At 45.2% G+C, this 72089-nt stretch overlaps 2 protein-coding genes and 1 pseudogene across 2 annotated transcripts in view; all 3 read left to right on the top strand.

Moving 5' to 3' along the window:
- LOC123481831 (protein-lysine methyltransferase METTL21E-like) overlaps window positions 1–1179 on the top strand; it is a 10115-nt gene extending 8936 nt beyond the window's left edge. Inside the window, 1 exon segment of the mRNA XM_045206951.1 lies at window positions 1–1179. This exon segment is cut by the window's left edge and continues 448 nt beyond it. The gene's annotated coding sequence lies outside the window, so the exon portion shown is untranslated.
- A 5047-nt stretch (window positions 1180–6226) lies between these two features.
- On the top strand, window positions 6227–11020 carry LOC121563052 (protein-lysine methyltransferase METTL21C-like). The gene is made up of 5 exons (XM_045206821.1): window positions 6227–6505; window positions 7182–7443; window positions 7738–7855; window positions 9424–9669; window positions 9855–11020. The coding sequence occupies exons 2-5, from the start codon at window positions 7231–7233 to the stop codon at window positions 10025–10027; spliced, it is 750 nt and encodes a 249-aa protein (XP_045062756.1). The 5' UTR covers window positions 6227–6505; window positions 7182–7230; the 3' UTR covers window positions 10028–11020.
- A 21516-nt stretch (window positions 11021–32536) lies between these two features.
- LOC123481787 lies at window positions 32537–56070 on the top strand (annotated as a pseudogene).
- The last annotated feature ends 16019 nt before the right edge of the window (window positions 56071–72089 follow it).

The raw sequence follows: 72089 nt of genomic DNA, 5'->3' as shown, positions 1-72089 counted from the left end.
CAACTGTACAGAGGTTACTGTAAACTTTACAGATGTTACTGTAAACTTTGCAGAGGTTACTCTCCTCTTTGTAGAGGTTTATGTCATATTTACAGAGGTTACTGTCCTCTTTGCAGAGGTTACTGTCAACTTTACATAGGTTACTGTCAACTTTACAGAGGTTAATGTCAACTTTACAGATGTTACTGTCCTCTTTGTAGAGGTTACTGTCATCTTTACAGAGGTTACTGTCCTCTTTACAGGGGTTACTGTCCTCTTTACAGAGGTTACTGTCATCTTTACAGAGGTTACTGTCATCTTTACAGAGGTTACTGTCCTCTTTACAGATGTTACTGTAAACTTTGCAGAGGTTACTCTCCTCTTTGTAGAGGTTTCTGTCATCTTTACAGAGGTTACTGTCCTCTTTACAGAGGTTATTGTCCTCTTTACAGTGGTTACTGTCATCTTTACAGAGGTTACTGTCCTCTTTACAGAGGTTACTGTCAACTTTACAGAGGTTAATGTCAACTGTACAGAGGTTAATGTCAACTGTACAGAGGTTACTGTCAACTGTACAGAGGTTACTGTCAACTGTACAGAGGTTACTGTAATCTGTACAGAGGTTACTGTCAACTGTACAGAGGTTACTGTAAACTTAGCAGATGTTACTGTAAACTTTGCAGAGGTTACTCTCCTCTTTGTAGAGGTTTCTGTCATCTTTACATAGGTTACTGTCCTCTTTGCAGAGGTTACTGTCATCTTTACAGATGTTACTGTCATCTTTACATATGTTACTGTCAACTTTACATAGGTTACTGTCAACTTTACAGAGGTTAATGTCAACTTTACAGATGTTACTGTCCTCTTTTTAGAGGTTACTGACATCTTTACAGAGGTTACTGTCATCTTTACAGATATTACTGTCCTCTTTACAGAGGTTAAATGAACTCTCCTTCCCTTCATGTCTAGGCAGATCTGTATGATTGTTTTCTCTACTATTATTCAGTTGTATTTCTGATTTGAAGATGTTCACTACATGACCAGAAGGATATATAGTGTGTGCTGCACATGATGTACTGCTGTACATATCAAGACCTGCTGCACATGATGTATTGCTGTTTCCTGAAGTTTATGTCCATACAATGAACACTATTTACTTTGTATTATGTTGTTCATTTGCTTTATACAGTAATTTATCAAATGAGAAATAAACTACATTATAAACACCTCTCGCCTGTAAATTGTTATGGAAAGGAAGATTAGTCCTTTTAGTCAACTGAAGAGGAAAGGACAGGGGTCAGAGAGGGGTCGAGGTGAGGCGGTCCACCCATCAGTACAGTAGGGGTCAGAGAGGGGTCAGAGAGGGGTCGAGGTGAGGCGGTCCACCCATCAGTACAGTAGGGGTCGGAGAGGGGTCGAGGTGAGGCGGTCCACCCATCAGTACAGTAGGGGTCAGAGAGGGGTCAGAGAGGGGTCGAGGTGAGGCGGTCCACCCATCAGTACAGTAGGGGTCAGAGAGGGGTCGAGGTGAGGCGGTCCACCCATCAGTACAGTAGGGGTCAGAGAGGGGTCGGGGTGAGGCGGTCCACCCATCAGTACAGTAGGGGTCGGAGAGGGGTCGAGGTGAGGAGGTCCACCCATCAGTACAGTAGGGGTCAGAGAGGGGTCGGGGTGAGGCGGTCCACCCATCAGTACAGTAGGGGTCGGAGAGGGGTCGAGGTGAGGAGGTCCACCCATCAGTACAGTAGGGGGTCAGAGAGGGGTCGAGGTGAGGCGGTCCACCCATCAGTACAGTAGGGGGTCAGAGAGGGGTCGAGGTGAGGCGGTCCACCCATCAGTACAGTAGGGGTCAGAGAGGGGTCGGGGTGAGGCGGTCCACCCATCAGTACAGTAGGGGTCGGAGAGGGGTCGAGGTGAGGCGGTCCACCCATCAGTACAGTAGGGGTCAGAGAGGGGTCGAGGTGAGGCGGTCCACCCATCAGTACAGTAGGGGTCAGAGAGGGGTCGAGGTGAGGCGGTCCACCCATCAGTACGACCTGTCTGCCCTTTAGGTCCCAGAGGGAGATCCATTAAGACATACCTCATCCATCTCTCATCCTGAGACATCTTAAGACATACCTCATCCTATTTCAGTCTCCATTGTGGTGAGATGGGATTCCCGTGATTTCCTCTTGTCTGGGGATACTCCCCCCCCCCGCCCTGTTCAATAAGGCTATGCTTCCCACTGAGCCACTGACATGATCCATCATTACCACTACAACGCCAGGCCCCCTACCACAACGAAACATACCCCTCAACCCCTGAAAATCCCTCTAAACCAGTTATAATATAGATCAATATCACTCTTAAAACCCGACCTCAACCCAATTGAGATGGTTTGGGATGAGTTGGACCGCAGAGTGAAGAAAAAGCAGACAACAAGTGCTCAGCATATGTGGGAACTCCTTCAAGACTGTTGGGAAAGCATTCCAGGTGAAGCTGGTTGAGAGAATGTCAAGAGTGTGCAAAGCTGTCATCAAGGCAAAAAGGGGTGGCTACTTTGAAGAATCTCAAATATAAAATATACTTTGATTTGTTTAACACTTTTTTGGTTACTACATGATTCCATATGTGTTATTTCATAGTATTGATGTCTTCACTATTATTCTACAATGTAGAAAATAGTAAAAATAAAGAAAAACCCTGGAATGAGTAGGTGTGTCCAAAATCTAGATCTCAGGTAATTAGCCGACATATATACTGATCTGTTAACACTTGATCTGATTGAATCTAGTCCTTAGAGAGACCAATCAGATATATGACAGAGAGAGAGATACTGTATATACTGACCTGGTCAGAAAAACAACATGTCAAACAACATACTGGTATGGGCTCCGTGTAGCTCAGTTGGTAGAGCATGGCGCTTGCAACGCCAGGGTTGTGGGTTCGATTCCCACGGGGGCCAGTATGAAAATGTGTGCACTCACTAACTGTAAGTCGCTCTGGATAAGAGCGTCTGCTAAAATGACTAAAATGTTAATGTATGGGGGTTGCCTCCAAGCTGCCGTTTGAATCAGTTTACCCTGCAACCTCTGCCCCTCTATGTTAGGTTAAGTCTAGAAATGGCTTGCTATTGGTTACCAAGTCAAAACAAGGATAAAAGGTCACAGTACAACAACAGAATCAGACACTGACATCACTTCCTCTCCCTGTGAACCAGCCATCTCCTTTAGTCCTGCCAGTCTCAGTCACACCCCCTCATTATACATACCCTCATCAGACCCCCTCATACTGAGCTATTTAGGGCAGAGGCAGGGGCATACCAAGGACCTCCGACAAAAGGGGTTTCAGACGGGATAAGATTTGGTTTTAACGGTCATGTCAGAAACCCGAGAGCTGGCGTATCCAGGCCAACTTCTCATATCCAGGTCAAACGGTCACTAAATCAAAACAGTTGCACAAAACAGTTGCACTGCAGACAGCCCTGTTCTATTACCCCTGTCCTCTGGTGGAGCTATGAGAGTAGAGCAGACAGCCCTGTTCTATTACCCCTGTCCTCTGGTGGAGCTATGAGAGTAGAGCAGACAGCCCTGTTCTATTACCCCTGTCCTCTGGTGGAGCTATGAGAGTAGAGCAGACAGCCCTGTTCTATTACCCCTGTCCTCTGGTGGAGCTATGAGAGTAGAGCAGACAGCCCTGTTCTATTACCCCTGTCCTCTGGTGGAGCTATGAGAGTAGAGCAGACAGCCCTGTTCTATTACCCCTGTCCTCTGGTGGAGCTATGAGAGTAGAGCAGACAGCCCTGTTCTATTACCCCTGTCCTCTGGTGGAGCTATGAGAGTAGAGCAGACAGCCCTGTTCTATTACCCCTGTCCTCTGGTGGAGCTATGAGAGTAGAGCAGACAGCCCTGTTCTATTACCCCTGTCCTCTGGTGGAGCTATGAGAGTAGAGCAGACAGCCCTGTTCTATTACCCCTGTCCTCTGGTGGAGCTATGAGAGTAGAGCAGACAGCCCTGTTCTATTACCCCTGTCCTCTGGTGGAGCTATGAGAGTAGAGCAGACAGCCCTGTTCTATTACCCCTGTCCTCTGGTGGAGCTATGAGAGTAGAGCAGACAGCCCTGTTCTATTACCCCTGTCCTCTGGCGGAGCTATGAGAGTAGAGCAGACAGCCCTGTTCTATTACCCCTGTCCTCTGGTGGAGCTATGAGAGTAGAGCAGACAGCCCTGTTCTATTACCCCTGTCCTCTGGTGGAGCTATGAGAGTAGAGCAGACAGCCCTGTTCTATTACCCCTGTCCTCTGGTGGAGCTATGAGAGTAGAGCAGACAGCCCTGTTCTATTACCCCTGTCCTCTGGCGGAGCTATGAGAGTAGAGCAGACAGTCCTGTTCTATTACCCCTGTCCTCTGGTGGAGCTATGAGAGTAGAGCAGACAGCCCTGTTCTATTACCCCTGTCCTCTGGTGGAGCTATGAGAGTAGAGCAGACAGCCCTGTTCTATTACCCCTGTCCTCTGGCGGAGCTATGAGAGTAGAGCAGACAGCCCTGTTCTATTACCCCTGTCCTCTGGTGGAGCTATGAGAGTAGAGCAGACAGCCCTGTTCTATTACCCCTGTCCTCTGGTGGAGCTATGAGAGTAGAGCAGACAGCCCTGTTCTATTACCCCTGTCCTCTGGTGGAGCTATGAGAGTAGAGCAGACAGCCCTGTTCTATTACCCCTGTCCTCTGGTGGAGCTATGAGAGTAGAGCAGACAGCCCTGTTCTATTACCCCTGTCCTCTGGTGGAGCTATGAGAGTAGAGCAGACAGCCCTGTTCTATTACCCCTGTCCTCTGGTGGAGCTATGAGAGTAGAGCAGACAGCCCTGTTCTATTACCCCTGTCCTCTGGTGGAGCTATGAGAGTAGAGCAGACAGCCCTGTTCTATTACCCCTGTCCTCTGGTGGAGCTATGAGAGTAGAGCAGACAGCCCTGTTCTATTACCCCTGTCCTCTGGTGGAGCTATGAGAGTAGAGCAGACAGCCCTGTTCTATTACCCCTGTCCTCTGGTGGAGCTATGAGAGTAGAGCAGACAGCCCTGTTCTATTACCCCTGTCCTCTGGTGGAGCTATGAGAGTAGAGCAGACAGCCCTGTTCTATTACCCCTGTCCTCTGGTGGAGCTATGAGAGTAGAGCAGACAGCCCTGTTCTATTACCCCTGTCCTCTGGTGGAGCTATGAGAGTAGAGCAGACAGCCCTGTTCTATTACCCCTGTCCTCTGGTGGAGCTATGAGAGTAGAGCAGACAGCCCTGTTCTATTACCCCTGTCCTCTGGCGGAGCTATGAGAGTAGAGCAGACAGCCCTGTTCTATTACCCCTGTCCTCTGGTGGAGCTATGAGAGTAGAGCAGACAGCCCTGTTCTATTACCCCTGTCCTCTGGTGGAGCTATGAGAGTAGAGCAGACAGCCCTGTTCTATTACCCCTGTCCTCTGGTGGAGCTATGAGAGTAGAGCAGACAGCCCTGTTCTATTACCCCTGTCCTCTGGTGGAGCTATGAGAGTAGAGCAGACAGCCCTGTTCTATTACCCCTGTCCTCTGGTGGAGCTATGAGAGTAGAGCAGACAGCCCTGTTCTATTACCCCTGTCCTCTGGTGGAGCTATGAGAGTAGAGCAGACAGCCCTGTTCTATTACCCCTGTCCTCTGGTGGAGCTATGAGAGTAGAGCAGACAGCCCTGTTCTATTACCCCTGTCCTCTGGTGGAGCTATGAGAGTAGAGCAGACAGCCCTGTTCTATTACCCCTGTCCTCTGGTGGAGCTATGAGAGTAGAGCAGACAGCCCTGTTCTATTACCCCTGTCCTCTGGTGGAGCTATGAGAGTAGAGCAGACAGCCCTGTTCTATTACCCCTGTCCTCTGGTGGAGCTATGAGAGTAGAGCAGACAGCCCTGTTCTATTACCCCTGTCCTCTGGTGGAGCTATGAGAGTAGAGCAGCAGACAAATTGCTTGTAAACAGAGATGGATGTGCCGTGTGTGTGTGTGTGTGTGTGTGTGTGTGTGTGTGTGTGTGTGTGTGTGTGTGTGTACGTGCATATCTCCACAGCACCAATTCCAAGACAGCGTGTGTGTGCGTGTGTGTGTGTGTGTGTGTGTGTGTGTGTGTGTGTGTGTGCGTGCATATCTCCACAGCACCAATTCCAAGACAGCGTGTGTGTGGGTGTGTGTGTGTGTGTGTGTGTGTGTGTGTGTGTGTACGTGCATCTCCACAGCACCAATTCCAAGACAGCGTGTGTGTGGGTGTGTGTGTGTGTGTGTCTGTGTGTTTGTTTCAGATGGTCTCATCTCTAAATATAGCGTTGGGTTGGTGTGATGGGAGGGTCCAGCAGGATTCTGACTCTGATAAATTCTTAAAACCTCGACTCTGAGACGTCCCAAGATGCAGTTAGAACGATCTTCAACAAGAAGAAGAGAAAAATACTTTATTAATTCATACGAGATGGAAAACCAAGATAGAAAAGTGGAGGGTTGACGCCCAAAACCCACTGACCAAGGAAATACAAAGACTGCAGTAGGTAGGTGATGGTTTGGTACAATGAAGAGAGTTAAATGTGATTGGTTGGGTGGTTTTACAGTCTGTAGAATGGATTTGAGGTGAGGAACGTTTAACTAAAGCCCCATGTCTGGTAGAGCAGTTTCTTTGAGCTGAAAGAAAAGACTGGAAAAGACCCTCATACTGTATCTCTGTATCAGAGGAGGCTGGTGGGAGGACCTATAGGAGGACAGGATCTATATGGCTGTATGTATTAGAGAAATATTGACAAACATTCTGTTATTCTGGGTGAGATGGTGACCGTTTGTGACTGAGGCAGTCCATATGGTGATGGTAGAAGGGTGTGGAAGGGGGGTAAAAGGGGGATAGAGGGGGTTTAAAGGGGGCTTAGAGGGTGTTTAGAGGGGGAAGAGATATGGGATTCATTACAGTCTGGGAGCTGAACAAATATGTTGTTACCAAAAAGGGTTCGGGGAGGGGTGAAGTTAGGGAGGGGTGACGTTAGGGAGGGGTGACGTTAGGGAGGGGGGAGAGAGATAAAACTCAAGTGTTGGACTTGGGTTTACAACGTGTGGGAGAGACTGAGCCTGAAGAGAGTGCTTACTGTAAAATTAGTAGCCAACCTGCCATTTCAACTTCAGCTACTACAGTATGTATCAGTGCAATTGAAGTAAAATTGTAATTTCTCCGGTTTCTAGGGATCCTTTATGCACACCTCACCAAGAGGAGAAGGAAACTGTGATCGTGATGGAAGAGAAGGAGAAGGAAACTGTGATCGTGAAGGAAGACGAGGAGGAGGAAGATGCCAAAGCCAAGGAGACTGAACCCCAGCACCAGAAGAAGCAGGCCTGGGTCCCCACTACCTACTCCAAGTTCGGTAAAGAGGTGTTCTGCTACGTAGGACAGGAGATCAGCATCTTTGAGGCCTTGGACTCTTACGGCGCTGTCATCTGGCCAGCGGTGAGTTAGTCTACTATTTAACATGACGTTCATGGAGGGATGGAGGATAACGACGAATGATGATGATGATGATGGTGGTGATGATGATGGATCGGTGGGAAGATGGATCGGCTGGTAGACGGGATGGATGCAAGATGATCATGATAATAATTTGATGTCATAATTAACTATAATGATGGTTGCTATAGTAACTCTGGTTGCCTGTATTTTTCACAGTGTGGATGGATGGATGATGATTAATGACGTTATAACAACTATAATGATGGTTGCTATAGTAACTCTGGTTGCCTGTAGGCGTTGGCTCTGTGTCACTACCTAGAGACCAACGTTGAGCAGTTGAATCTGGTGGACAAGGCAGTGCTGGAGCTAGGAGCAGGACCTGGCCTAGTGTCTATTGTTGCCACACTCCTAGGTGAGTCTGACCAGACTCTACACTATTGTCCTAGACATAGGCATTTATCTGAGAGCATTGGAGAGGTGCAAAGTGATGTGATGAAAACTCTACCTAGCCTCTCAAGGTGGCTAGCAAGGTGGAGGAGGTCCTATCAAGGTGGAGGAGGTCCTATCAAGGTGGAGGAGGTCCTATCAAGGTGGAGGAGGTCCTATCAAGAAGAAGGAGGTCCTATCAAGGTGAAGGAGGTCCTATCAAGGTGGAGGAGGTCCTATCAAGGTGGCTAGCAAGGTGGAGGAGGTCCAATCAAGGTGGAGGAGGTCCTAGCAAGGTGGAGGAGGTCCTATCAAGGTGGTTGGCAAGGTGGAGGAGGTCCTATCAAGGTGGAGGAGGTCCTATCAAGGTGGAGGAGGTCCTATTAAGGTGGAGGAGGTCCTATCAAGGTGGTTAGCAAGATGGAGGAGGTCCTAGCAAGGTGAAGGAGGTCCTATCAAGGTGGAGGAGGTCCTAGCAAGGTGGAGGAGGTCCTATCAAGGTGGTTGGCAAGGTGGAGGAGGTCCTATCAAGGTGGAGGAGGTCCTATCAAGGTGGAGGAGGTCCTATTAAGGTGGAGGAGGTCCTATCAAGGTGTTAGCAAGGTGGAGAAGGTCCTATCAAGGTGGTTAGCAAGGTGGAGGAGGTCCTATCAAGGTGGAGGAGGTCATATCAAGGTGAAGGAGGTCCTATCAAGGCGGAGGAGGTCCTATCAAGGTGTAGGAGGTCCTATCAAGGTGAAGGAGGTCCTATCAAGGTGGTTAGCAAGGTGGAGGAAGTCCTATCAAGGTGGAGGAGGTCATATCAAGGTGAAGGAGGTCCTATCAAGGTGGCCAGCAAGGTGGAGGAAGTCCTATCAAGGTGGAGGAGGTCATATCAAGATGAAGGAGGTCCTATCAAGGTGGCCAGCAAGGTGGAGGAAGTCCTATCAAGGTTGAGGAGGCCCTATCAAGGAGGTCCTATCAAGGTGGAGGAGGTCCTATCAAGGTAGAGGAGGTGCTATCAAGGTGAAGGAGATCCTATCGAGGTGAAGGAGGTCATATCAATGTGGCTAGCAAGGTGGAGGAGGTCCTATCAAGGTGGAGGAGGTCCTATCAAGGTGGTTAGCAAGGTGGAGGAGGTCCTATCAAGGTGGAGGAGGTCCTATCAAGGTGGTTAGCAAGGTGGAGGAGGTCCTATCAAGGTGAAGGAGGTCCTATCAAGGTGGCTAACAAGGTGGAGGAGGTCCTATCAAGGTGAAGGAGGTCCTATCAAGGTGGTTATCAAGGTGGAGGAGGTCCTATCAAGGTGGAGGAGGTCCTATCAAGAAGGGAGGAGGTCCTATCAAGGTGGTTAGCTAGGTGGAGGAGGTCCTATCAAGGTGGTTAGCAAGGTGGAGGAGGTCCTATCAAGGTGGTTAGCAAGGTGGAGGAGGTCCCGGCATTATATACCACTTACACCTATCCAATCTTTTCAGATCTGCATGAAGTGTCCTAGGCACTAGAGGCTAGGGGTTGATTTGGGACTGGCCACCTGTGTGTCTGTTAGTTGACTAACACAGTGTTACCTGTCCCCAGGTGCCTGGGTCACAGCTACAGACCTGCCAGAGATCCTAGGGAACCTGAGAGCCAACCTGCTCCGTAACACAAGAGGGCGCTGTAGGTACACTCCCCAAGCTGCAGCTCTGTCCTGGGGTCCTGACGTGGAACGTATCTACCCCAGATCCGTCTATCGCTATGACTACGTGCTGGCGGCTGACGTGGTGTATCACCATGACTACCTGGAAGAGCTGCTGTTCACAATGAGATACTTCTGCCGTCCAGGTGATTGGTTGATTGATTGATTGATTGGTTGATTGGTTGATTTATTGTTTGATTGATTGGTTCATTTATTGATTGGTTGGTTGAATGGCTGATTCATTGATAGTCTCATTGAACAGTTTAAAAGTACAACAAATCCCAGAGTGCAATGCATGAAAGCATTAAACAACGCATATTATTTCCCTTAGGAACCACTCTGATCTGGGCCAACAAGGTCCGTTTTCCGACAGACCTGGGATTCACTGAGGACTTCAAGAAAACCTTCAACACCACCCTGCTGGCTGAGATGGGAGAGGTTAAGATCTTCATGGCCACGTGCAGAGAGACAGAGGAACACCTTCAACACCACCCTGCTGGCTGAGATGGGAGAGGTTAAGATCTTCATGGCCACGTGCAGAGAGACAGAGGAACACCTTCAACACCCCCCTGCTGGCTGAGATGGGAGAGGTTAAGATCTTCATGGCCACGTGCAGAGAGACAGAGGAACACCTTCAACACCCCCCTGCTGGCTGAGATGGGAGAGGTTAAGATCTTCATGGCCACGTGCAGAGAGACAGAGGAACACCTTCAACACCACACTGCTGGCTAAGATGGGAGAGGTTAAGACCTTCATGGCCACGTGCAGAGAGACAGAGGAACACCTTCAACACCACCCTGCTGGCTGAGATGGGAGAGGTTAAGATCTTTATGGCCACGTGCAGAGAGACAGAGGAACACCTTCAACACCACCCTGCTGGCTGAGATGGGAGAGGTTAAGATCTTCATGGCCACGTGCAGAGAGACAGAGGAACACCTTCAACACCCCCCTGCTGGCTGAGATGGGAGAGGTTAAGAACTTCATGGCCACGTGCAGAGAGACAGAGGAACACCTTCAACACCACCCTGCTGGCTGAGATGGGAGAGGTTAAGATCTTCATGGCCACGTGCAGAGAAACAGAGGAACACCTTCAACACCACCCTGCTGGCTGAGATGGGAGAGGTTAAGATCTTCATGGCCACGTGCAGAGAGACAGAGGAACACCTTCAACACCCCCCTGCTGGCTGAGATGGGAGAGGTTAAGATCTTTAAGGCCACGTGTAAAAGGTAGGGGTTAGGGAAGATAAAGGAATAGTCGACATCCTGCCGACTACGCCAAATGTAACCAAGACTTCCTGTCCCTTCTTCCTCTGAGAAATGCTTGAAGGCAGAAGGCGGCCATCTTGGGTAATAATACTGGACGTTGATGGACTGCTGACGTTGTCAGTTGTTGATGATTGATTTGTACTTACTACTTACCTACTATATGTAGTGGTTTATTGTTTACTTAGTTGATACATGTAGTTTATTTTGATAATATTATAAAAAAATGTATGTACTTTGCTGTCTTGTTTCAGTTTGTATCCAAATATAATCTGTTATGGATATACAGTCTGTAGTAAAAGTCTACGCACAGTCTTCACTTATTGCTGCACATTCTTTATTAATTTTTTTCCACCGATCCTCCTACCGAAATATTTTTTGTGTTGAAAATGTTCCAAATGAATACAAAATGAAAAACTAAAATGTCTTGGTTGCGTATGTCTTCACACCCCAGAGTTAATACTTGGTGGACGCACCTTTGGCAGACATTACAGCTGTGAATCATTTGGAGTAAGATTCTACCAACTTTTCACCAAATCTTACGGCAACATACACTCACTGGCCAGTTTATTAGGTACACCCATCTAGTACCGGGTCGGACCCCCCCTTTGCCTTCAGAACAGCCTGAATTCTTTGGGCATGAAAACGTTGCTAAATTGGTATCAAGGGACCCAACGTGTGCCAGGAAAACATTCCCCACACCATTACACCACTACCGCCAGCCGGTACCGTCGACACCAGGAAGGATGGGGCCATGGACTCATGCCGTTTACGCCAAATCCTGACGCTGTGTTTCTTGGTAGTCTTAAACAAATCTACTTTGAAACAAAAGTATCCACCTCACACACATGGTTACGGGCTTAACAAAAAGAAGACACCTGTACCATGTCAGATATAGAGTTGAAATGTATTACATGTTGAGTTTGCATCCCAAAGCCCTGAAACTCCGTAAGAAGCATCTCAAGGTCCTGGAGTGGCCTAGCCAGTCTCCAGACCTGAACCCAATAGAACATCTTTGGAGGGAGCTGAAAGTCCTTATTGCCCAGCGACAGCCCTGAAACCTGAAGGATCTGGAGAAGGTCTGTATGGAGGAGTGGGCCAAAATCCCTGCTGCAGTGTGTGCAAACCTGGTCAAGACCTACAGGAAACATATGATCTCTGTAATTGCAAACAAAGGTTTCTGTACCAAATATTAAGTTCTGCTTTTCTGATGTATCGAATACTTATGTCATGCAATAAAATGCAAATTAATTACTTAAAAATCATACAATGTGATTTTCTGGATTTTTGTTTTAGATTCCGTCTCTCACAGTTGAAGTGTACCTATGATAAAAATTACAGACCTCTACATGCTTTGTAAGTAGGAAAACCTGCACATTCGGCAGTGCATCAAATACTTGTTCTCCCCACTCTATGTGTAACAGGGTTGACGCATTATACTCGACCCCTCAGTTTCTCACCACAAAGAGTCGAACCAGCTCACATGCGTTTATACTATGATTTGACTATTAGATGTTCAATGTTTCTTTTCAAAAAATATTTAAAAAAGGAGTTGGTACCGCACCAGTAACCCATCTCAAATCTCAAATCACAGACCACGCCCAGCTCTATGGTTCTGTGATATAAATTATATTGAAACATGTCGAGCAGAGTTATAGCCAATATCACTCTTAAACCTGGATCAGAAAATCACTCTAAACCAGTTATAATATAGATCAATATCACTCTTAAACCTGGATCAGAAAATCCCTCTAAACCAGTTATAATATAGATCAATATCACTCTTAAACCTGGATCTGAAAATCCCTCTTCAGCAGTTACAATACAGATCAATATCACTCTTAAACCTGGATCAGAAAATCCCTCTAAACCAGTTACAATATAGATCAATATCACTGTTAAACCTGGATCAGAAAATCCCTCTAAACCAGTTACAATATAGATCAATATCACTCTTAAACCTGGATCAGAAAATCCCTCTAAACCAGTTACAATATAGATCAATATCACTCTTAAACCTGGATCAGAAAATCCCTCTAAACCAGTTACACCCCCATATCACTAATACATCTGGAACAAAAAACCCCTCTCCAGTTTCATGTGACTGCGTGAATGAAATTAGACTGTTACATGTCAAACTGCTATGGAATGAAAGTCCTGCTTACTACGCCACATTGAACCACAGAGGATGACTACATTACTACTCCACATTGAACCACAGAGGATGACTACATTACTACTCCACATTGAACCACAGCCAGAGGATGGCTACATTACTACTCCACATTGAACCACAGAGGATGACTACATTACTACTCCACATTGAACCACAGCCAGAGGATGGCTACATTACTACGCCACATTGAACCACAGCCAGAGGATGACTACATTACTACTCCACATTGAACAACTGCAGTTCTCATATGTTGCTCATATGGTAAGTACGTATTTGTTGCATGAAAAATAAAAGGAAAGCTATTACTGCCGCCAGTACAGGCATTGTGAAAGCACAAGGCTCGTCGTCAATGAATTAAGTGGTCAGATGACGCAGATGCTAAGCTACAGGACTGTTTTGCTAGCACAGACTGGAACATGTTCCGGGATTCTTCAGACAGCATTGAGGAGTACACCACATCAGTCACTGGCTTCATCAATAAGTGCATCGATGATGTCGTCCCCACAGTGACCGTACGTACATACCCCAACCAGAAGCCATGGATTACAGGAAACATCCGCACTGAGCTAAAGGGTAGAGCTGCCGCTTTCAAGGAACGGGATTCTAACCCGGACGCTTATAAGAAATCCCGCTATGACCTCCGACGAACCATCAAACAGGCAAAGAGTCAATACAGGTCTAAGATTGAATCATACTACACTGGCTCTGACGCTCGTCGGATGTGGCAGGGCTTGAAAACTATTACAGACTACAAAGGGAAGCACAGCCGCGAGCTGCCCAGTGACACAAGCCTACCAGACGAGCTAAACCACTTCTATGCTCGCTTCAAGGCAAGCAACACTGAAGCATGCATGAGAGCACCAGCTGTTCCGGATGACTATGTGATCACGCTCTCCGTAGCCGATGTGAGTAAGACTTTTAAGCAGGTCAACATTCACAAGGCCGCAGGGCCAGACGGATTACCAGGACGTGTACTCCGAGCATGTGCTGACCAACTGGCAAGTGTCTTCACTGACATTTTCAACATGTCCCTGACTGAGTCTGTAATACCAACATGTTTCAAGCAGACCACCATAGTCCCCATGCCCAAGAACTCTAAGATAACCTGCCTAAATGACTACCGACCCGTAGCACTGACGTCTGTAGCCATGAAGTGTTTTGAAAGACTGGTCATGGCTCACATCAACAGCATAATCCCAGAAACCCTAGACCCACTCCAATTTGCATACCGCCCCAACAGATCCACAGATGATGCAATCTCTATCGCACTCCACACTGCCCTTTCCCACCTGGACAAGAGGAACACCTACGTGAGAATGCTATTCATTGACTACAGCTCAGCATTCAACACCATAGTGCCCTCTAAGCTCATCACTAAGCTAAGGATCCTGGGACTAAACACCTCCCTCTGCAACTGGATCCTGGACTTCCTGACGGGCCGCCCCCAGGTGGTAAGGGTAGGTAACAACACACCTGCCACACTGATCCTCAACACGGGGGCCCCTCAGGGGTGCGTGCTCAGTCCCCCTCCTGTACTCTCTGTTCACCCATGACTGCATGGCCAGGCACGACTCCAACACCATCATTAAGTTTGCCGACGACACAACAGTGGTAGGCCTGAACACCGACAACGATGAGACAGCCTAGGGAGGAGGTCAGAGATCTGGCCGTGTGGTGCCAGGACAACAACCTCTCCCTCAACGTGACCAAGACAAAGGAGATGATTGTGGACTACAGGAAAAAAAAGAGGACTGAGCACGCCCCCATTCTCATCAGCCGGAGCTATAGTGGAACAGGTTGAGAGCTTCAAGTTCCTTGGTGTCCACATCACCAACGAACTATCATGGTCCAAACACACCAAGACAGTCGTGAAGAGGGCACGACAAAGCCTATTCCCCTCAGGAGACTAAAAAGATTTGGCATGGGTCCTCAGATCCTCAAAAAATTCTACAGCTGCACCATCGAGAGCATCCTGACTGGTTGCATCACCGCCTGGTATGGCAACTGCTTGGCCTCTGACCGCAAGGCACTACAGAGGGTAGTGCGTACGGCCCAGTACATCACTGGGGCAAAGCTTCCTGCCATCCAGGACCTCTATACCAGGCGGTGTCAGAGGAAGGCCCTCAAAATTGTCAAAGACTCCAGCCACCCTAGTCATAGACTGTTCTCTCTGCTACCGCACGGCAAGCGGTACCGGAGTGCCAAGTCTAGGTCCAAAGACTTCTCAACAGCTTCTACCCCCAAGCCATAAGACTCCTGAACAGCTAATCATGGCTACCCGGACTATTTGCACTGCCCCCCCACCCCATCCTTTTACGCTGCTGCTACTCTGTTAAGTATTTATGCATAGTCACTTTAACTCTACCCACATGTACATATTACCTCAACTACCTCAACTAGCCGGTGCCCCGCACATTGACTCTGCAACGGTACCCCCTGTATATATAGCCTCCCTACTGTCACTTTATTTTACTGTATATATAGCCTCCCTACTGTCACTTTATTTTACTTCTGCTCTTTTTTTCTCAACACTTTTTTTGTTGTTGTTTTATTCTTACTTTTTTGTTTAAAATAAATGCACTGTTGGTTAAGGGCTGTAAGTAAGCATTTCACTGTAATGTCTGCACCTGTTGTATTCGGCGCATGTGACCAATAAAATTTGATTTGATTTGATTTGATTTGAAGTGCTAGGTTATCCTTTGGCCGCGTCTGCTGTTTGCTAGTAGATGTCCCATTCCATAGGGTTATGTAGCTCTCCCTACCACTAGTTGCTCCGTTTGAGGGGCACTATCCCACCGAGGGGCACTTGAAAACGAAGGGGGAGGGCTAAGGGGGGGTATTGGGATTGAGCCCTGGTTTTAACGATGTCAGAAACCTGAGAGCCGGAGGATCCAGGTCAAATTCTCATATCCAGGCCAAACACTCACAAAATCAAAACAGATTTTAATGGAGGTCAGAGTTGCAAATTCCCCCTGGAGAACTGTTGTGGGGTCTGTTCGGGGTCCAAGATATGAGATTTAAACGGGTTGACCGTAACATGGTTGACCATAACATGGTTGACCATAACATGGTTGACCATAACAGGGTTGACCGTACCATTGGTTGACCATAACAGGGCTGACCGTAACAGGGCTGACCATTTCATCTCAATAACCTTTTACTGCAGTGGGCTAAATCAGGGTCACACAGTGTTTCTTGGTAGTATTAAACAAATCTACTTTGAAACAAAAGTATCCACCTCACACACATGGTTACGGGCTTAACAAAAAGAAGACACCTGTACCATGTCAGATATAGAGTTGAAATGTATTCAATGTTGAGTTTGCATCCCAATATTACACTTTATATACATCACAGAAGACTGAAATATAACAAAATCGTTTGACATAGAAACACTGGATTTCCTGAGGGTTTATTGAAAGAATGTTTATGAATTATGGAATTCTGAACAATATGAATAACATTCCACCCATGAGGCCACTAGAGGGCGATCTGGTCATGTGACTGCAGGAAGACTACATCAGCCAATTGAATGTCATGCTGCTGATCCAGTTTCTGCTGTCCTGCCTGCTGCTATGGAACCCTGACCTGTTCAGCGGACATGCTACCTTGTCCCAGACCTGCTGTTTCGACCATCTCTCTCTCTCTCTCTCTCTCTCTCTCTCTCTCTCTCTCTCTCTCTCTCTCTCTCTCTCTCTCTCTCTCTCTCTCTCTCTCTCTCTCTCTCTCTCTCTCTCTCTCTCTCTCTCTCTCTCTCTCTCTCTCTCTCTCTCTCTCTCTCTCTCTCCTCTCTCTCTCTCTCTCTCTCTCTCTCTCTCTCTCTCTCTCTCTCTCTCTCTCTCTCTCTCTCTCTCTGGAGAAGGTCTGTATGGAGGAGTGTGCCAAAATCCCTGCTGCAGTGTGTGCAAACCTGGTCAACACCTACAGGAAACATATGATCTCTGTAATTGCAAACAAAGGTTTCTATACCAAATATTAAGTTCTGCTTTTCTGATGTATCAAATACTTATGTCATGCAATAAAATGCAAATTAATTACTTAAAAATCATACAATGTGATTTTCTGGATTTTTGTTTTAGATTCCGTCTCTCACAGTTGAAGTGTACCTATGATAAAAATTACAGACCTCTACATGCTTTGTAAGTAGGAAAACCTGCAAATTCAGCAGTGTATCAAATACTTGTTCTCCCCACTGTATGTGTAACAGGGTTGAAGCATTATACTCGACCCCTCAGTTTCTCACCACAAAGAGTAGAACCAGCTCACATGCGTTTATACTATGATTTGACTGTTAGATGTTCAATGTTTCTTTTCAACAAATATTTAAAAAAGGAGTTGGTAGCGCACCAGTAACCCATCTCAAATCTCAAATCACAGACCACGCCCAGCTCTATGGTTCTGTGATATAAATTATATTGAAACATGTCGAGCAGAGTTATAGCCAATATCACTCTTAAACCTGGATCAGAAAATCCCTCTAAACCAGTTACAATATAGATCAATATCACTCTTAAACCTGGATCAGAAAAATCCCTCTAAACCAGTTACAATATAGATCAATATCACTCTTAAACCTGGATCAGAAAATCCCTCTAAACCAGTTACAATATAGATCAATATCACTCTTAAACCTGGATCAGAAAATCCCTCTAAACCAGTTACAATATAGATCAATATCACTGTTAAACCTGGATCAGAAAATCCCTCTAAACCAGTTACAATATAGATCAATATCACTCTTAAACCTGGATCAGAAAATCCCTCTAAACCAGTTACAATATAGATCAATATCACTCTTAAACCTGGATCAGAAAATCCCTCTAAACCAGTTACACCCCCATATCACTAATACATCTGGAACAAAAAACCCCTCTCCAGTTTCATGTGACTGCGTGAATGAAATTAGACTGTTACATGTCAAACTGCTATGGAATGAAAGTCCTGCTTACTACGCCTACATTGAACCACAGAGGATGACTACATTACTACTCCACATTGAACCACAGAGGATGACTACATTACTACTCCACATTGAACCACAGCCAGAGGATGGCTACATTACTACTCCACATTGAACCACAGAGGATGACTACATTACTACTCCACATTGAACCACAGCCAGAGGATGGCTACATTACTACGCCACATTGAACCACAGCCAGAGGATGACTACATTACTACTCCACATTGAACAACTGCAGTTCTCATATGTTGCTCATATGGTAAGTACGTATTTGTTGCATGAAAAATAAAAGGAAAGCTATTACTGCCGCCAGTACAGGCATTGTGAAAGCACAAGGCTCGTCGTCAATGAATTAAGTGGTCAGATGACGCAGATGCTAAGCTACAGGACTGTTTTGCTAGCACAGACTGGAACATGTTCCGGGATTCTTCAGACAGCATTGAGGAGTACACCACATCAGTCACTGGCTTCATCAATAAGTGCATCGATGATGTCGTCCCCCACAGTGACCGTACGTACATACCCCAACCAGAAGCCATGGATTACAGGAAACATCCGCACTGAGCTAAAGGGTAGAGCTGCCGCTTTCAAGGAACGGGATTCTAACCCGGACGCTTATAAGAAATCCCGCTATGACCTCCGACGAACCATCAAACAGGCAAAAGAGTCAATACAGGTCTAAGATTGAATCATACTACACTGGCTCTGACGCTCGTCGGATGTGGCAGGGCTTGAAAACTATTACAGACTACAAAGGGAAGCACAGCCGCGAGCTGCCCAGTGACACAAGCCTACCAGACGAGCTAAACCACTTCTATGCTCGCTTCAAGGCAAGCAACACTGAAGCATGCATGAGAGCACCAGCTGTTCCGGATGACTATGTGATCACGCTCTCCGTAGCCGATGTGAGTAAGACTTTTAAGCAGGTCAACATTCACAAGGCCGCAGGGCCAGACGGATTACCAGGACGTGTACTCCGAGCATGTGCTGACCAACTGGCAAGTGTCTTCACTGACATTTTCAACATGTCCCTGACTGAGTCTGTAATACCAACATGTTTCAAGCAGACCACCATAGTCCCCATGCCCAAGAACTCTAAGATAACCTGCCTAAATGACTACCGACCCGTAGCACTGGCGTCTGTAGCCATGAAGTGTTTTGAAAGACTGGTCATGGCTCACATCAACAGCATAATCCCAGAAACCCTAGACCCACTCCAATTTGCATACCGCCCCAACAGATCCACAGATGATGCAATCTCTATCGCACTCCACACTGCCCTTTCCCACCTGGACAAGAGGAACACCTACGTGAGAATGCTATTCATTGACTACAGCTCAGCATTCAACACCATAGTGCCCTCTAAGCTCATCACTAAGCTAAGGATCCTGGGACTAAACACCTCCCTCTGCAACTGGATCCTGGACTTCCTGACGGGCCGCCCCAGGTGGTAAGGGTAGGTAACAACACATCTGCCACACTGATCCTCAACACGGGGGCCCCTCAGGGTGCGTGCTCAGTCCCCTCCTGTACTCTCTGTTCACCCATGACTGCATGGCCAGGCACGACTCAACACCATCATTAAGTTTGCCGACGACACAACAGTGGTAGGCCTGAACACCGACAACGATGAGACAGCCTATGGGGAGGAGGTCAGAGATCTGGCCGTGTGGTGCCAGGACAACAACCTCTCCCTCAACGTGACCAAGACAAAGGAGATGATTGTGGACTACAGGAAAAAAAGAGGACTGAGCACGCCCCCATTCTCATCGACGGAGCTATAGTGGAACAGGTTGAGAGCTTCAAGTTCCTTGGTGTCCACATCACCAACGAACTATCATGGTCCAAACACACCAAGACAGTCGTGAAGAGGGCACGACAAAGCCTATTCCCCTCAGGAGACTAAAAAGATTTGGCATGGGTCCTCAGATCCTCAAAAAAATTCTACAGCTGCACCATCGAGAGCATCCTGACTGGTTGCATCACACGCCTGGTATGGCAACTGCTTGGCCTCTGACCGCAAGGCACTACAGAGGGTAGTGCGTACGGCCCAGTACATCACTGGGGCAAAGCTTCCTGCCATCCAGGACCTCTATACCAGGCGGTGTCAGAGGAAGGCCCTCAAAATTGTCAAAGACTCCAGCCACCCTAGTCATAGACTGTTCTCTCTGCTACCGCACGGCAAGCGGTACCGGAGTGCCAAGTCTAGGTCCAAAAGACTTCTCAACAGCTTCTACCCCCAAGCCATAAGACTCCTGAACAGCTAATCATGGCTACCCGGACTATTTGCACTGCCCCCCCCACCCCATCCTTTTTTACGCTGCTGCTACTCTGTTAAGTATTTATGCATAGTCACTTTAACTCTACCCACATGTACATATTACCTCAACTACCTCAACTAGCCGGTGCCCCCGCACATTGACTCTGCAACGGTACCCCCTGTATATATAGCCTCCCCTACTGTCACTTTATTTTACTGTATATATAGCCTCCCTACTGTCACTTTATTTTACTTCTGCTCTTTTTTTTCTCAACACTTTTTTGTTGTTGTTTTATTCTTACTTTTTGTTTAAAATAAATGCACTGTTGGTTAAGGGCTGTAAGTAAGCATTTCACTGTAATGTCTGCACCTGTTGTATTCGGCGCATGTGACCAATAAAATTTGATTTGATTTGATTTGATTTGAAGTGCTAGGTTATCCTTTGGCGCGTCTGCTGTTTGCTAGTAGATGTCCCATTCCATAGGGTTATGTAGCTCTCCCTACCACTAGTTGCTCCGTTTGAGGGGCACTATCCCACCGAGGGCACTTGAAAACGAAGGGGGAGGGCTAAGGGGGGTATTGGGATTGAGCCCTGGTTTTAACGATGTCAGAAACCTGAGAGCCGGAGGATCCAGGTCAAATTCTCATATCCAGGCCAAACACTCACAAAATCAAAACAGATTTTAATGGAGGTCAGAGTTGCAAATTCCCCCTGGAGAACTGTTGTGGGGTCTGTTCGGGGTCCAAGATATGAGATTTAAACGGGTTGACCGTAACATGGTTGACCATAACATGGTTGACCATAACATGGTTGACCATAACAGGGTTGACCGTAACAGGGTTGACCGTAACATGGTTGACCATAACATGGTTGACCATAACATGGTTGACCATAACAGGGTTGACCATAACAGGGTTGACCGTACCATTGGTTGACCATAACAGGGCTGACCGTAACAGGGCTGACCATTTCATCTCAATAACCTTTTACTGCAGTGGGCTAAATCAGGGTCACACAGTGTTTCTTGGTAGTCTTAAACAAATCTACTTTGAAACTAAAGTATCCACCTCAGACACATGGTTATGGGCTTAACAAAAAGAAGACACCTGTACCATGTCAGATATAGAGTTGAAATGTATTCAATGTTGAGTTTGCATCCCAATATTACACTTTATATACATCACAGAAGACTGAAATATAACACAATCGTTTGACATAGAAACACGGGATTTCCTGAGGGTTTATTGAAAGAATGTTTATAAATTATGGAATTCTGAACAATATGAATAACATTCCACCCATGAGGCCACTAGAGGGCGATCTGGTCATGTGACTGCAGGAAGACTACATCAGCCAATTGAATGTCATGCTGCTGATCCAGTTTCTGCTGTCCTGCCTACTGCTATGGAACCCTGACCTGTTCAGCGGACATGCTACCTTGTCCCCGACCTGCTGTCTCTCTCTCTCTCTCTCTCTCTCTCTCTCTCTCCTCTCTCTCTCTCTCTCTCTCTCTCTCTCTCTTCTCTCTCTCTCTCTCTCTCTCTCTCTCTCTCTCTCTCTCTCTCCTCCTCTCCTCTCTCCTCTCTTCTCTCTCTCTCTCTCTCTCTCTCTCTCTCTCTCTCTCTCTCTCTCTCTCTCTCTCTCTCTCTCTCTCTCTCTCTCTCTCTCTCTCTCTCTCTCTCTCTCTCTCTACATGTGCTTCTCTGGCACCCCAATGGTGGAACAAGCTCCCTCACGACGCCAGGACAGCGGAGTCACTCACCACCTTCCGGAGACACTTGAAACCCCACCTCTTTAAGGAATACCTGGGATAGGATAAAGTAATCCTTCTACCCCCCCCTTACCCCACCCCACCCCCACAATTTTTTTTTGTAAAGTGGTTATCCCACTGGCTATAAGGTGAATGCACCAATTTGTAAGTCGCTCTGGATAAGAGCGTCTGCTAAATGACGTAAATGTAAAATGTACTCTTATAATCTCCACCCGGCACAGCCAGAAGAGGACTCGCCACCCCTCAGAGCCTGGTTCCTCTCTAGGTAATGACGAATGATGATGAGGATTAAGGTGGTGGTGGTGGGTGTGGTGATGGATGGGTGGGTGGGTGGGCAGATGGATGGGTGGGTAGGCGGGATGGATGGGTGGGTAGGTGGGATGGATGGATGGGTGGGCAGATGGATGGGTGGGTAGGCGGGATGGATGGGTGGGTAGGCGGGATGGATGGGTGGGTAGGCGGGATGGATGGGTGGGTAGGCGGGATGGATGGGTGGGTAGGCGGGATGGATGGGTGGGTAGGCGGGATGGATGGGTGGGTAGGTGGGATGGATGGGTGGGTAGGCGGGATGGATGGGTGGGTAGACGGGATGGATGGATGGGTGGGCAGATGGATGGATGGGTGGGTAGGCGGGATGGATGGATGGATGGATGGATGGGTAGGCGGGATGGATGGATGGATGGATGGATGGATGGATGGATGGATGGATGGATGGATGGATGGATGGATGGATGGATGGATGGGTGGATGGATGGGTGGATGGGTGGATGGGTGGATGGGTGGGTGGATGGATGGATGGGTGGGTAGGCGGGATGGATGGATGGGTGGGCAGATGGATGGGTGGGTAGACGGGATGGATGGATGGGTGGGCAGATGGATGGATGGATGGATGGGTGGGTAGGCGGGATGGATGGATGGATGGATGGATGGGTAGGCGGGATGGATGGATGGATGGATGGATGGATGGATGGATGGATGGATGGATGGATGGGTGGATGGATGGGTGGATGGATGGATGGATGGATGGATGGATGGATGGATGGATGGATGGATGGATGGATGGATGGATGGATGGATGGATGGATGGGTGGATGGATGGGTGGATGGGTGGGTGGAGGAGGTCCTATCAAGGTGGAGGAGGTCCTATCAAGGTGGAGGAGGTCCTATCAAGGTGGAGGAGGTCCTATCAAGGTGGAGGAGGTCCTATCAAGGTGGAGGAGGTCCTATCAAGGTGAAGGAGGTCCTATCAAGGTGGAGGAGGTCCTATCAAGGTGGTTAGCAAGGTGGAGGAGGTCCTATCAAGGTGGAGGAGGTCCTATCAAGGTGGAGGAGGTCCTATCAAGGTGGAGGAGGTCCTATCAAGGTGGAGGAGGTCCTATCAAGGTGGAGGAGGTCCTATCAAGGTGGAGGAGGTCCTATCAAGGTGAAGGAGGTCCTATCAAGGTGGAGGAGGTCCTATCAAGGTGGTTAGCAAGGTGGAGGAGGTCCTATCAAGGTGGAGGAGGTCCTATCAAGGTGGAGGAGGTCCTAAGAGCTGCTGTTCACAATGAGATACTTCTGCCGTCCAGGTGATTGGTTGGTTGGTTGAATGGTTGATTCATTGAACAGTTTAAAAGTACAACAAATCCCAGAGTATAATGCATGAAAGCATTAAACAACGCATATTCCTAATGTGGTCCTCAGGAACCACTCTGATCTGGGCCTACAAGGTCCGCCTTCGAGACAGACCTGAGATTCACTGAGGACTTCCAGAACACCTTCAACACCACACTGCTGGCTGAGATGGGAGAGGTAAAGATCTTTAAGGCCACGTGTCGACAAACAGAGGAGGAACCAGAGCTGGTCCGAGGAACACAACAGGAAGAGGAGGAGTTGGTGGAAAAGACCACCATCGTAACAAGGAAGCTGAAGAAAAGCACAAAAACTTAAAAGGAGGATGTTGCGACTTTCAGCTAATTAATATTCCAGATCATTTACTGATTCATTACTGGAATAATGATCTGATTTATTTGATTAATTTGGTTATCCTATCCAGATTCATCTGAGAGGGGCACCATCAAGGGTTGGATATAGAGACCCTTGAATTATCCATCAGTAGTTATAAATAACTGTTTATAGTGTTAATACTATCAACAATATTAAATCGGTCAGTTACTATATTCTCATTCTGTCACGGTTTCGGCCGAGGCTGCTCCTCCTCCTTGTTCGGGCAGGCTTCGGCGGTCGTCGTCTCCGGAGTACTAGCTATCACCGTTTGATGTTTTCGATGTTTGTTTGGTTTTGTCTGATTGTGTACACCTGTTTCCTGTTTGGTTGATTATGTCTCCTATAAGGTTTCTCGTTTGGTTAGTCTTGTGTTGTGTGTTATTGTTCCGCCTGTCTACTGTTGCTGTTAGTTTCGCTCCTCTGTGTTGAAGAGGTTTTGTGCGTTTGCTTTGTATTTTGTAGTTTACGCCTTGTGTGCGTAATCGCTCGCCTCCGGACTCTTTTGAGGCTCGTTTTGTATTTTTGTTACTAAAGTCTGTTGGACTAAGCTTCTGTGTCCTGCGCCTGATTCCTGCACCACATCCACATTCAGCACGACAGTTATTGAGCTCTGGAACCTCAAGAACCCAAATCGCTCACAAATAAACTCAATGCCACAAACAACTCATTCAGGGTTTTATTTACTAGACTAAATAAGTTGGAAAATGCGGTTGCATACAAATGGAATACAATACCGTTACTGAGGTGAGAAGTTAAATATGGGGCGGCAGGTAGCTTAGTGGTTAAGAGCGTTGTGCCAGTAACCGAAAGGTTGCTGGTTCTAATCCCCGAGCCGACTAGGTGAAAAATCTGTCGATGTGCCCTTGAGCAAGGCACTTAACCCTAATTGCTCATGTAAGTCGCTCTGGATAAGAGCGTCTGCTAAATGATTAAAATGTAAAATGTAACATGAATAGGCTTTACTCAGGTAAAATACAACAACACATTCACAGGACTTTTTGAGAATGACGCGATTATTTAAAGGGGCGCCGTTAATAACAGAACTGTGAATCTTGGCCTGGAATGTGATCCTTAGGGGATATCTGTTTTCCACCAGCCACAACTAAGGAGCCTTGAATCCACTCATCGTTACAACAAGGCGAAGAGGTCTTAGTGAAGGAAGAGGAAGAGGAAGACCGTGAGTTGGAGGAGGGGAAGGAAAAGGACAGACAAAAAATAGTTTGTTTGAGGGATGCAGAGACCAGGAACAGCAGGATTCTACCTCTGAATCTAAGCTCCAAGGCCATGGTGAGCATTCAACCCACTGTCAAAATACAAGGTACAAAACACCAGGGACCTTGTTTTGTTTTGTCTAGCTACGTGATTTGTGGTTTTCTTATGTTTCTTGTTCAGAGGAGTCAGACACTAAGGACTCAAATGTCCCAGCAGCAAGAGAGACCAGTCTGGGTTGAGGAGTTTGTTGTGGAGAAAGACAGGTCAGAGGAGCAAGACAAGAGTTTGGAGAAGGAGGAGGAGGAGGTGGAAGAGGAGGGAAGTAGCCAAGGATGTGATGAGCAGACTCTGGAGCATAGTGATGAAGGATATTACATTTACATTTTAGTCATTTAGCAGACGCTCTTATCCAGAGCGACTTACAGTTAGTGAGTGCATAAATTTACATTTTTCATACTGGCCCCCCGTGGGAATCGAACCCACAACCCTGGCGTTGCAAACTAGCTAGCTGTGCCACTAGAGATCCTGGTTCGAATCCAGGCTCTGTTGTAGCCGGCCGCGACGGGGAGACCCATGGGGCGGTGCACAATTCGTCCAGGGTAGGGGAGGGAATGGCCGGCAGGGATGTAGTTCAGTTGGTAGAGCATGGCGTTTGCAATGCCAGGGTTGTGGGTTCAATTCCCACGGGGGGCCAGTAAGAAAATGTATGCACTCACTTAACTGTAAGTCGCTCTGGATAAGAGTTTCTATCTCCATGACTACCTGGAGGAGCTGTTGGTTACCGTGCAACACTTCTGTCGCCCAGGAACCACTCTGATCTGGGAAGACCTGACCTTCACTCAAGACATCCAGAATGCCTTTAACACCCCCCTGCTGGCTGAGATGGGAGAGGCTAAGATCTTTATGGCCACGTGCAGAGAGACAGAGGAACACCTTCAACACCACCCTGCTGGCTGAGATGGGAGAGGTTAAGATCTTTATGGCCACGTGCAGAGAGACAGAGGAACACCTTCAACACCCCCCTGCTGGCTGAGATGGGAGAGGTTAAGATCTTCATGGCCACGTGCAGAGAGACAGAGGAACACCTTCAACACCACCCTGCTGGCTGAGATGGGAGAGGTTAAGATCTTTATGCCCACTGTTACGGATACAGGTATCCTGTGTCTTTTTGTGTTTCCTCTCCTTCTGCCCTAATAACAGGTGTCCTGTATGTTCCTGATTGGTGGTCGTTGAGGGGTCTGCTGATTGCTAATGTGGACCAATCAGTGAACATTCCTCTGCATTGCACCACCTGTTGCTGGTTTTTCAATCACACATCCCATTGTATAAAAGCCGGTCAGTTGTGTTTGTTGTTAGAGAGAGAGACTATTTCTGTATGTGAGTATGGATACTGTGGTGTCCTGTTTTTTGTTTACTCACTAAGTTGCTGGTTACTCTGTTTGGTAATTTTGTTAGAGACTAATTTCTGTATGTGAGTATGGATACTGTGATGTCCTGTGTTTAGAGTACTCATTAATTTGCTGGTTACTCTGTTTGGTAACTTTGTGTGTTTCTGGGAAAAGGGGAAGTTAAGCCAGCTGCCCTTGGGCATACATTACCCGTAGGAAGAACTGTCTATAAACACTAGTTAGACCTGAGCGGACCACCCCCTGTATTTTTGTATGAGTAGCAGTAGCCTAGCGGTTCTTGAGGCAGGCAAGATCAGTTTAGGGGTGTTTTACACTATTGTTTCATTTCTTGGGTCCTGCTCAGCCCTTTTTCCCAAACCTTTACCGTGTGTTCACAAATAAACATTTTATGTTTGACGGTAGTTTATGGTTGTCGTGTAATTTTTCGTTCTCACTGTTCCATGTCATCATCCTAATTTGCATGAATTATGTTACGGGTCTCATGTCCATCCACCCTAGACGTTTAAAGCCACGGAAGATAAAGGAATAGTCGACATCCTGCCGACTACGCCAAATGTAACCAAGACTTCCTGTCCCTTCTTCCTCTGAGAAATGCTTGAAGGCAGAAGGCGGCCATCTTGGGTAATAATACTGGACGTTGATGGACTGCTGACGTTGTCAGTTGTTGATGATTGATTTGTACTTACTACTTACCTACTATATGTAGTGGTTTATTGTTTACTTAGTTGATACATGTAGTTTATTTTGATAATATTATAAAAAAATGTATGTACTTTGCTGTCTTGTTTCAGTTTGTATCCAAATATAATCTGTTATGGATATACAGTCTGTAGTAAAGGTCTACGCACAGTCTTCACTTTTTGCTGCACATTCTTTATTTATTTTTTTCACCGATCTTCCTACCGAAATATTTTTGGTGTGAAAATGTTCCAAATGAATACAAAATGAAAAACTAAAATGTCTTGGTTGCGTATGTCTTCACACCCCAGTGAACACAGACGGAGCATGATGCACAGGAGGAAAAGCGCAGCTGATTCAACTGGCATTTGAGAGGGGATCTTACAAGCAAATTCCGTGGGGAGTGGAAGGAGAGACTGCTGAGGGGGTTCAACACAGCATCAAGGCGGCTGCAACTCTTTTGAATCTGGGTAAGAACATGTTGTTTTATAATGTAGAAGAGGTGCTTTGCATTACATTGATGAAGGTAGCTATTGAAAAATTAAAGACGTCTTGGTTGCGTATGTCTTCACACCCCAGAGTTAATTCTTGATGGAAGCGCCTTTGGCAGACATTACAGCTGTGAATCATTTGGAATAAGATTCTACCAACTTTTCACAACTCTTAGGGCAACAGACACTCAGTGGCCAGTTTATTAGGTACACCCATCTAGCAACGAGTTGTTTATGGCAACACTAAAGCGACTTTGGATAAAAGCGTCTGCTAAATGGCATATTATTATTATTTATTATTATAAACCAAACATTTCCAATCCAATCACATCACAGAAATCAAGCAGTAGACTTGGCAGCAACAGGCAATAAAGAAAATCACATCTACGCCTTTTTCTGACGTTTGCCACGCATTTCCAAAAGCTAGCAAATAACTAAATAATACAAGCCCAGCCAGGCTGCCTGTTCTTACCCAGATTCAAAAGAGTTGCAGCCGCTGCCTGTTCTTACCCAGATTCAAAAGAGTTGCAGCCGCCTTGACGCTGTGTTGAACCTCCTCAGCAGTCTCTCGTTCCACTCCCCACGGAATTTGCTTGTAAGATCCCCTCTCAAATGCCAGTTGAATCAGCTGCGCTTTTCCTCCTGTGCATCATGCTCCGTCTGTGCTCACTGAATACGTTTTTCAATGTTGAAAAATAGTTTCTCGCAAATTGCCGTGGATGCTCCAAATGTTAATCCCAGCTTCAACGCCATCATCACAGTAGACATTGCTGTTAGAGGCCAGGAGTATCTACCCATAATGCTCTGCGTTGTCCATTTCCACTTCTCCAGATCGGGCGATTTCAGTCTGTAGAAACTGGCGTGCGACAGTAAACTCAAGTTTTTCACAAAATCTCCTGAGATTAAGTCCAGCAGTGGTTCCACTTTTTCCACATCCATAAAGGTTTCATTCTCTTGGTGCGAGGCACACAGGGCCTCAACGAGTTGTCTGTTTCGTTTCGTTAAATCTTGCTGACATTTCTCTCAGTGCAGCATCCAGAGTGCTGAAAAACAGTCTGTTCCACTCCCTCTCACTGTCCTCTTCTAGCTGGCCCATTGGTGTTTCCACCACATGTTCTTTCAGATTACTACTCACTACTCTTTGCCGTTTGCTTGGAGCAGGGGGGTGTCCAAGTGTGCTTGTATTTCTCCCAGAACTCATCAAACTGCATCTGCCTTGCAGGAATTTTCCAGTCACCCTCTGCCTTTGAACCACGCGCTACAAAATGCCAGTTTTCTCCCGCAGGACAGGCGGGTTGGGTATTTCCCCAGACAAACCTGCGCTGGCTCCTCATCACCGAGGTCGTCAGGCACTAACGGAGGCGTCGGTGCTTGTAATATACCGTCGGCGCTGCTGCTAGGTTCGGTCTTGGCGGCTGCAGGCCCCTCCTCGGGTTGGTTACCTCCTATGTCACCAGGCTGCAAGACGGTTGCTCAGGTGCCTTTGCTACTGGGCTCAGCGGCCTTGGCCTCGGTGATTAGCATCGGCCCAGTGGCCTTGGCCTCGGTGATTAGCGTCGGCCCAGTGGCCTTGGCCTCGGTGATTAGCGTCGGCCCAGTGGCCTTGGCCTTCCAACTGAGGGGTACAATATTCCAACTGAGGGGGTACAATATTCCAACTGAGGGGGTACAATATTCCAACTGAGGGGGCACAATATTCCAACTGAGGGGGCACAATATTCCAACTGAGGGGGTACAATATTCCAACTGAGGGGGCACAATATTCCAACTGAGGGGGCACAATATTCCAACTGAGGGGGCACAATATTCCAACTGAGGGGGTACAATATTCCAACTGAGGGGGCACAATATTCCAACTGAGGGGGCACAATATTCCAACTGAGGGGGTACAATATTCCAACTGAGGGGGTACAATATTCCAACTGAGGGGGTACAATATTCCAACTGAGGGGGTACAATATTCCAACTGAGGGGCACAATATTCCAACTGAGGGGGTACAATATTCCAACTGAGGGGGCCCCCTTTCGCACCCTCGTGGTGCCGGACCTGTGTGGCGTTCAAAGAACAGAAACTGGACAGCACTCCATTAAATAAACATAAATTGACATATTTTTATTGCCAAACAAACGTTTGGGGGGTATGAGCCCTTCTGTAGCGTGCAAGGCAAAGGCAATCAACGTCACGACAACAAAACCTCACAGGTGGGGGCATCATTCTAAATTCCCAGCCAGTATTGGCCCCAATCAAGAGATCCCAGCAGGGGGCGCTGTGGGAGGAAAAACATGACAATCTAATAAAGACATATAGACACATAATACAATTACATTACGATGACATAAATGTTTGACCTATTTAGAACATACTACAAAAAAAAAACAACAACGAGAAAAATACCATTCCTCATTGAGGCCTGCTGGGGCAAGAGTGACCAAGCGGTCTATCCAATATGTCTCTCTTTGGAGAGGTCATTTATCCCCATCTCCTCCACTAGGTGGCGTCTTCACCAATTCAACGCCCTTTATAAACGTGAGGTACTTAGTTCATGATTATGGATTATTGAAATGCCTGGTAACAGGGGGAATTTTCTATCATGGTTGTGAATGTGGATCTTATGCTCACGGGCGGCAGGTGGCTTAGTGGTTAAGAGCGTTGTGCCAGTAACAGAAAGGTCGCTGGTTCTAATCCCCTGAGCCGACTAGGTGAAAAATCTGTTGATGTGCCCTTAAGCAAGGTACTTAACCCTAATTGCACCTGTAAGTCGCTCTGGATAAGAGCGTCTGCTAAATGACTGAAATGTAAATATCCTTGTCTTAAGTTCGCGTTTGGTCTTACCCACATAATAAAAGTTACAGGAACATTTAAGGAGACAGATATCCAACACATTTTGAGTTTCATGTTATTCTACCTCGAACCTTCATACCCAAATGGGGATGGATAAGAGCGTTCCCTCTGATCATGGCATAGCAATGGATGCAGTTGTGACAAGGGAAATTGACATCTGGTATGATAGACATGAAATGAAATGCTTTTTTTCTTAGGCAAATCTGACCTTACTAAACAATCCCGTAAATTCGATGGGGGGGGGGGGATTGAAACCCTTTACCAAAGCTGGGATCGCTGTGTAATATGTGCCAATGTGAAAAATCTGTCGATGTGCCCTAAGCAAGGCACTTAACCCTAATTGCTCTTGTAAGTCGCTCTGGATAAGAGCGTCTGCTAAATGACTAAAATGTAATGTCTATTAACCACTTCCTTGATCAACCTTGAGACGGGACTGTAGGTGGACACCAAAGTTGACATAATGCATTTCAGTTTGTCTCACTCTCTTAAGACAATTGTCCAATAATTATTCTTTATACCCTCTTGCTTTTGAATCGTTCACATAAATCTTTGGCGTGTACATCAAAATGATGAATCAGAGTCACAAATGTGCCTAATGCGAAAGAGTTGTCTATATGGTACACTATTTCTTAATGAGGGTGTACGATAACTGCTGAAATTAAGAAAAGGTATTTCTATCCATTTATTTTCTATACACCTCAGCGTGCAAGCCACTGCTATCTTTCTTAACCAAAACATCCAAAAAGGAAACATGTTCTTTATCGGATACTAACATACATTTAATGGACGGGATCCTGGAATTCATATATGTAAAGAATTCCTGCAATTCAAGATCATCACCTGACCAAATCCAAAAAAAATGTCATCGACATATCTCAAACACTTTGATAAACTTAGAATAGGGATTATTATCGTATACAAAGTCCAACTCAAATTAGCATAATTAGGCGCAACTGGCGACCCCATAGCAATTCCTTGAACTGATAATAACAGTCTTCAAACTTAAAAATAATTCTTAGTCAATATTTCGTTAGACATGGTGGGGGGGATCCAGTTCTGTTCTTTGATTCAAATCATGTTTCATCCCATCTAAACCCTCTTGATGAGGAATATTCCTATAAAGGCCAGAGACATCCGTAGCACACAACAAGTCCTCTGTCCTCTGAACAAGTCTCTCATTTCTTCACAAAGTCTGTAGTGTCCTTCTTGAGGGCAACATTTGCACCCAAAATCCCTAATGTGATAGTCCACATATTGATAAAGTGGCTCGGTTAGGGATTGATTACCCGAAACAATTGATCGGCCAATTGATACCAAACAATTGATCGGCCTGTAGCACAATTGGTATCAATGGACCTAACGTGTGCCAGGAACACATTCCCCACACCAGTACACCACCGCCACCAGACTGTACCGTCGACACCTGGCAGGATCGGGCCACAGACTCATGCTTTTAGCTGTTTTTTTTAAGCTGATAGGAGCGGAAACCCGGAGTGGCCGTCTGCTGCCATAGCGCATCCGACGACAAGGACTGACGAGTTGTGCGTTCTAACGTTCAATCGAACGGCAACTGAATGTCTCGATGCCCGTCTGCCTGATTTATATAGCAAAGCCATGGCCCCACATGACATTTTTTTGTGAACTGGCCATTGAGTGTAGGCCCATATCCATCGTTTTTGTCAAAATTGCTCAAGCTCAGTAAATGTGGTTGGGAATCACCATATTCAAACCCTTGTCTCTGATTTCCAAGCAGATGTAATCCAGTATGGAGACTGGACCCCTCAGGAACACTCAACACCTCTTGGAAAGCCATTCTGGTGTGTCTTTGGTATTAAAATGTCTTTAAATGTCCCACTGAAAAAGAAAAAGTCTATCCCAGGGTTAAGTTTTCAGAAGACTGAGGCAGGGTTTCCTCTGTCCAGTCCAGCTCTAGAAAGAGTGTGTAGTTGGACTGGTACATGATGGGCAGCCAGTTCTCTGGGAAGGCGGCGCAGTGCTTCCAGGTCAGGGACCGCATCAGCTGTACCACACACAGGAAGTGATGTCACAATACAGGAAGTAGACATCACGACACAGGAAGTTGGACAATAAGGCTGTCATGTGAACGGCTCTGAGCTTACTTTAGGCTCTTTGTTAAAGGAATAATCCACAAAAAAAAAAAAAAACACTCATTCCTTTACAGATTTACAGTGTTAAATAACACTAATATAATATGTTTCCTTTTGTCATTATAATAAGGTTGGTAGCAACATGTGAAAATCGTTGTTGAAATCTGCTGCAGCTCAAGTCAACTACAAAACCCACAATGCTATGCTATCTCTCCGGGCTAGCAAACGTACCTACACGCAATAAATCCCACAGTCAATATCGGCATGTGAAGTAGCTAGCTTGCTGTAAAATCACCTAAAACAAACCTTAATAAAAAAAATTTTTTGACCCGCTCATAGAACATAGACTATCACCAAATTGACAGGAGTTTCATTCTGGAGTGGACTATCCCTTTAAGGTCAAGATGTCATTTATCTCCGCCCACTTCTGCAGCTTCCAGAAGGTGTCCGTCAGGGATTTGGCCCCGCCCTGTTTTGTACGACCTCGTCTGCCCTTTCGATGGTCCCCCCGAGGGAGATCCATTAAAACATCATTCATCCGTCAGTCATCCTCAGACATCTTAAGACATACCTCATCCATCAGTCATCCTGAGACATCTTAAGACATACCTCATCCATCAGTCATCCTCAGACATCTTAAGACATACCTCATCCATCTGTCATCCTCAGACATCTTAAGACATACCTCATCCATCAGTCATCCTCAGACATCTTAAGACATACCTCATCCATCTGTCATCCTCAGACATCTTAAGACATACCTCATCCATCTGTCATCCTCAGACATCTTAAGACATACCTCATCCATCTGTCATCCTGAGACATCTTAAGACATACCTCATCCATCTGTCATCCTCAGACATCTTAAGACATACCTCATCCATCTGTCATCCTCAGACATCTTAAGACATACCTCATCCATCTGTCATCCTGAGACATCTTAAGACATACCTCATCCGCTCTGTCATTCCTCATCCTATTTCAGTCTCCGACGTGGTGAGACGGGATTCCCGTAGATTTTTCCCTCTTGGCTGGGGATACCCCTCAATCTCCAATTCCATAAAGCTACGCTTCCCACTGAGCTACATTGGTCATTGACCTCACCGTAATGTAGACGGTGGTATTTCGGTGATCCAAAACGAACCCCGGGAAACCAGAGAACTCCCTGTTTTTAATTGCCCTCATTTCTGTGTCCCCTTACAAGGAGGCTAAATCAGCCCCAGAGGATATGAGTGTTACTCCACCTGCTCCAGATACTCCAGAGTCAAGCCAACACAGGTCACCAGGCAGGTCAGAGGTTACGACCCCGTACACTGAGTGGACAAAACATTAAGAACACCTGCTCTTGATACTCCAGAGTCAAGCCAACACAGGTCACCAGGCAGGTCAGAGGTTACGGCCCCGTACACTGAGTGGACAAAACATTAAGAACACCTGCTCTTTCCATGACATAGACTGACCGGGTTAATCCATGGTGAGAGCTATGATCCCTTATCGATGTCACTTGTTGAATCCCACTTTAAATCAGTGTAGATGAAGGGGAGGAGACGTGGTTAAAGGATTTATAAGCCTCGAGACAATTGAGACATGGATTGTGTATGTGTTATTGTGTATGTGATATTGTGTATGTGTTATTGTGTATGTGTTATTGTGTGTGTTATTGTGTATGTGTTATTGTGTATGTGTTATTGTGTATGTGATATTGTGTATGTGATATTGTGTATGTGTTATTGTGTATGTGATATTGTGTATGTGATATTGTGTATGTGATATTGTGTATGTGATATTGTGTATGTGATATTGTGTATGTGTTATTGTGTATGTGATATTGTTATGTATATTGTGTATGTGTTATTGTGTATGTTATATGTGTATGTATGTATATGTGTGTGTGTGTATTGTGTATGTGTTATTGTGTATGTATGTATTGTGTTGTTATTGTGTATGTGATATTGTGTGTGTGTTATTATGTATGTGTCATTGTGTATGTGTTATTGTGTATGTGATATTGTGTATGTGATATTGTGTATGTGTTATTGTGTATGTGTTATTGTGTATGTGTTATTGTGTATGTGATATTGTGTATGTGTTATTGTGTATGTGTTATTGTGTATGTGTTATTGTGTATGTGATATTGTATTGATATTGTGTATGTGATATTGTGTATGTGTTATTGTGTATGTGTTATTGTGTATGTGTTATTGTGTATGTGATATTGTATTGATATTGTGTATGTGAACTTGGTCCCATCTTCACCATGCCTCCAAATCTACAATTAAACAACTCCTCTATGTCAATAGGCTCTTTATTGAGAACAACCAACTCATGTAAACGCCTGGAGTTTGCTAAAGGGCATTGGCACTTTGGATTGGAAGGGGTGCTATGGTGATATGAGATGCAAATAGAGGTCTTTGGCCAGGCACAGCAGTGGTGGGTTTGGAGTCTAAATAAGGATGCATGAGTAGAACATAACTGTAAAGTATGGTGCTGGATCTTTGATGTTATGGGGGCTGTTTTGCTTCCACTGGTCCTGGGGCCCTTGTTAAGGTCAACAGCATCATGAACTTTATCCAGTACCAGGACATTTTAGCCAAAAACCTGGTTGCCTCTGCCAGCAGGCTGAAACTTGGCCTCAAGTGGATCTTCCAGACAATAACCCCAAGCAGACATAAAAAAAAAATCAACATAGAAATGGTTAATTGACCACAAAATCAACATGGCCATCTCAGTCTCCGGACTTGAACCGCATTGAGAACCTGTGATTTGAATGGAAGTCCATAAGCGCAGACCGAATGAAAATCGTGGATCTGGAAATAATTCTGTATGGAGGAATGGTCAAAGATCCCTCCCAATGTGTTCTCCAATCTCTTTTTTTGTTGTTGTTGAAAAAGGCTCAGTGCCGCTATCCTCCCAAGGTGAGGGTGCCGTAGTATTGACAACAGGGGGCGCCAATCATTTACACCAGGTGGTTGGAACTGAAATCATTTACCAATCGTTTAGTTCTGAACAGAAACACTATTTTTATTTCATTTCGTTCCACCAGCAAAATAAAAGTTCTGAACCGGTTTGAACCCTAAGAAAGTACCGGATTACATCGTTCATTTCTGAACCGGTTTTTAACCTGTGAAATCAACAGTTTTTTTTTTTCTACAGAAGTCCATAGAAGACTAAAAAAAAGTCCTTCTATAAATAGGAAACATTGATGACAGATGGACAGTAGTGTGATGGTGCACCAGAGGCAGACACAGATCTAAGACCTTTGATTAGAGCACATCCTGTTGTATGTAGCCATGTGCTAGTGTACAGGCTGGGGCCTTCCTCTCAACGCTCCAGGAATAAAAAGGCAAAAAAAAAATGGCTACCTGAGGAATTACACATTCCAAACAAACTGTATGTGTCTAGTCAGTGAGATTAATTTTTTTATAACTGAATGAATGGCTTCCTTCAACATTTAGTCCACCATTTGTGACTGAAATGACAAATAGACTGCAGCCTTCATGAAATGTTGGAGTATTTAGACTGTAGCCTTAATGAAATGTTGGAGTATTTAGACTGTAGCCTTAATGAAATGTTGGGAGTATTTAGACTGTAGCCTTTATGAAATGTTGGAGTATTTAGACTGTAGCCTTTATGAAATGTTGGAGTATTTAGACTGTAGCCTTTATGAAATGTTGGAGTATTTAGACTGTAGCCTTTATGAAATGTTGGAGTATTTAGACTGTAGCCTTTATGAAATGTTGGAGTATTTAGACTGTAGGCTTCATGAAATGTTGGAGTATTTAGACTGTAGCCTTCATGAAATGTTGGAGTATTTAGACTGTAGCCTTTATGAAATGTTGGAGTATTTAGACTGTAGCCTTTATGAAATGTTGGAGTATTTAGACTGTAGCCTTTATGAAATGTTGGAGTATTTAGACTGTAGCCTTTATGAAATGTTGGAGTATTTAGACTGTAGCCTTTATGAAATGTTGGGAGTATTTAGACTGTAGCCTTCATGAAATGTTGGAGTATTTAGACTGTAGCCTTCATTAAATGTTGGAGTATTTAGACTGTAGCCTTTATGAAATGTTGGAGTATTTAGACTGTAGCCTTCATGAAATGTTGGAGTATTTAGACTGTAGCCTTCATGAAATGTTGGAGTATTTAGACTGTAGCCTTTATGAAATGTTGGAGTATTTAGACTGTAGCCTTTATGAAATGTTGGAGTATTTAGACTGTAGCCTTTATGAAATGTTGGAGTATTTAGACTGTAGCCTTCATGAAATGTTGGGAGTATTTAGACTGTAGCCTTTATGAAATGTTGGAGTATTTAGACTGTAGCCTTTATGAAATGTTGGAGTATTTAGACTGTAGCCTTTATGAAATGTTGGGAGTATTTAGACTGTAGCCTTCATGAAATGTTGGAGTATTTAGACTGTAGCCTTCATTAAATGTTGGAGTATTTAGACTGTAGCCTTTATGAAATGTTGGAGTATTTAGACTGTAGCCTTCATGAAATGTTGGAGTATTTAGACTGTAGCCTTCATGAAATGTTGGAGTATTTAGACTGTAGCCTTTATGAAATGTTGGAGTATTTAGACTGTAGCCTTTATGAAATGTTGGAGTATTTAGACTGTAGCCTTTATGAAATGTTGGAGTATTTAGACTGTAGCCTTCATGAAATGTTGGAGTATTTAGACTGTAGCCTTTATGAAATGTTGGAGTATTTAGACTGTAGCCTTTATGAAATGTTGGGAATATTTAGACTGTAGCCTTTATGAAATGTTGGAGTATTTAGACTGTAGCCTTTATGAAATGTTGGGAGTATTTAGACTGTAGCCTTTATGAAATGTTGGAGTATTTAGACTGTAGCCTTTATGAAATGTTGGAGTATTTAGACTGTAGCCTTTATGAAATGTTGGAGTATTTAGACTGTAGCCTTTATGAAATGTTGGAGTATTTAGACTGTAGCCTTCATGAAATGTTGGAGTATTTAGACTGTAGGCTTCATGAAATGTTGGAGTATTTAGACTGTAGCCTTTATGAAATGTTGGAGTATTTAGACTGTAGCCTTTATGAAATGTTGGAGTATTTAGAAACCTCAACATGTGATTCACTTCAGTCTTTTTACTAGTTTTATTTTGATGTACTACTTGGTAATTGTTGTCTGTGACTGTGTTTTTGCTGCTATTGACAGGCCAACCTCCCTGTTTAAACGATGAAAGATATTAAAATACACTTGTATTGATAGTCTGCAACCACAGACGTCAACGTTAACTGTTCTTGCACTGAACATTCCACATTCAATCCATTTAAAATAGTAGTGCAATCACACTTTTACATGTCTTTTAAATTGTGATTGTATTGAGCCAAAAGCGCAAGGAAGCAGTCTATAACTGGCAGACATAATGCAATATCTGGATGCGCTGATCCACCGTGGGCTCTGCCGCCTCAACCGTACTATCAATCTATCATCAATACGTCCACTTCTATTCATAGAGTTTATCTCATGATCTCGACTCTTTCAACGACTTGACCAAACAGTGCGGATGGAGCAGCCAAGCTAGTTGTTTGGACAGACAAGTGCAGCCTGTGGCACAAGATGCGACTGAAATGGGGAGAGAGCAAGAGAGGGTTGAGGAGGCTTGAAATGCAGGGCATCTTGTTATGACATTCATTATATGAATTAGGTCCATAGAATTATACCTGCTTCTATGGAGGAACTTTGAATGTCCTTTGCGCTAGCTAGCCAACAAACTTGTGTGTGCACGAGCGGCACCAGAATTAAAAAACCACGTCTTACCTTTTTGTAGTTAATAAAGCCAACGTGAAACGTGATAACTATTCCTATAGTATCCTTAACTAGCATTGAAAAAGTGAATCCATTCTTCTCTAGCTAATTAAAATCTCTCTCTGAATCATGCATCAATGTAACATCAGTACTGTAGTCTATGCTTCAGCTTGATGAACAAAATCGACCAGCCACTCAAGATTTTTTACCAGCCAAATTATTTTTTCGCCATAATTACTCAAAAAAACGGATGAGCATGCTTTGTAATGTTTATAAAACAATAAATGTATTACTAGTAAGAAGTAATGTGGTATATTTCTCAAATTCATTTTTTGTGACCTGAGTCTTTTAACCAAAATATCACAGATGAGACATAAATGTTCAGCTGCCCCTTTAAGGGCGGGAGGTTACCGTGGTAACGTGCCTGCGAGATTCTGACTAGTAGCTGACTTCTCTTTGCTAGCTTGTTGAGCAAACTGAACGTTGAAGAACAACCTAGCTTGTTGGAGCAAACTGAAGCGTTGAAAAACAACCTAGCTTGTTGGATCAAACTGAACGTTGAAAAACAACCTAGCTTGTTGGATCAAACTGAAACGTTGAAAAACAACCTAGCTTGTTGGATCAAACTGAAACGTTGAAAAACAACCTAGCTTGTTGGATCAAACTGAAACGTTGAAAAGCAACCTAGCTTGTTGGAGCAAACTGAAACTTTGAAGAACAACCTAGCTTGTTGGAGCAAACTGAAACGTTGAAAAGCAACCTAGCTTGTTGGAGCAAACTGAAACTTTGAAGAACAACCTAGCTTGTTGGATCAAACTGAAACGTTGAAAAACAACCTAGCTTGTTGGAGCAAACTGAAACGTTGAAGAACAACCCAGCTTGTTGGATCAAACTGAAACGTTGAAAAACAACCTAGCTTGTTGGAGCAAACTGAAGCGTTGAAGAACAACCTAGCTTGTTGGATCAAACTGAAACGTTGAAAAACAACCTAGCTTGTTGGAGCAAACTGAAGCGTTGAAAAACAACCCAGCTTGTTGGATCAAACTGAAACGTTGAAAAACAACCTAGCTTGTTGGAGCAAACTGAAACGTTGAAAAACAACCTACAGCTTGTTGGATCAAACTGAAACGTTGAAGAACAACCTAGCTTGTTGGCGCAAACTGAACGTTGAAAAACAACCTAGCATGTTGGAGCAAACTGAAACGTTGAAGAACAACCTAGCTTGTTGGATCAAACTGAAACGTTGAAGAACAACCTAGCTTGTTGGAGCAAACTGAAACGTTGAAGAACAACCTAGCTTGTTGGAGCAAACTGAACGTTGAAAGAACAACCTAGCTTGTTGGATCAAACTGAAACGTTGAAAAACAACCTAGCTTGTTGGAGCAAACTGAAGCGTTGAAGAACAACCTAGCTTGTTGGATCAAACCGAAGCGTTGAAAAATAACCTAGCTTGTTGGAGCAAACTGAAACGTTGAAGAACAACCTCGCTTGTTGGATCAAACTGAAACGTTGAAAAACAACCTAGCTTGTTGGAGCAAACTGAAACGTTGAAAAACAACCCAGCTTGTTGGATCAAACTGAAACGTTGAAAAACAACCTAGCTTGTTGGAGCAAACTAAAGCGTTGAAAAACAACCTAGCTTGTTGGATCAAACTGAAACGTTGAAGAACAACCTAGCTTGTTGGAGCAAACTGAAAGCGTTGAAAAACAACCTAGCATGTTGGAGCAAACTGAAACGTTGAAGAACAACCTAGCTTGTTGGATCAAACTGAAACGTTGAAGAACAACCTAGCTTGTTGGAGCAAACTGAAACGTTGAAGAACAACCTAGCTTGTTGGAGCAAACTGAAAGCGTTGAAAAACAACCTCAAGCTTGTTGGATCAAACTGAAACGTTGAAGAACAACTTAGCTTGTTGGAGCAAACTGAAACGTTGAAGAACAACCTAGCTTGTTGGAGCAAACTGAAACGTTGAAGAACAACCTAGCTTGTTGGAGCAAACTGAAGCGTTGAAGACCAACCTAGCTTGTTGGAGCAAACTGAACGTTGAAAAACAACTAGCTTGTTGGAGCAAACTGAACGTTGAAAAACAACCTACTTGTTGGATCAAACTGAAACGTTGAAGACCAACCAACCTAGCTTGTTGGAGCAAACTGAAACGTTGAAAAACAACCTAGCTTGTTGGATCAAACTGAAACGTTGAAGAACAACCTAGCTTGTTGGAGCAAACTGAAAAGTTGAAAAACAACCTAGCTTGTTGGAGCAAACTGAAACGTTGAAGAACAACCTAGCTTGTTGGAGCAAACTGAAACGTTGAAGACCAACCTAGCTTGTGAACAAAACAATGTAAATTGCCAAGAAACACTTTCAAATAAATTGGAGCAACGTTGATGCCTGTGGCACACTTCACTCACAGCCCACCAGCCAGCCAGTGTTGCTGCACGAGAGGTCTACAGGATTCATAGTTCTTTGTGTGATCACCAGCTATGAAAACAAAACGGCAGAAATAATTTGAAAACAGCTACTGGACCGTTTTATTTTGCTATAAATGTGCTCGTACTTGACTTTTAACTTTATTTTAATTTAACGAGTGGAATGCTGGCACGGTGGAGACCTTAAACCCTGACCCCTAACCACCTGCCAATGTGACTGGTGGAATAAACATCTTTACCCGCCATTGCCAAAATCTACCCTTCATTTGGCGGGTGGCTGGGGTTCATATTAAGCCCTGTCCTCAGTTGCTTCGTGACCAGTCAGATGGCATGGTGGAGAGAGATGGGTCCAGTCAGATGGCATGGTGGAGAGAGATGGGTCCAGTCAGATGGCATGGTGGAGAGAGATGGGTCCATTACAGTCAGATGGCATGGTGGAGAGAGATGGGTCCATTACAGTCAGATGGCATGGTGGAGAGAGATGGGTCCATTACAGTCAGATGGCATGGTGGAGAGAGATGGGTCCATTACAGTCAGATGGCATGGTGGAGAGAGATGGGTCCAGTCAGATGGCATGGTGGAGAGAGATGGGTCCATTACAGTCAGATGGCATGGTGGAGAGAGATGGGTCCAGTCAGATGGCATGGTGGAGAGAGATGGGTCCAGTCAGATGGCATGGTGGAGAGAGATGGGTCCATTACAGTCAGATGGCATGGTGGAGAGAGAGATGGGTCCATTACAGTCAGATGGCATGGTGGAGAGAGATGGGTCCAGTCAGATGGCATGGTGGAGAGAGATGGGTCCAGTCAGATGGCATGGTGGAGAGAGATGGGTCCAGTCAGATGGCATGGTGGAGAGAGATGGGTCCAGTCAGATGGCATGGTGGAGAGAGATGGGTCCAGTCAGATGGCATGGTGGAGAGAGATGGGTCCAGTCAGATGGCATGGTGGAGAGAATGGGTCCAGTCAGGTGGCATGGTGGAGAGAGATGGGTCCATTACAGTCAGATGGCATGGTGGAGAGAGATGGGTCCATTACAGTCAGATGGCATGGTGAAGAGAGATGGGTCCAGTCAGATGGCATGGTGGGAGAGAGATGGGTCCATTACAGTCAGATGGCATGGTGGAGAGAGATGGGTCCAGTCAGATGGCATGGTGGAGAGAGATGGGTCCATTACAGTCAGATGGCATGGTGGAGAGAGATGGGTCCATTACAGTCAGATGGCATGGTGGAGAGAGATGGGTCCAGTCAGATGGCATGGTGGAGAGAGATGGGTCCATTACAGTCAGATGGCATGGTGGAGAGAGATGGGTCCATTACAGTCAGATGGCATGGTGGAAGAGATGGGTCCATTACAGTCAGATGGCATGGTGGAGAGAGATGGGTCCATTACAGTCAGATGGCATGGTGGAGAGAGATGGGTCCATTACAGTCAGATGGCATGGTCGAGAGAGATGGGTCCATTACAGTCAGATGGCATGGTGGAGAGAGATGGGTCCATTACAGTCAGATGGCATGGTGGAGAGAGATGGGTCCAGTCAGATGGCATGGTGGAGAGAGAGATGGGTCCATTACAGTCAGATGGCATGGTGGAGAGATAGGGTCTAGTCAGATGGCATGGTGGAGAGAGATGGGTCCATTACAGTCAGATGGCATGGAGAGAGATGGGTCCAGTCAGATGGCATGGTGGAGAGAGATGGGTCCATTACAGTCAGATGGCATGGTGGAGAAGATGGGTCCAGTCAGATGGCATGGTGGAGAGAGATGGGTCCATTACAGTCAGATGGCAGTGGTGGAGAGATGGGTCCTAGAGATGGCATGGTGGAGAGAGAGTGGGTCCAGTCAGATGGCATGGTGGAGAGAGATGGGTCCATTACAGTCAGATGGCATGGTGGAGAGATGGGTCCATTACAGTCAGATGGCATGGTGGAGAGAGATGGGTCCATTACAGTCAGATGGCATGGTGGAGAGAGATGGGTCGAGTCAGATGGCATGGTGGAGAGAGATGGGTCCATTACAGTCAGATGGCATGGTGGAGAGAGAGATGGGTCCAGTCAGATGGCATGGTGGAGAGAGATGGGTCCAGTCAGATGGCATGGTGGAGGAAGATGGGTCCAGTCAGATGGCATGGTGGAGAGAGATGGGTCCATTACAGTCAGATGGCATGGTGGAGAGAGATGGGTCCAGTCAGATGGCATGGTGGAGAGAGATGGGTCCATTACAGTCAGAATGGCATGATGGAGAGAGATGGGTCCAGTCAGATGGCATGGTGGAGAGAGATGGGTCCATTACAGTCAGATGGCATGGTGGAGAGAGATGGGTCCATTACAGTCAGATGGCATGGTGGGAGAGAGATGGGTCCAGTCAGATGGCATGGTGGAGAGAGATGGGTCCAGTCGATGGCATGGTGGAGAGAGATGGGTCCATGCAGATGGCATGGTGGAGAGAGATGGGTCCCAGTCAGATGGCATGGTGGAGAGAGATGGGTCCAGTCAGATGGCATGGTGGAGAGAGATGGGTCCAGTCAGATGGCATGGTGGAGAGAGATGGGTCAGTCAGATGGCATGGTGGAGAGATGGTCCAGTCAGTCTGGTTCAGTCAGATGGCATGGTGGAGAGATGGGTCCAGTCAGATGGCATGGTGGAGAGAGATGGGTCCAGTCAGATGGCATGGTGGAGAGAGATGGGTCCACAGTCAGATGGCATGGTGGAGAGAGATGGGTCCATTACAGTCAGATGGCATGGTGGAGAGAGATGGGTCCATTACAGTCAGATGGCATGGTGGAGAGAGATGGGTCCATTACAGTCAGATGGCATGGTGGAGAGATGGGTCCATTCAGTCAGATGGCATTGAGAGAGATTCGTCAATGGCATGGTGGAGGATGGGTCCATTACAGTCAGATGGCATGGTGGAGAGAGATGGGTCCAGTCAGATGGCATGGTGGAGAGAGATGGGTCCATTGACTCAGATGGCATGGTGGAGAGAGATGGGTCCATTACAGTCAGATGGCATGGTGGAGAGAGATGGGTCCATATGTCAGTCAGATGGCATGGTGAGAGAGATGGGTCCATTACAGTCAGATGGCATGGTGGAGAGAGATGGGTCAGTCAGATGGCATGGTGGAGAGAGATGGGTCCAGTCAGATGGCATGGTGGAGAGAGATGGGTCAACAGTCAGATGGCATGGTGGAGAGAGATGGGTCCAACAGTCAGATGGCATGGTGGAGAGAGATGGGTCCAACGTCAGATGGCATGGTGGAGAGAGATGGGTCCATTACAGTCAGATGGCATGGTGGAGAGAGATGGGTCCAGTCAGATGGCATGGTGGAGAGAGATGGGTCCATTACAGTCAGATGGCATGGTGGAGATGGTCTTCAGTCAATGGCATGGTGAGAGAGATGGGTCAGTCAGATGGCATGGTGGAGAGAGATGGGTCCATTACAGTCAGATGGCATGGTGGAGAGAGATGGGTCCATTACAGTCAGATGGCATGGTGGAGAGAGATGGGTCCACAGTCAGATGGCATGGTGGAGAGAGATGGGTCCATTACAGTCAGATGGCATGGTGGAGAGAGATGGGTCCATTACAGTCAGATGGCATGGTGGAGAGAGATGGGTCCAGTCAGATGGCATGGTGGAGAGAGATGGGTCCATTACAGTCAGATGGCATGGTGGAGAGAGATGGGTCCATTACAGTCAGATGGCATGTGAAGAGATGTCATTCGATGGCATGGTGGATGGTCAGTCAGATGGCATGGTGGAGAGGGGTGGGTCCATCAGTCAGATGGCATGGTGGGGGGGATGGTCTCATGCTGTGAGTGGTCCATTACAGTCAGATGGCATGGTGGAGAGAGATGGGTCCAGTCAGATGGCATGGTGGAGAGAGATGGGTCCATTACAGTCAGATGGCATGGTGGAGAGAGATGGGTCCATTACAGTCAGATGGCATGGTGGAGAGAGATGGGTCCATTACAGTCAGATGGCATGGTGGAGAGAGATGGGTCCATTACAGTCAGATGGCATGGTGGAGAGAGATGGGTCCATTACAGTCAGATGGCATGGTGGAGAGAGATGGGTCCAGTCAGATGGCATGGTGGAGAGAGATGGGTCCAGTCAGATGGCATGGTGGAGAGAGATGGGTCCATTACAGTCAGATGGCATGGTGGAGAGAGATGGGTCCAACAGTCAGATGGCATGGTGGAGAGAGATGGGTCCAACAGTCAGATGGCATGGTGGAGAGAGATGGGTCATTACAGTCAGATGGCATGGTGGAGAGAGATGGGTCCATTACAGTCAGATGGCATGGTGGAGAGAGATGGGTCCATTAAGTCAGATGGCATGGTGGAGAGAGATGGGTCCTTACAGTCAGATGACATGGTGGAGAGATGGGTCCATTACAGTCAGATGGCATGGTGGAGAGAATGGGTCAGTCAGATGGCATGGTGGAGAGAGATGGGTCCAGTCAGATGGCATGGTGGAGAGAGATGGGTCCAGTCAGATGGCATGGTGGAGAGAGATGGGTCCAGTCAGATGGCATGGTGGAGAGAGATGGGTCCATTACAGTCAGATGGCATGGTGGAGAGAGATGGGTCCAGTCAGATGGCATGGTGGAGAGAGATGGGTCCATTACAGTCAGATGGCATGGTGGAGAGAGATGGGTCCATTACAGTCAGATGGCATGGTGGAGAGAGATGGGTCCATTACAGTCAGATGGCATGGTGGAGAGAGATGGGTCCATTACAGTCAGATGGCATGGTGGAGAGAGATGGGTCCATTACAGTCAGATGGCATGGTGGAGAGAGATGGGTCCATTACAGTCAGATGGCATGGTGAAGAGATGGGTCCAGTCAGATGGCATGGTGGAGAGAGATGGGTCCATTACAGTCAGATGGCATGGTGGAGAGAGATGGGTCCACAGTCAGATGGCATGGTGGAGAGAGATGGGTCCAGTCAGATGGCATGGTGGAGAGAGATGGGTCCATTACAGTCAGATGGCATGGTGGAGAGAGATGGGTCCATTACAGTCAGATGGCATGGTGGAGAGAGATGGGTCCATTACAGTCAGATGGCATGGTGGAGAGAGATGGGTCCAGTCAGATGGCATGGTGGAGAGAGATGGGTCCAGTCAGATGGCATGGTGGAGAGAGATGGGTCCAGTCAGATGGCATGGTGGAGAGAGATGGGTCCAGTCAGATGGCATGGTGGAGAGAGATGGGTCCATTACAGTCAGATGGCATGGTGGAGAGAGATGGGTCCATTAGTCAGATGGCATGGTGGAGAGAGATGGGTCCACAGTCAGATGGCATGGTGGAGAGAGATGGGTCCATTACAGTCAGATGGCATGGTGGAGAGAGATGGGTCCATTACAGTCAGATGGCATGGTGGGAGAGAGATGGGTCCATTACAGTCAGATGGCATGGTGGAGAGAGATGGGTCCATTACAGTCAGATGGCATGGTGGAGAGAGATGGGTCCATGTCGATGGTTGGAATGGGTCCAGTCAGATGGCATGGTGGAGAGAGATGGGTCCATTACAGTCAGATGGCATGGTGGAGAGAGATGGGTCCATTACAGTCAGATGGCATGGTGGAGAGAGATGGGTCCAGTCAGATGGCATGGTGGAGAGAGATGGGTCCATTACAGTCAGATGGCATGGTGGAGAGAGATGGGTCCATTACAGTCAGATGGCATGGTGGAGAGAGATGGGTCAGTCATTGTGAGAGAGATGGGTCCTCGATGGCATGTGGAGAGAGATGTCCAGTCAGATGGCATGGTGGAGAGAGATGGGTCCAGTCAGATGGCATGGTGGAGAGAGATGGGTCCATTACAGTCAGATGGCATGGTGGAGAGAGATGGGTCCATTACAGTCAGATGGCATGGTGGAGAGAGATGGGTCCAGTCAGATGGCATGGTGGAGAGAGATGGGTCCAGTCAGATGGCATGGTGGAGAGAGATGGGTCCAGTCAGATGGCATGGTGGGAGAGATGGGTCAGTCAGATGGCATGGTGGAGAGAGATGGGTCCATTCGTCGATGGCATGGTGGAGAGAATGGGTCCAGTCAGATGGCATGGTGGAGAGATGGGTCCAGTCAGATGGCATGGTGGAGAGAGATGGGTCTCAGTCAGATGGCATGGTGGAGAGAGATGGGTCCAACAGTCAGATGGCATGGTGGAGAGAGATGGGTCCAGTCAGATGGCATGGTGGAGAGAGATGGGTCCATTACAGTCAGATGGCATGGTGGAGAGAGATGGGTCCAGTCAGATGGCATGGTGGAGAGAGATGGGTCCATTACAGTCAGATGGCATGGTGGAGAGAGATGGGTCCAGTCAGATGGCATGGTGGAGAGAGATGGGTCCATTACAGTCAGATGGCATGGTGGAGAGAGAGATGGGTCCATTACAGTCAGATGGCATGGTGGAGAGAGATGGGTCCAGTCAGATGGCATGGTGGAGAGAGATGGGTCCATTACAGTCAGATGGCATGGTGGAGAGAGATGGGTCCCAGTCAGATGGCATGGTGGAGAGAGATGGGTCCATTGTCAGATGGCATGGTGGAGAGATGGGTCCAGTCAGATGGCATGGTGGAGAGATGGGTCCATTACAGTCAGATGGCATGGTGGAGAGAGATGGGTCCAGTCAGATGGCATGGTGGAGAGAGATGGGTCCACACAGTCAGATGGCATGGTGGAGAGAGATGGGTCCATTACAGTCAGATGGCATGGTGGAGAGAGATGGGTCCATGTCAGATGGCATGGTGGAGAGAGATGGGTCCATTACGTCAGATGGCATGGTGGAGAGGTGGGTCAGTCAATGGCTGGTGGAGAGAGGATGTCATTCAGTCAGATGGCATGGTGGAGAGAGATGGGTCCATTACAGTCAGATGGCTGGTGGAGAGAGATGGGTCCATTCAGTCAGATGGCATGGTGGAGGATGGGTCCAGTCAGATGGCATGGTGGAGAGAGATGGGTCCAGTCAGATGGCATGGTGGAGAGAGATGGGTCCATTACAGTCAGATGGCATGGTGGAGAGAGATGGGTCCATTAAGTCAGATGGCATGGTGGAGAGATGGGTCCATTACAGTCAGATGGCATGGTGGAGAGAGATGGGTCCTTCAGTCAGATGGCATGGTGGAGAGAGATGGGTCAGTCAGATGGCATGGTGGAGAGAGATGGGTCCATTCAGATGGCATGGTGGAGAGATGGGTCCATTACAGTCAGATGGCATGGTGGAGAGAGATGGGTCCATTACAGTCAGATGGCATGGTGGAGAGAGATGGGTCCATTCAGTCAGGTGGCATGGTGGAGAGAGATGGTCCTTAGTCAGATGGCATGGTGGAGAGAGATGGGTCCATTACAGTCAGATGGCATGGTGGAGAGAGATGGGTCCAGTCAGATGGCATGGTGGAGAGAGATGGGTCAGTCAGATGGCATGGTGGAGGAGTGGGTCCATTGTCAGATGGCATGGTGGAGAGAGGTCCATTACAGTCAGATGGCATGGTGGAGAGAGATGGGTCCCAGTCAGATGGCATGGTGGAGAGAGATGGGTCCATTACAGTCAGATGGCATGGTGGAGAGAGAGGGTCCATTACAGTCAGATGGCATGGTGGAGAGAGATGGGTCCATCAGTCAGATGGCATGGTGGAGAAGAGATGGGTCCAGTCAGATGGCATGGTGGAGAGAGATGGTTCAGTCAGATGGCATGGTGGGAGAGAGATGGTCCATTACAGTCAGATGGCATGGTGGAGAGGATGGGTCCATCAGTCAGATGGCATGGTGGAGAGAGATGGGTCCTACAGTCAGATGGCATGGTGGAGAGAGATTGGTCAGTCAGATGGCATGGTGGAGAGAGATGGGTCCAGTACAGTCAGATGGCATGGTGGAGAGAGATGGGTCCAGTCAGATGGCATGGTGGAGGTGGGTCCATTAAGTCAGATGGCATGGTGGAGAGAGATGGGTCCATTACAGTCAGATGGCATGGTGGAGAGAGATGGGTCCATGTCAGATGGCATGGTGGAGAGAGATGGGTCCAGTCAGATGGCATGGTGGAGAGAGATGGGTCCATTACAGTCAGATGGCATGGTGAGAGAGAGATGGGTCCATTACAGTCAGATGGCATGGTGGAGGAGGGTCCATTACAGTCAGATGGCATGGTGGAGAGATGGGTCCATTACAGTCAGATGGCATGGTGGAGAGATGGGTCCATTACAGTCAGATGGCATGGTGGAGAGAGATGGGTCCTTCAGTCAGATGGCATGGTGGAGAGAGATGGGTCCCATTACAGTCAGATGGCATGGTGGAGAGATGGGTCCATTACAGTCAGATGGCATGGTGGAGAGAGATGGGTCCATTACAGTCAGATGGCATGGTGGAGAGAGATGGGTCCATTACAGTCAGATGGCATGGTGGAGAGAGATGGTCCTTACAGTCAGATGGCATGGTGGAGAGAGATGGGTCCAGTCAGATGGTGGTGGAGAGAGATGGGTCCAGTCAGATGGCATGGTGGAGAGAGATGGGTCCATTACAGTCAGATGGCATGGTGGAGAGAGATGGGTCCAGTCAGATGGCATGGTGGAGAAGATGGGTCCAGTCAGATGGCATGGTGGAGAGAGATGGGTCCATGTCAGATGGCATGGTGGAGAGAGATGGGTCCATTCAGTCAGATGGCATGGTGGAGAGATGGGTCCATTCGTCAGATGGCATGGTGGAAGAGATGGGTCCATTACAGTCAGATGGCATGGTGGAGAGAGATGGGTCCATTAGTCAGATGGCATGGTGGAGAGAGATGGGTCCATCAGATGGCATGGTGGAGAGAGATGGGTCCATTACAGTCAGATGGCATGGTGGGAGAGAGATGGGTCCTTTCAGTCAGATGGCATGGTGGAGAGAGATGGGTCCATTACAGTCGATGGCATGGTGGAGGGATGGGTCCATACAGTCAGATGGCATGGTGGAGAGAGATAGTCACGTCAGATGGCATGGTGGAGAGAGATGGGTCATTACAGTCAGATGGCATGGTGGAGAGAGATGGGTCCAGTCGATGGCATGGTGAGAGAGTCGCAACATGTGGAGAGTGGGTCCATAGTCGATGGCATGGTGGAGAGATGGGTCCATTACAGATCAGATGTGGCATGGTGGAGAGAGATGGGTCCATTCAGTCAGATGGCATGGTGGAGAGAGATGGGTCCAGTCAGATGGCATGGTGGAGAGAGATCCAGTCAGATGGCATGGTGGAGAGATGGGTCCATTACAGTCGATGGCATGGTGGGATGGGTCCAGTCAGATGGCTGGTGGAAGGGGTCCAGTCTGCTGTGGAGAGAGATGGGTCCATTACAGTCAGATGGCATGGTGGAGAGAGATGGGTCCAGTCAGATGGCATGGTGGAGGGTGGTCCAATCAGATTAAGTACGGTGGAGAGAGATGATCATTACAGTCAGATGGCATGGTGGAGAGAGATGGGTCCAGTCAGATGGCATGGTGGAGAGAGACGGGTCCATTACAGTCAGATGGCATGGTGGAGAGAGATGGGTCCATTACAGTCAGATGGCATGGTGAGGAGATGGGTCCATTACAGTCAGATGGCATAGTGGAGAGAGATGGGTCCATTCAGGTCAGATGGCATGGTGGAGAGAGATGGGTCCATTCAGTCAGATGGCATGGTGGGGAGATGGTCCAGTCAGATGGCATGGTGGAGAGAGATGGTTCCATTACAGTCAGATGGCGGTGACACATTTTAGTTGTTTTGGCTCTATACGCGCAACATTTTGATTTACATTTCATTTGAGGGTATTTTTCATCAATATCGGGAGAACTGTTTAGATTTTAGGGGACCAAAAGTATTGGGACAAATTCACTTATGTGTATTAATAGAGTCGATGTCCGAGCCCCGTGAAAAATCGAATTAGCATAATAAAACAATCCCCATGATGGTGTTCCCCCTTTTGCTCTACGACCCCCCACAAGCGTCTTGGGACTCGTCCGGAGTCGGTACAGCCCATCTGCCAACTTCTGTCTGTAGCGTCCCAACAGTTTGGGCTACACACGAATATGACCCCTCTGTGGAAAGTTGAGCCACTTGTTTTGCTGTAGGACGCCTAGAGGCCTCACAAGACTCATCTGAAGTTTCCCCTGTGCCAGTTGAAATAATTAATGGAAGTATACGGTACCAGTGTAAAGTTTGGACACACCTACTCATTCAAGGGTTTTTCTTTATTTTTACTATTTTCTACATTGTAGAATAATAGTGAAGACATCAAAACTATGAAATAACACATATGGAATCATGTAGTAACCAAAAAAAAAAGTGTTAAACAAATCAAAATATATTTTAGATTCTTCACAATAGCCACCATTTGCCTTGATGACAGCTTTGCACTCTCTTGGCATTCTCTCAACCAGCTTTCAATTTCAATTAACAGGTGTGCCTTGTTAAAAGTTAATTTGTGGAATTTCTTTCCTTCTTAATGCGTTTGAGCCAATCAGTTGTGTTGTGACAAGGTAGGGGTGGTATATATATAGAAGGTAGGGGTGGTATATATATAGAAGGTAGGGGTGGTATATATATGAGTAGTTGTTATATAGAAGGTAGGGTGGTATATATATAGAAGGTAGGGATTGGTTTATATATAGAAGGTAGTGGTATATATATAGAAGGTAGGTTGGTATATATATAGAAGTTAGGGGTGGTGTATATATAGAAGGTAGGGGTGGTGTATATATAGAAGGTAGGGGTGGTATATATATAGAAGGTAGGGGTGGTATATATATATAGAAGGTAGGGGTGGTATATATATAGAAGGTAGGGGTGGTGTATATATAGAAGGTAGGGGTGGTGTATATATAGAAGGTAGGGGTGGTATATATAAGAAGGTAGGGGTGGTGTATATATAAGAAGGTAGGGGTGGTGTATATATAGAAGGTAGGGGTGGTGTATATATAGAAGGTAGGGGTGGTGTATATATAGAAGGTAGGGGTGGTGTATATATAGAAGGTAGGGGTGGTGTATATATAGAAGGTAGGGGTGGTGTATTTATAGAAGGTAGGGGTGGTATATATATAGAAGGTAGGGGTGGTATATATATAGAAGGTAGGGGGTGGTATATATATAGAAGGTAGGGGTGGTATATATATAGAAGTAGGGGTGGTGTATATATAGAAGGTAGGGGTGGTGTATATATAGAAGGTAGGGGTGGTGTATATATAGAAGGTAGGGGTGGTATATATATAGAAGGTAGGGGTGGTGTATATATAGAGGGTAGGGGTGGTATATATATAGAAGGTAGGGGGTGGTATATATAAGAAGGTAGGGGGTGGTGTATATATAGAAGTGTAGGGGTGGTGTATATATAGAAGGTAGGGGTGGTATATATAGAAGGTAGGGGTTGTGTATATATAGAAGGTAGGGGTGGTATATATATAGAAGGTAGGTGGTATATATATAGAAGGTAGGGGTGGTATATATAAGAAAGTAGGGGTGGTATATATATAGAAGGTAGGGGTGGTATATATGAAGGTAGGGGTGGTATATATAGAAGGTAGGGGTGGTATATATAGAAGGTAGGGGTGGTGTATATATAGAAGGGTAGGGGTGGTATATATATATAGAAGGTAGGGGTGGTATATATATAGAAGATAGGGGTGGTGTATATATAGAAGGTAGGGGTGGTGTATATATAGAAGGTAGGGTGGTGTATATATAGAAGGTAGGGGTGGTGTATATATAGAAGGTAGGGGTGGTATATATATAGAAGGTAGGGGTGGTATATATAGAAGGTAGGGGTGGTATATATATAGAAGGTAGGGGTGGTGTATATATAGAAGGTAGGGGTGGTGTATATATAGAAGGTAGGGTGGTATATATATAGAAGGTAGAGGTGGTATATATATAGAAGGTAGGGGTGGTGTATATATAGAAGGTAGGGGTGGTATATATATAGAAGGTAGGGGTGGTTTATATATAGAAGATAGGGGTGGTATATATAGAAGGTAGGGGTGGTGTATATATAGAAGGTAGGGGTGGTGTATATATAGAAGGTAGGTGGTGTATATATAGAAGGTAGGGGTGGTGTATATATAGAAGGTAGGGGTGGTATATATATAGAAGGTAGGGGTGGTATATATATAGAAGGTAGGGGTGGTATATATATAGAAGGTAGGGGTGGTATATATATAGAAGAGTAGGGTGGTGTATATATAGAAGGTAGGGGTGGTATATATATAGAAGGTAGGGGTGGTATATATATAGAAGGTAGGGGTGGTATATATATATAAGGTAGGGGTGGTATATATATATAAGGTAGGGGTGGTGTATATATAGAAGGTGGGGTGGTGTATATATAGAAGGTAGGGGTGGTGTATATATAGAAGGTAGGGGTGGTATATATATAGAAGGTAGGGTGGTATATATATAGAAGGTAGGGGTGGTATATATATAGAAGGTAGGGTGGTATATATATATAGAAGGTAGGAACTGGTATATATATAGAAGGTAGGGGTAGTATATATATAGAAGGTAGGGGGTGTATATATATAGAAGGTAGGGGTGGTATATATATAGAAGGTAGGGGTGGTATATATATAGAAGGTAGGGGTGGTGTATATATAGAAGGTAGGGGTGGTGTATATATAGAAGGTAGGGGTGGTATATATATATAGGGTAGGGGTGGTGTATATAGAAGGTAGGGGTGGTGTATATATATAAGGTAGGGTGGTGTACATATAGAAGGTAGGGGTGGTATATATATAGAAGGTAGGGGTGGTATATATATATAGAAGGTAGGTGGTTTTTGAAGGTAGTGGTATATATGAAGGTAGGGGTGGTATATATATAGAAGGTAGGGGTGGTATATATATAGAAGGTAGGGGTGGTATATATATATGAAGGTAGGGGTGGTGTATATATAGAAGGTAGGGGTGGTGTATATATAGAAGGTAGGGGAGTGGTATATATATAGAAGGTAGGGGGTGGTATATATATAGAAGGTAGGGGGTGGTATATATATAGAAGGTAGGGGGTGGTATATATATAGAAGGTAGGGGTGGTGTATATATAGAAGGTAGGGGTGGTGTATATATAGAAGGTAGGGTGGTGTATATAGAAGGTAGGGGTGGTATATATATAGAAGGTAGGGGTGGTATATATATAGAAGGTAGGTGGTATATATATAGAAGGTAGGGTGGTATATATATAGAAGGTAGGGGTGGTATATATATAGAAGGTGGGGTGGTATATATAGAAGGTAGGGGTGGTGTATATATAGAAGGTAGGGGTGGTGTATATATAGAAGGTAGGGGTGGTATATATATAGAAGGTAGGGGTGGTGTATATATATAGAAGGTAGGGGTGGTATATATAGAAAGTAGGGGTGGTGTATATATAGAAGGTAGGGGTGGTATATATAGAAGGTAGGGGTGTATATATATATAGAAGGTAGGGGTGGTATATATATATGAATGTAGGGGTGGTATATATATAGAAGGTAGGGGTGGTGTATATAGAAGGTAGGGTGTGTATAAAGGTAAGGTATATATAGAAGGTAGGGGTGGTATATATAGAGAGAAGGTAGGTGGTATATATATAGAAGGTAGGGTTGGTTATATATAGAAGGTAGGGGTGGATATATATAGAAGTAGGGGTGGTATATATATAGAAGGTAGAAGTTGTATATATATAGAGTAGGGGTGGTATATATATATGAAGGTAGGGGTGGTATATATATAGAAGGTAGGGGTGGTGTATATATAGAAGGTAGGGGTGGTATGTATATAGAAGTTCAGTATTTGGTTCCATATTTACATTCAGTTTGTGGCTCTACGAACTTGTTGGATGCGTTTGCTGTTTGTTTTGGTTGTGTTTCAGATTATTTTGTGCCCAATAGAAATGAACGGTAAATAATGCAAATGCATCCAACAAGTTTGTAGAGTCACAAGCTTGATGTAGTCATTGCATGCTATGAATAAGGGAGCAAATACTAAACTTTTGACTACTTTAACAAGTGAATTTGTCCCAATACTTTTGGTCCCCTGAAATGGGGGGGGGACTATGTACAAAAGTGCTGTAATTTCTAAACGGTTCACCCGATATAGATGAAAATACCCCTTGAATTGAATCTGACAGTCTGCACTTTAATCATAGTTATTGTATAATTTCAAATCCAAGGTGCTGGAGTACAGAGTCATAAAAACCAACCAAAAAAAACAATGGTCACTGTCCCAACACTTTTGGAGCTCACTGTATATAGTGATTACACCTATCCAATATTTACAGATCTGCATGAAGTGTCCTAGACACTAGAGGCTAGGGGTTGATTTGGGACTGGCCACCTGTGTGTCTGTTAGTTGACTAACACAGTGTTACCTGTCCCCAGGTGCCCTGGGTCACAGCTACAGACCTGCCAGAGATCCTGGGTAACCTGAGAGCCAACCTGCTCCGTAACACAAGAGGGCACTGTAGGTACACTCCCCCAAGCTGCAGCTCTGTCCTGGGGTCCTGACGTGGAACGGACTTACCCCAGATCCGTCTATCGCTATGACTACGTGCTGGCGGCTGACGTGGTGTATCACCATGACTACCGGGATCAGCTGCTGTTCACCATGAATACTTCTGCCGTCCAGGTGATTGATTGATTGATTGGTTGATTGATTGGTTGATTTATTGAACAGTTTAAAAGTAAAACAAATCCCAGAGTATAATGCATGAAAGCATTAAACAACGCTTATTTCTAATGTGGTCCTCAGGAACCACTCTGATCTGGGCCAACAAGGTCCGCCTCGAGACAGACCTGAGATTCACTGAGGACTTCCAGAACACCTTCAACACCACACTGCTGGCTGAGATAGGACAAGTAAACATATTCATGGCCACGTGTCGAGAAACAGAGGTGGAACCAGAGCTGGTCCGAGGAATACAACAGGAAGAGGAGGAGTTGGAGGAAGAGGTGGAGGAAGAACGCGTCACAGAGTGTGTACAGGAGGAGGAAAATGGTTTAGAGGAAGAGGAGGAAGTGGTTGAGGCCGTTGAAACAACTGAGAAGGAGGTAGAAGACGAGACGAAAGAGGATGAGGAGAACCAGGAAGACTCTGAGGAATACAGAGACGTCGAAGAGCAGCACATTTCTACTGACCCTCGTTCTACCTCCCAATCAGAGCTTGAGGGTCTTGGTGAGCGTTCAACCTACTGTAAATATAAGTTCTAAAAGGCCAGGAGGTGACATTGATCTTATTGTGTTGTTGAATTAGTTTAGATTATTGGGATCCCCGTTAGCTACTGCAGCAGCCACTCTTCATGGATTGACTCTGTGGTCTTCTTTGTGTTTCTTGTGCAGAGAGGAAGACACTCAGGACTCAAATGTCCAGCAGCAGGAGAGACCAGTCTGGGTCGAGGAGTTTGCTGTGGAGGAAGACACTCAGACTCAAATGTCCAGCAGCAGGAGAGACCAGTCTGGGTCGAGGAGTTTGTTGTGGAGGAAGACACTCAGGACTCCAAATGTCCAGCAGCAGGAGAGACCAGTCTGGGTCGAGGGAGTTTGTTGTGGAGGAAGACACTCAGGACTCAAATGTCCAGCAGCAGGAGAGACCAGTCTGGGTCGAGGAGTTTGTTGTGGAGGAAGACACTCAGGACTCAAATGTCCAGCAGCAGGAGAGACCAGTCTGGGTCGAGGAGTTTGTTGTGGAGGAAGACACTCAGGACTCAAATGTCCAGCAGCAGGAGAGACCAGTCTGGGTCGAGAGTTTGTTGTGGAGGAAGACACTCAGGACTCAAATGTCCAGCAGCAGGAGAGACCAGTCTGGGTCGAGGAGTTTGTTGTGGAGGAAGACACTCAGGACTCAAATGTCCAGCAGCAGGAGAGACCAGTCTGGGTCGAGGAGTTTGTTGTGGAGGAAGACACTCAGGACTCAAATGTCCAGCAGCAGGAGAGACCAGTCTGGGTCGAGGAGTTTGTTGTGGAGGAAGAGAAAAGGTCAGAGAAGCAAGACAACAGTTTGGAGGAGGAGGAGGCTGAGGCAGGTGATGACAGTAGCCAAGCATGGGAGGAACAGACGTTGGAACGTAGTGATGAAGGATATGAGGATGATGATGAAGCAGAAAACACTAACTCCGCTGTAGCAATCGAAGTGACTGACCAAGACATTATCGGTGAGTGGTTGACATTATTTAATGCCTAGCAACTCAAACTCAATCGTTCAAGAACACAAGTCTACCATTGTCAGTACACCCCCAGGAAATAGCAATGGTATGATCCCATCCCCCATTAGAATGTGAATGAGTGGTTTGTTCCATTCCCCTGTGTAGAGGAGTTGGACACCAAGGAAACCAAGGATATAGGAGATGTCCAGCAGGATAATAACCACGTCCCCTGGTTACGACTGGACAGAGAGGTCTACTTCTATGCTGGGCACAAAATCAACATCGTTGAGGCATTGGACTCCTATGGCGGAGTGATCTGGCCAGCAGTGAGTACAGTTCTACTGTGTAACACCACATTTGGCGTTGTCGGCAGGATAAATCACTACATTTGAAGTAGTCGGCAGGATAAATCGCTACATTTGGCGTTGTCGGCAGGATAAATCGCTACATTTGGCGTTGTCGGCAGGATAAATCGCTACATTTTAAGTAGTCGGCAGGATACATCACTACATTTGAAGTAGTCGGCAGGATAAATCGCTACATTTGGCGTTGTCGGCAGGATAAATCGCTACATTTGAAGTAGTCGGCAGGATAAATCACTACATTTGAAGTAGTCGGCAGGATAAATCGCTACATTTGGCGTTGTCGGCAGGATAAATCGCTACATTTGAAGTAGTCAGCAGGATAAATCAACGCACCAAACACTCACATGGAACAAAGGAAAACAGGTAAGGTGTCTTATCGCCTTCCTGTTCAGTCTACTCTTCTACAGGGTAACAGACAAATGGAGTACTGCCACCTAGTGGTGGACCACTAGATGGTGCTAGACGACAATACAGTAATACAGTGGAGTAGTAGTAGTAATAATAGTGGTAATATAATGTATTTGCTCCCCTGCAGGCGTTGGCTCTATGTAACTACCTGGAGACCAATACTGATGTGATAGATCTGAAAGGAAAGCAGGTTCTGGAGCTGGGATCAGGGACAGGATTAGTGTCTGTCGTCGCCAGTCTACAGGGTAAGTCTTACTGATTACCTTTGAGTTTTAGACTGTAACGCGATCAGAGGTTGGATCTTCTTCTCCTTCTTCTTCTTCTTCTTCTTCTTCTTCTTCTCGTATCTAGTGATAGATGTCTTTTGGAGTCAGTTTTTTTGTTCTTGTTCTTCTTGTTCTTAAAAAGCTCCTAACGTAATGTATCCCAGGTGCCCAGGTGACGGCCACTGACCTCCCAGACGTCCTTAGTAATCTGAGATACAACTTGCTCGAAACACCAGAGGGCGCTCTAAATATACACCTGAGGTGACAGCTCTGGCCTGGGGACCTGGGGGTGGAACGCACTTACCCCAGATCCATCTATCACTATGACTACGTGCTGGCGGCTGACGTGGTGTATCACCATGACTTAGAGGAGCTGTTGTTTACCATGAGATACTTCTGTCGTCCAGAACCACTCTGATCTGGGCCAACAAGGTCCGCCTCCAGACAAACCTGGGATTCACTGAGGATTTCAAGAACACCTTCAACACCACACTGCTGGCTGAGATGGGAGAGGTTAAGATCTTTAAGGCCACGTGTAAAAGGTAGGGATTAGGGAAAGAAGTCTGAGGAACTAGTTTCGACATTCCTGCCGACCACAACCAAGACTTCCTGTCCCTTCTTCCTCTTGAGAAATGCTTGAAGGCAGAAGGCGGCCATCTTGGGTAATAATACTGGACATTGATGACTGCTGACGTTGTCAGTTGTTATGATTGATTTGTACTTACTACTGACCTACTATATGTAGTGGTTTATTGTTTACTTAGTTTTTACACATGTACTTGGATAGTTTGTATTGATATTAATATTAAAATGTATGCACTTTGCTGTCTTGTTTCAGTTCGTATGGTCAAATAATAATAATAATATATAATGATAATAATAATAATAATAATAATAATAATAATAATATAATGTGATAATAATGATGATAGTAATAATGATGTAGTAATAATGATGTAGTAATAATGATGATAGTAATAATGATGATAGTAATAATATTGTAATAATGTGTAATAATGATGTGTAATAATGATGATAGTAATAATGATGATAGTAATAATGATGATAGTAATAATATGATAGTAATAATGATGATAGTAATAATGATGATAGTAATAATAATATAGTAATAATGATGATAGTAATAATGATGATAGTAATAATGATGATAGTAATAATGATGATAGTAATAATGATGATAGTAATAATGATGATAGTAATAATGATGATAGTAATAATGATGATAGTAATAATGATGATAGTTAGTAGTCTACTGGTGAACCTGATAACTACAGTTTTTATTTTATTTTATTTTTTTGTTTTTTTTATTTCACCTTTATTTAACCAGGTAAGCCAGTTGAGAACAGGTTCTCATTTACAACTGCGACCTGGCCAAGATAAAGCAAAGTAGTGCAATAAAAACAACACAGAGTTACATATGGGGTAAAAAACATAAAGTCAAAAATACAACAGAAAATATATATACAGTGTGTGCAAATGTAGCAAGTTATGGAGGTAAGGCAATAAATAGGCTATAGTGCAGAATAATTACAATAGTATTAACACTGGAATGATAGATGTGCAAGAGATTATGTGCAAATAGAGATACTGGGGTGCAAAAGAGCAAAATAAATAACAGTAACTCACAGTGGTATAAAATTATTCTACCAAATCTTTTATTCAGAATTATTTTCCCCATTTGTGACATAAATCCATTACAGTTACAATGACACCAAAATAGCGTGTTGGTATTTTCCATACGTGGCCGTTAAACACTAAGTGTAACTGAGTTAAAGCGTACCTTAAGCTCACTCTCCACAGCTGGCTTGAAAAGGTCGCCGATGGCGCTATCCAATCAGACCTTTTAGATGGCTCAAACGGTTTGGTACGTTGTCAAGGGAGGTCACTTGTGTTTGTGAGCATAGGATCACTGGTTCCAGCCCGGTATGGGGACAGAGGGAGGAAGATATACTGTTACCATCTCACTGGTGCCGTGACCCAGATCGGCAATAGGGCTCAGCTCAATAGACGTGGTCGCTTATTATTGACTAAAGGTTTTAGTTGTAATATAAATACAAGACATCCATTCATATTATCTGAAAGGTCTTTTGACACCAGCAGAGAGAAAAAGATAGGTTGCCTTCCAAATGCCACCCTATTCCCTATATAGTACACTACACTTTAGACCAGAGCCCTATGACACCCTATTCCCTATATAGTGCACTACTTTAGACCAGAGCCCTATGACACCCTATTCCCTATATAGTACACTACTTTAGACCAGAGCCCTATGACACCCTATTCCCTTATAGTACACTACTTTAGACCAGAGCCCTATGCCACCCTATTCCCTATATAGTCACTACTTTAGACCAGAGCCCTATGACACCCTATTCCCTATATAGTGCACTACTTTAGACCAGAGCCCTATGACACCCTATTCCCCTATATAGTGCACTACTTTAGACCAGAAACCTATGACACCCTATGCCCTGTATAGTACACACTACTTTAGACCAGAGTCCTATGACACACTTATTCCCTATATAGTGCACTACTTTAGACCAGAGCCCTATGACACCCTATTCCCTACATAGTGCACTACTTTAGACCAGAACCCTATGACACCCTATTCCCTATATAGTGCACTACTTTAGACCAGAGCCCTATGACACCCTATTCCCCATATAGTGCACTACTTTAGACCAGAGCCCTATGACACCCTATTCCCTATATAGTGCACTACTTTAGACCAGAGCCCTATGACACCCTATTCCCTATATAGTACACTACTTTAGACCAGAGCCCTATGACACCCTATTCCCTATATAGTGCACTACTTTAGACCAGAGCCCTATGACACCCTATTCCCTATATAGTACACTACTTTGGACCAGAGCCCTATGACACCCTATTCCTATATAGTGCACTACTTAGACCAGAGCCCTATGACACCCTATTCCCTATAGTACACTACTTTAGACCAGAGCCCTATGACACCCTATTCCCTATAGTGCACTACTTTAGACCAGAGCCATATGACACCCTATTCCCTATATAGTACACTACTTTAGACCAGAGCCCTATGACACCCCTATTCCCTATATAGTGCACTACTTTAGACCAGAGCCCTATGACACCCTATTCCCTATATAGTACACTACTTTAGACCAGAGCCCTATGACACCCTATTCCCTATATAGTGCACTACTTTAGACCAGAGCCCTATGACACCCTATTCCCTATGATAGTACACTACTTTAGACCAGAGCCCTATGACACCCTATTCCCTATATAGTACACTACTTTAGACCAGAGCCCTATGACACCCTATTCCCTATATAGTGCACTACTTAGACCAGAGCCCTATGACACCCTATTCCCTATATAGTGCACTACTTTAGACCAGAGCCCTATGACACCCTATTCCCTATATAGTGCACTACTTTAGACCAGAGCCCTATGACACCCTATTCCCTATATAGTGCACTACTTTAGACCAGAGCCCTATGACACCCTATTCCCTATATAGTAACTACTTTAGATCAGAGCCCTATGACACCCTATTCCCTATATAGTGCACTACTTTAGACCAGAGCCCTATGACACCCTATTCCCTATATAGTGCACTACTTTAGACCAGAGCCCTATGACACCCTATTCCCTATATAGTACACTACTTTAGACCAGAGCCCTATGACACCCTATTCCCTATAAGTACACTACTTTAGACCAGAGCCCTATGACACCCTATTCCCTATATAGTGCACTACTTTAGACCAGAGCCCTATGACACCTATTCCCTATATAGTGCACTACTTTAGACCAGAGCCTATGACACCCTGTTCCCTATATAGTGCACTACTTTAGACCAGAGCCCTATGACACCCTATTCCCTATATAGTGCACTACTTTAGACCAGAGCCCTATGACACCCTATTCCCTATATAGTGCACTACTTTAGACCAGAGCCCTATGACACCCTATTCCCTATATAGTGCACTACTTTAGACCAGAGCCCCTATGACACCCTATTCCCTATATAGTGCACTACTTTAGACCAGAGCCCTATGACACCTATTCCCTATATAGTCACTACTTTAGACCAGGGCCCTATGACACCCTATTCCCTATATAGTGCACTACTTTAGACCAGAGCCCTATGACACCCTATTCCCTATATAGTACACTACTTTAGACCAGAGCCCTATGACACCCTATGTTCTATCTCTGAGTTCCATGAGCTCATTTCTTTAGCCCCTATTGGCTGAAGGCGTAGGCCAATCAATGTGTCCATTAGCGGCAGAGGCTGGTGCTTTCGCATTAGTTGAATTTTAACTTTTAGATTTTTATCATTTTAAAATCAGATTTGTATTATTAACCACGTGACAATGATTTTGAGAAATAAATCGTAATTATAAAAAAAAAATGTAAATATATATAATAATAAAAAAGGCCTCCTGTAGGTCAGTTGGGTAGAGCATGGTGCTTGCAACGTCAGGGTTGTGGGTTCGATTCCCACGGGGGGCCAGTATGAAAAAAAAATAATGCACTCACTAACTGTAAGTCGCTCTGGATAAAAGCGTCTGCTAAATTACTAAAATGTAAAATATGAAAATCATAACTGTTACGTAGAAATGGCGGGATAAATCCATAGCTTCATGAAACCCACACGTCGCATCGCCTATTTCAGCTATACCCAAGTTTGGTCGGGGCGTCCGCGTTATTTTGGAAAATGCAGATGGTATTTCCTTCTTCGCCATGATCAGCTCAGATCAGCTGACCAATAGGCCTACAACCCCTTGAAATCTTTAATTATCATGACAATTTATCCCACTGAGTAAAACTCCAGGACAGCAGTCGTGAGGAGCCTAATTCTATTCCATAGTCTGGGGGATTTATTATTTTTATAATTGATGGGATGACTAACTTAGAAAGAATGCATTCTTGACTGGGCTAATGTAGGTTGTGTCACCTGGCAAGCTGTGATTGATGTGAAGAGCTGTTTTAGGGGATAAGATAAGATAATAATTTATGTCTCCAAATACTAGACAATACTGGTTCTTTGTGATCTGTGAACCATCCTTGGACGTAGGAATGGTGTCTTTAGGGGAGCTGGCTCTTCTCACTATGACAGGTTGTTATGATAAACGTATGCCTGGAAACAGGGATGCGCTAAGAGGCGGGGGACTAGCCTGTGCGCCAACGGATTGGCTGAGTAAGTCTAAACCACGCTCAAGCGTCTACTCTGATTGGCCAGCAGAGAGGTGGGAACTCTCTCTCTGTCAGAGTATTTGAGGAAGAACATGTAACAATGGATTTAGTTCTCTGAAGTGCCCTGCGAGGTATTTCAAGGAGCCCGTATATACAAAACATCATATTTACCATTGAAGGTTTTTGCATTAATTAAAATAACTAGTATATCTTAGAAGTCGTGTTGACCTCTTTTGTTCCTAATGCCAGATTTGAATTGACGCAACTTTGACAATTGGTGACTTCCGACGTGATCTGGTAGAAGGGACTTCGCTGGGTACTGTCCGGCCCATTTGGTCACCTCTTTCATTGGACTGTATGTTTCACAAAAAGTCCGGACTACTGAAAAAGGTAAGCAGATACCTATTGTTAAATAACAAAAGATCTGCACATTGGCTTTATCCAAATTAATTTTGTGAAACACCTGTCTGATGTAAGTGAACTAAATTATGAAACTATTATGAGTAGATAAAGCACAATATTGTGACAAACAAACCTTTGGTGAATGTGATGTTAAACCATTGTACCAGAGAGAGTATTTGTTCTACCGGCAAGGTCCTATAAGGCTAGGTTCAGGAGACAATACTGACATCTACCGGCAAGGTCCTATAAGGCTAGGTTCAGGAGACAATACTGACATCTACCAGCAAGGTCCTATAAGGCTAGGTTCAGGAGACAATACTGACATCTACCGGCAAGGTCCTATAAGGCTAGGTTCAGGAGACAATACTGACATCTACCGGCAAGGTCCGTAATTGCGACAATACGGCTAAGGTTCGGAGATACAGGGAATAATTGACTTAAGTAATTGCTATCGGCAAGGTTCGTAACTACGTGGATACGGCTAGGTTCGAAGAATTACACCGGCAAGGTCCATGACTTAGGATATGGCTGGGTTCGGTAAATTTTAGATAATACTGGTGACTGGCAAGGTCCGTAACTTAGGGTTGCGGCTAGGTTCAGCAGAGTATTTTGAAGAAAATAGAAGCGGCTGTGTGCCCAAATAGATTGTGTGTGGAGTGTGTCATTTATGACTGTGTGACATATTTGACTGTGTGATAGGATTATGACTGTGTATTGTGAGTGAGTGCGATAACTGTGTACCATTTTTGGCTGTGAATACAAATAATATTTTAAAACAGTAAATAATGAGAATTACAATTAGAAATAAGGTTTAAATTGTGCAAACGTTAACAAAAGACACCCATAGGAGGTACTTTAAAAGTTAGACAGAGTGTTGTCGTATGCATGAGAGTGTGAATGATAAACCTGTATACCTTGATAGAAAACTAATTGGGAATCAAAAGACGCTCTGTGACTGTCCAAACTGTATAATTTTGGAATATCTGTTGGATTTGTGGTTACTCAACCGTATAATCCAGTCAGTGACAATCGAAAAACATAAAATGTAAAGTGATGAATGAGTGTGACTAAACTGAAACGCGTTTGAACTGATATAATTGAATTGTAATGTTTGACGTTTGATATAGCATAACACTGGTATTAAATAAGTAAATTGAAGTGATATGGTGTGGCGCTTGATTTGATATAACAACCATTGGTTAAATAATTGAATCACTTGGGTTTATTTGTTTTGATTTACCATTTGATGTGTGGAACTGTAAGAATACTGCTTTCAAACAATTAGACTGAAATAATTCCGTTTATCGTTTAAATATAAACGTGCACCAACTTTAACTAATTAGGTGGGAATTATTTGATTTAAATAAATAGACTAAAGTACCTTAATTAACGGCAGAATATTGAAAACACTAAAACAATTAACAGCTCCTCAGAGGACACGGAAGGTAGAGTTGCGAGGGGAGGGGCTGGAGAGAGCGAAAGTGTGGCTTTTGGAGCCAGGAAAGACTGGGAGTTGGCTGGGAACACCACACGGGGTGATTATTTGAGAGGTGCATGTGGGTTTCTGACGAGAGATGTTCTAAACTTGCTCACCCGAACGTAGACGTACGTCATGGGTGAGAAAGTAGAGAATATTTACATTTGCATTTTTGGTAATTTGGCAGACGCTCTTGTCCAGAGCGATTTATGGGAGCAATTGGGGTTGAGTGCCTTGCTCTAGGGCACATCGGCAGATTTTTCACCTGATCGGCTCGGGGATTGGAACCGGCGACCTCTCGGTTGTTGGAGCGGCGCTATTGGTCACTAAGCTGCCTGCCGCCCCATATGAGTTTAAGGTTGTGGCGTTGTTGGATCATGTGATGGTGGAATAAACTGACCATAACTAATGTTGTTTTAGATGTAATGTATAATATAGTACAAAGCAAATAGAGGGTTCAATTGAACTAATTATCATGGTAGAGCTAACGTAGTACAGTGAGGGAACTTCATTTTGTGTCAGAGGGTAAGATGAGAAATCATTAATGGTGCTATTGGTGGAAATCTATCTATCATTTCAAGGCATGGAGTAACAATCTGCATTTATGAGTGTAAATTCCACTGCTGATGTGTTGATTGAATGGGTACGATGGAGTATTTGGTTGGTTAATGCTAAATGGAAGATTTGGAGCGTGGTTGGCGGTTAAAAACTCACTTATTCAATAGGGAATGGGTGGAGAGAGAGAGAGTTTTTACGTGTATTAAAAGTTGCATAAGATAGCTTTAGTAGTATTCTAGATAGGTCTATGAAAGTATGTTACAAGTACGAATGACATTATTTCCCTAAGAAGGAAGATTGTAGGGACATTTTCCCGCGCCTCCCCCATAATGTAGGAAGGAGCAGGAGAGGGGGAGGAGGTGTAAGAGACAGTACATAGTTCAGATAATAGGAATGTCATTAAGTGTATGCTGATCAACGATAGCAAGTATTTGTTTTATTAATTAGGGCCTAATCAGAGAAACAGTTAAAGAAATTGAATAGCGAACTGAAATGGGTTAGCGGGAAATTACAAAATTGTTGGTACATTCTAGAACAATAATTTATTTTGGTTACGGGGGATGCAAGTATGCATTGGCTGTTGTGCTGGGGAAATATCGCCAGCCTGTGGTGGGTTCTGGATTGGTGAAACAGGGGGACAGGAACAATAGAAGGGGAGACAGATTTTCCTAGGGGTTGAACAAATAATTGATAATGGATCATTTGAGATGAGATCACATGTAGCAGAGTTAGGGTAATCAATTAAATAATCATTGTATACTCTAGGAATTTTGAGTGATTTAATGGATTAGTTATGAGGAATTAGATTGATACAAACAATTATTGATGGGTTAAGACTGGGGATATCTGTATCATGTTTTGTGTATACTACCATCTTTAGATTATAACCAGGAGAAAGAGATTAGCTCATCTCAGGTAGGCAGTATTTAGGTCATAAAAGTGAGCTACCAAATTAAGTGAGGCCTGGCTATTTGTGGTTGTTGTTTTTCAAATTGGGTTAAAATGGGTTCACATAGCCAGAGGCTGTACAGAGAAAGGTGGGGCCCCCATGTTGCCCTAGTGAAAGAACTTCAGAGGAATGGTTATCACTAGGTAAATGGATAAAACAGGGGAAAAACATTACTCACTGGCAGAATATACCAAATGGGGATCAGTATGGCCACTCCACTGGGGAGATATAGAAGAAAGTTGAATTGGAGAGCAAAACCCTGCCCGGGGTCCACCTGGAGATAAGTTTTAACGGATGACAGGAAGAGATTTTCTTAACTCAGGAACAGGAGGCTGAGTTAGCAGCAATTCCGTTCAAATTATGGTCACAAGGACCAGCCGATGTAGGACTAATTAAGGGGGTAGCTCCAGTACAAGTGATTCCTCGATCCGATAATAGACCATACCAAAAGCAATACCCTATGAAACCAGAAGCAATAAAAGGGATAACACCTACATTTCAGCATTTACTTAAGGGAGGGATGATAATTCCTGGAGATGAGGCATAATGCAACTCTCCAGTATTTCCTGTTAAAAAGGCGGCACCTAGCGCCGACTGGAGGATGGTCATGGACTTGCAGGGGGTTAATAGAAATATAATTCCCAGAGCTCCATGTGTACCAGATCCACATACATTGCTGAACCAATTGAAACCAGAGAACTCCTATTTTACAGCGATAGATTTAGCTAATGCTTTCTTTAGTATCCCAGTTCATCCGGATAGTCAGTGGTGGTTTGGCTTTACTTTTCAGGGACGGAAATGGACTTACGCTAGGATGCCTCAAGGCTACTCGGAAAGTCTTACAATCTTTGTCAAGGCTATAACTAGGAATTTGGGGAAAGTTTGAACCTAGGGAAGGAAGCCAAATGTTAGTTTATGTAGATGATATTATATTGGCTAATTCCACTCAGGAGGGATGTAAGAGGGATACAATCCAATTGTTAACCTTCCTAGCAGAACAGGGACACAAAGTGAGCAAAAGAAACTTCAACTTTGGCAGAGCGAGGTCATTTACCTAGGACACACTATAACTCAGGAGGGGGCGAATGTTAAACTCATCCAGGAAAACTGCTATACTTGAAGCGCGAAACCGTTAAACAAAAAACAAATGATGAGCTTTTTGGTAACTGCTGTAAAGCTTGGGTACTCCATTATGTACTGCATACGGGTAAATTAAGTGATCTTATCTATGGGAAGGCAATGGCAGCACATGGTAAAATAATTTGGAACTCTAAGGAGGCATACATACATCAGGGATGTTATCCAAATGGTAGAGAGTAAAGAGGGATATGACATTGGTCGTGATTTAAAGATGATGAGGTTTTTTTTTGGTGGGCTATTAGATATAACTGGGTTAATCATGAACATAGAGGTTTTTATTCTTTGTTGCTAGACAGAAGACTTAGGTGACCTAAATATGGACTTGTCATGTCCAACAATCAGTCTTCAGGTCAAGCCCGGGAGAGCCTGGGTAGAACAGAGTTTGAACTAAACATAAGTGTTTTTACAAGATAAGAGATTGATGATTTGATTACTAATTGATTCTGAACTGGATGAAAGTCGAATTTAGCTGCCATAAAAGACAAAGGAAGTGGGAGGAGCAATAAAGAAGCAAAAGACAATCTCAAAAATGAAAGGCATGGCAATTGGATGATAAATTACATAAGGGATTGTTTAGGTAGGTGGTAATATTGACACATGGGCAAATCATGTGTCAAAAAGGGGAGTGATAGGATTAAATAATAAATATATACGAAGGAGAGGACAAAATACTTTTAAAAAAACAAAACAACAACAATAGAAATTGAGAGCTCAACATGTATGTGTGAAGATAGTTTATTAACCACACCCGTATGTCAGAGGTTTTGTGCCCCACAGGTGAACTAAAGGAGAAGGTGACCCACTCTATCTCACCAGGAGACTGGGTGTGGATCCAGTCCCTAAAAGAAGAAAAACTGAAGCAGGCCTGTTGGGAAGGGCCCTATCAAGTCCTATTAGATCCACCTGGGTGCATGTCACACACTGCAAAAAGGTAAACCCAGTTACACCTGATGAACAAACACAGAGTTAGGAGAAAGAACCGATCACCACTAGGGCTCGGGGTTGGCTCCTTAACGAAGATTCCCTTACCCTGTCTGATCATCCCTGTGTGAGTTCGATAGAAGGTGAAGCAATGGGTTGGCGTCTGACATGTTCTCAGGCGAGTGGGGATTCACAGGTCTCCTGACGGTAGGTAGCTGTCTGATTGTGGGGGCCATATTCCTAACACACTCAGACCCTCCTGATCAGCCAGAAGTAGTAGTTAACCTAACACAAGTTGATAAAATAATACCTGAGCACAGTCTACGAAGGCATAGGAGACAGCTAGACGTAGGGAAAGGGGAAGTACTAGGGACTTTAGGGAAGGACATCACCATATGTATGTCACCATGTACATCCTGGGATTATGTAATTGCTCATACCGAGCGGGGGGGGATATATAAATCTCCATACACAGTTTAGGGACAGGTGTAGTATTGTGAAAGTAGGGAATTACCAGAAATGGCAGTGCGACCATAGAAGGGTAGGTACTGTCTGAAAGTCTGAAGTGCGCAAAAACAGGTTTATCCTCCATGCAAGCCACCTGGGAATGTGGTGAAAGAGTCTTGTAGTAACTTGAACTATCTGTATCCCCCGATAACAAAGTCATTCCGACCTAGGTTGCCTACGTTTGAAGTCTCAGGGGATTCTAATTGTTTTTCTAGGACTAGTAAGACAGGATACAGAGTAGGGCATCTTAGCTCCTGCTCCCACACAGAGAATATCACAACTAAAAGAGACCATGACTAATCTCTCCTCTTTGTTGCAGCCAGAGGATTTAGGAACCAAAACCAGCCCCCGCGTGCTGACATCTGATGGTTGTGTGGTGATAACAGATTGTGAACTCACCTACATACGCAAACAATCAAACGTGTCAGAGACTGGTGAGTTGTCACATAGAAAGTAGGACCTCCTCCCGGGATCCTTTGATGAAAGGATATATATTGATGGGATAGGAGTACCTCGAGGGGTTCCAGAAGAATTCAAAGCTAGGAATCAGATCGCAGCTGGGTTTGAATCAAGTATTTTCTGGTAGTCAATGTTACGGATACAGGTATCCTGTGTTTTTGTGTGTTTCTCCCTTCTGCCCTAATCACAGGTGTCCTGTATGTTCCTGATTGGTGGTCGTTGAGGTGTCTGCTGATTGGACCAATCAGTGAACATTCCCGTGCATTGCACCACCTGTTACTCGTTTGTTCAATCACACTCCCATTGTATAAAAACCAGTCTTGTGTTTGTTGAGAGAGGGAGAGAGAATATTTCCGATGTGAGTATGGACACGGTGGTGTCCTGTTTTCGATTACTCACTAGTTGCTGTTTACTATGATTGGTAATTCTGTTAGACTACTGTTTTGTATGTGAGTAATGGATACTGTGATGTCCTTTGTTTAGAGTACTCACTAAGTTGCTGGTTACTCTGTTTGGTAACTATTGTGTGTTTCTGGGAAAAGGGGAGTTTGAGCTAGCTGCCCTTGGGCATACATTACCCGTAGAAAGAACTGTCTATAAACACTAGTTAGACCTGGAGCGGACCACCCACTGTATTTTTGTATGGTAGCAGTAGCCTAGCGGTTCTTGAGGCAGGCAAGATCAGTTTAGGGGTGTTTTACACTATTGTTTCATTTCTTGGGTCCTGTTCAGCCCTTTTTCCCAATCCTTTACCGTGTGTTCAGAAATAAACCATTTGTGTTTGACGGTAGTTCATGTGGTAGTTGTGTCATATTTGTTCTCACTGTTCCATGCCACACTTATAATTTACATGCATTATGTTACGGGTCTCATGTCCATCACCCTAGACGTTCAAAGCCACGGGGTTCGTAACATAAAGTGGGGGGCTCGTCTGGGATATATCCCATGCTACTCATGCAAATTAGTAAGTGTCTGGTTCAGTGTTGAGCTTGGCAGCTGTACTACCTGTTTTTTTTTGTGTGTTCAGTAGTCGACGGCTCGTGTTGCTAGTAGGATGGCTACTTTTGAGTTGGAGGCATTTTTGGAAAACCCTACGTGGGAGGTTTTTGAGAATTGCCGAGTGGATCTACAGGTTTTGGCGAACACTTTCTGCACCCATGCCGAGGGGTTTAGTAAAGCAGAAGTTAGGGGAAGTAGTGCTAGCGATGTTGTTGAACGAGCGAGTGCTTGAGTTACCGCCGCCTGAGTCTGCTGCTCCTGTAGGGAGGTGGTGGCTGTTCCTGTAAGCCCATCAGTGTCTGAGGACGAGGCTAAGGCTCCAGCCACATTGCCCCGTTATGACCCACTCTCCCCACTGACTGACAGTGATGCCAGGATCGATGTCCGCTCGACACGGCTCCAAATGGAGGCGGAAGAGCGGGCACAAATCAGGCAAGACAAGCTGGAGACGCGTAAGCTAGAGGCAGAACAGGAGACTCGTAAGCTAGAGGCAGAACTGGAGACGCGTAAGATGGAACTGGAGATGCGTAAGATGGAACTGGAGGTGCGTAGAAATGGAACTAGAGGCAGAAACAGCGAGGTTAGTCTCTGCTAGTACTATGCCTGCTAGGTGAGCCATCCTCACCAGCTGTGTCGGCTGCTACGTTTTGATATTAGTAGGCAGATCACCTTGGTACCTGTGTTCAGGGAGTCAGAGGTTGATTCCTATTTCGGTGTGTTTGAACGGATAGCGGTAGCAGTTCCAGTGTGTTAGTACAAGGAATTGAAATGGGATTTGTCCCAGTGCCATTGCACTTTGTGAACGTACACTCTTGAGTTAGTCAGTGGATTGTTCAGAGTGGGCGTACGTCCTATGTTGCCGTAAAAGGTGTGACATTTATAATGGGCAACGATCATTGCCGGAGGAAAGGTGATACCCATATTGGAGGTATTGGATAAAAGTGACCAGTCTCTCTCCGAGGAGCTGGCACAGGGTTATCCAGATGTGTTCCCCGCTTGTGCTGTCACACGTGCTCAAGCACGACAAGTGGGTGAAGTGATAGATTTGTCGAACACGATTCTATTCAGAGAGTGTGACCCAGAGGATAGTTCGGGTGCTACCTCTGGTAAGCGGGTGCAGTCTGACCAACAGCCCAGAGAAAGGAAGAAGGATGTGGAACTTGTTGCTGAGGCCATACAGTTACCAGTTACTCGTGAGCAGCTGATCGCTAACCAACAGGTTGACATTAGCCTGGCTAAATGTTTTTCTAGTGTTGTCTCAGAGGAGGAGCTAAAGAAGAAAAACCTGACATACTTCATTGATGGTAATCTCCTCATGCGTAAATGGACATCCCATGTTGACGCTGGCGGAGATTGGAAGCTGTTTACCAAATAGTGATTCCTACAGCCTTTCGACAAAATGTTTTATCCCTCGCTCATGATCA

Source organism: Coregonus clupeaformis, chromosome 24 (assembly GCF_020615455.1).
Source record: "Coregonus clupeaformis isolate EN_2021a chromosome 24, ASM2061545v1, whole genome shotgun sequence".
NCBI lineage: Eukaryota > Metazoa > Chordata > Actinopteri > Salmoniformes > Salmonidae > Coregonus > Coregonus clupeaformis.
This window is presented reverse-complemented; position numbering and strand designations above follow the sequence as displayed.

Coding starts and splice junctions, on each gene's coding strand:
- LOC121563052 (XM_045206821.1), top strand. CDS start 7,231: ATGGAAGAGAAGGAGAAGGAAACTGTGATCGTGAAGGAAGACGAGGAG. Junction 7,444..7,737: donor GCGCTGTCATCTGGCCAGCG/GTGAGTTAGTCT, acceptor GGTTGCCTGTAG/GCGTTGGCTCTGTGTCACTA. Junction 9,670..9,854: donor GAGATACTTCTGCCGTCCAG/GTGATTGGTTGA, acceptor TATTTCCCTTAG/GAACCACTCTGATCTGGGCC.